Below are 72089 nucleotides of genomic sequence, written 5' to 3' on the forward strand. Positions count from 1 at the left end.
CTTCACGCTTGAATTTCCACCAGCAACGCAAAGCCCTGTTCACCAGAATAGGGCTGAACAATGAAGGAAACCTCCACTTGCTGACTGCCTCTTTTCTCTAAGTGACATTCAGTTCTTGCCTTTCTCCAACACGTGAGCAGCTGTCCCAGAAGAGGACGATGACAAGAGATGATAGCACCCTATCACAAAACCTCTGGACTCATGGAAAAAGGCCCTTCAGCAATATATGGCTATTTGGTCCCAAGAGCCTAAAATTTATAGTCCTGTGTGACCCAGATTTAAGGAAAACGGAAGTGGCAAACTCTCGTGGGTTTTTGTGAGAAAAAAAGAATTGTTTCCCGTAAAATAGTATGTGATTATTCCAATGCATGAATATTTGAAGGGCCACAACTGGTTTAGCCACACCCAAACCACAACAAACCTCTTCTCACACTATTAAATTTTTTTTTAAAAAGGAAACCATGAAAGGAACTATTTCTGAAAAAAAATTAAATGCGCAAAAAAGTATAATAGGAAATGTATTTCTAAACAAAACACTTTAATCCATGGAAAAATGTGTCTTCAATTACATCTCGAGCTAGCTTGCCAACTAGCATATGCGAGTAACTCTCGTGTTTTCTACAGAGCTTCAGTTCTGAAAGACCTGAAGAATCATAGCAAAAGCATATAAAGAAAATTCATTGGAAGGGAATTTTTTTTTTTTCTGAAAACGTTAATGGTGGTCAAGCAGATCTTCTGACAATGGGTAATAAGCTGGTTGTTACATTATTAACAATACACAACAGTCCATGGTGATAAAAATAATCTGAAATTACTAAGCAGCCCACACATGTGAACTTATTTGGCAGAGGCCATTGTGGTTTAGAACACATTAGTTCTAACAAATGGTCCATCAGAGTATTGTAAAAGGATTATCACAGCAAGCTTTTTTAAGGACTCTCTTGCTTAGAAAGGGCCAGCCAAACTGGCAGTATGTGATAGAAGAACCAATCAATTTAAGATAAATGTTTCATAGGTATTAACTAGAAGTTCTGTCCTGCTGGTGTTTGGCTTATAAGATACTATTTTCCATAGTCAGGTTATGGACTACAACTAAAGATCGGGTGGAGACACTATTGTCTACTTAAAAATAGGTTAGTTCATAAATCCATTTGTTTCTAAATTCAGAAGATCAGAAACAAACAATCCATTTGTACACTTTTCTGCTTTTACAAGAGAGTTCTAGATGTTGATTAATTGCATTCCATCTACTTCCTCTTGCTTATTTCAAAAACTCATGTATATATGTATGGATGGATGTGTGTGTAAATATATTTGGGTGTGTGCATGGATGTGTGTGTATGTGTGGTATCTATTATATGTATGTATGTATGTATCTAAGATTCAAAAACAGCACACACACCAGAACATATTGAAAATTCGGACTTCAAATGGCTGTGCATGGCAGCCAATACCCACTGTGAGTTCAGGCAACGTTGACCTTCCTTCATTAGGAGAATGAAGTTTGATAAACTGAGTAAGTAATATAGCTTATATAATTCATAATTAATGCAATATGGCAAAAATACACATTGTGGTTTGTCCCCGTGTGACTCTCCAGACTAGTCTCTCACCTATCCTGTGCTGCATTCAATCGGACTGGTTTTTTTGTTTGTTTTCAATTCCCTCAAAGCACCTTTTTTTTTGGTCTTCAGTCATTACTTTCTTCCTTTTGTTTTCTTTGAGTTTTATCTTCGCAAGTTAAATAATTGACATATTTAGTTTCAGACCTTCTTTTAAAAAAATGTTTGGAAGGCTATACATTTTCTTATAGTACAGCTTTAGCTATATCCCCACATTTTAATAATGAAGTATTGTGGTTATAGTTCATTTCTAAATATTAGGTTAATTTTAATAAAATTGCCATTTTTGTAGGTCAAAGATTGTTGCATGTTGGCAATTCTGTGTTAAATTTAATTTAATCTAATTTCCATTGTGATTTATTTACCCACAATTAGTGGAAAAGTGTGCTTCTTAATTTCCAAATATATGAGTTTTTTTCCCAGTCAGCTTTCTATTGTTGATCTCTAAGAATTTCACTGTAGTCAGCAGAACTATATATTTTAAACTTTTATGATCAGTTTTATGGCCCATTATATGTATTCCATTTTAGTAAATGTTTGGTTTGTGCTTGGAAAAAAAATTATTCTGCATTTGTTGATTGCATTGTTCTATATGAACCCAACTGATAAATCTGCCAATTATGTTGTTCAAATTTTCTGTATCTAAGTTGTTAAAAGGATGGAATTGTTGTACATTCCTGGTTAACTGAACTTTTTTTTATTATACAATAATTTTTTTATACCTAGAATGTATTGTTTTTAATTCTGTTCTTCAGTATATAATAATCTTTAATTATATGTAAAATAATATACTTTATTATTATTACATATCAATATATATAATCTTTTAGTTAGAATTCATCTTAACATATCTTTTCCCAATTGATGATTTTCAGTTATTCTGTGACCTTATAGTTTTTCTGTATCTCTTGTAAGCAGCATATGCTATATTTTGGATATTTATCTGGGCTAACAATCTTTTTTTAAAACTGGAACTCTTAGCTTATTTACATTTATTGTAGCTACCAATATACTTAAATGTATTTTCAAACATCTAATTATGGGCCATTTAATTATTCTACATTACAAAAAAATTTTTTCTCTCCTGCTTTGCTGCCTTTTGTATCATTTGACAATTTTTTATCATTACTTTATCCCCTTTCATAATTTAGAGTAATATACTCTATTTTGATTCTAGAAATTGTAATAGGCCTGTATCATCAAAGTTTAAATTTATTCAATATCTTTACTTCCTTCCCCCAAATAAAAGGGACTCAACCTTTCAATCCCAACCTCCAGCTCTTGACTTAATTCTGTTGTTTTAATGTATTGTCATTTTATTATTTTGAACCACTAAAGACACTGTAATTGTCATTTCACATAGTCAATGAAATGACTATATCTATATAGATATACATAGGTTTATATATAGAGATATATACATTATAGTCAATACTTAAGTTTATCCACTTATATTTTTGTTTTCATCATTCATCCTCAGATCTTACACCTGGGATCACTTTCCCTCTACTTGAAGTGTATCTGTTAGTGTTTCCTTAGTAAGCTTCCTTTGGTGATAAATTCTTAGTATTTGTCTAAAAATGTTTTTACATTGGATTTACTCTTGAAAGATATTTCTGTAAGCATGCAATTGTAAGATAATATCGTCTCTCTGAATATATCTTCAAGATATCAATTTACTTTCTTGTGACTTAATTGTTATTGTTGAGAAGTCAGTTCTCAGTTGAAATATTATTTCTTTGAAGGTAACTTGGCATTTTTTCCAGTTACTTTTAAGATCTTCTTGTCTGTAGTGCTCTGCAGTTTCTCTATAATGCACTTTAGTATGGATTTTGTTCATTTGCTGGTTTTCCTACTTTCCATTTGTTTGGATTCCTATATAGGAGATTGGCTCTCTCATCCATTCTAGAAAATTATCTGCCATTGTTTTTAAAGTATTGCCTCTAGTACATGTCCAGTGAGTTACACTGTGGTAACATATGGACCCAAATATGCAGTTGCTCAACACAATAGATCTCTGTTATTTCTTAACAGTCATGAGCAGATGCATAATTAGGCAGGGTTAATCTCTTCTACATGGTCATTCAGGGACCCAGCTGACAGACGCACTGCTTCTTAAACATATGGCTTTCCAAAGGCATCTCCACTGAAGTCAGCCAGAAGGAGAAAAGAACCTGGAGGAACACACATGAAAGGTGTTTTATGAACCAATCTAGAACAGGTACACATAATTTTTGTGTTCATTGACTGAAATGCAAGTGAGGCTAAGAAATACAGTCTATGTGTCCTGGAAATAGAGAGTTTGGATCCTTTTGAGTGGCTAGTAGATTCTGACATACTCTTTCTCCTCTCCTTCTAGATGATGCTAGATCACTTCACTCTATCCTCCACTTCTCTTAATTTCTCTTTCATTTTTTGCATGACTTTGCATCTTTCTCTGTGCTGCATTCTGGTTGCTAGAGATATAGTAATTGGAATATATCTTCTATTTCATTAATTTTGTTAATTCAGCTGAATCTACTCTGCTGCTAAACTCAACCATTGAGATTTTCATTTCAATTGTTCTATTTTTAATTTCTAGAAACTTTATTTGGTACCTTTTCATATCTGCAAGGTCACTTTCTATAGTTTCTGCACCCAAAACATATTTTTAATCTTGTTCTATTTATTTTGACTTACTAATGACAGTTGTTTTAAATAATTCTCATACATGAGGCGTTTAGGGAAGAGTCTGATAATTCTCTCTTTTGTTTCTGCTGGCTTTCACTCATGGTGTCTTATTTCTTTGCATAATGTATAATGAGGATTAAAGGTAAATTCCCCCAGAGAGATCTGTGTTTGTTACTGCCAGGAATCTGAGAGTGTTACCAACCTGAAACTGATTTAAGCTAACATCTCATCTTCAGAGGGTTTTTTTTGGGGGGGAGGAGGGTTGGAGTCACCTAAGTTTTGAGCATTCAGAATTCTAATATTTGGGGGGCTGGCTTGAAGTTTTACTGTTTCTCAAGGGATTATTTTTCCTCTTCCACTCAGAACTAAAGTTAAAAATAACAGCTTTGGGGCTTCCCTGGTGGTGCAGTGGTTGAGAGTCTGCCTGCCGATGCAGGGGACATGGGTTCATGACCTGGTCCGGGAAGATCCCACATGTCGCGGAGCGGCTAGGCCCGTGAGCCATGGCCACTGAGCCTGCGTGTCCGGAGCCTGTGCTCCGCAACGGGAGAGACCACAACAGTGAGAGGCCCGAGTACCGCAAAAAAAAAAAATAAATAAAAATAAAAAAATAAAACAGCTTTATTTGCAGTCTCCTGGAGTAAAAAGAGAGTTGAGGTATGTTTATTTCTAGTTCACTCTACACTGTGGGTACATACCTTTGGTATCCCAGCTTAATCCTCATGGTTGACCCATTGGACTCTCCACAATTGTGGGGACAACACTGGGAAGCCTTCCATTCCCTGTACACTATGTCTGTGAAAAAATGAAGCTCAAGTTCACCCTGCTTGGAGAATGTACTTAGGGCAAAAGCTAGCTTCCTGATCTGCTGACCTGAGTACTTGTTTTCATCTGGTTTTTTGACTTAATTTTGTTCTTGCTCACTGACACATGTGAAAAAATACAAGATTTTTAAAATAGCCTATCAAACACTTTTGGTTGTTTTAAGTGAGCGGGTCAGTTAGAATATTTCATTTCTCCTGCTGGAAAAGGAAGTTCACTTCTACTGGTCTGCTGCTGTCAACTCATTTCCTCATACAATTTCCTCTCACAAGCTTCCTGACTTCCCTTTCCTGAGTATTCCTGTAGCATTCAGAACATACTCTTATTGTAATAGGGAAGAACAAATCTGACTCCATATTAGATCTGTTGGTTTTACTTCAACCTTTGTATTCTATTGTTTTTGCTTTGAGTTAAGAATGTTGCCTATAGCCTGAAATATACAGGATAGCCCATTCTCAAGTCTCTGACCTGTAAGGGTATAAAATTTTTCCATTCATATAGAGATAAAAAGTTGCAGAACAGAGAATAACATTTGTCTGGTTGGAGGTCCATAGGAACGTCGTGACCTGACCTATGTGGGCAGCCACAAGAACAAAAGATTCCAACACCAAGAAGTTTGCATCAACCAACCACACCTCCTCCCTTTTTTAGTATAAAAGAAGCCTGAATTCTGACTTGGGTAAGATGGCTCTCTAGGACATTAGTCTGCAATCCTCTCAGACTCCTGGCTTTCCAAATAAAGTTGTTATTCGTTTCCCAAACACCTCATCTCCCAATTTAATGGTCTGTCATGTAGCAAGCAGAATGAATTTGGATTTGGTAACATTATCTTACTATTTACTACATGGCATTGTAATTTCTAGTTTGTCCATATTCTTGGTAAACTGCAAGTTTTGAGAAAGTAGGAATCATGACTGTTTTATTATCTATTATATCTCTAGTAGGAATCAGAGTGTTTCAGGTATAGAGGAAGCACTGAATAAGTATTCATTGAATAAAGGAATGCATATGTGAATTAACCTTTCTCCCACTTTCCCTATCTGCTTTGAGTGGCTCCTGGACATTTTCTGGGATCTTTTTGTTATGATTTACTGTTAGTTTTAGGATAGTTTGGCCTTTAGGTAATATGTTGGCATACCAGTAGATACAGTGAACTTGGTAAATATTAAGTATGTGCTTTTGAAATCAAAAACTTCTCCTGAAATGCATTATAATTATTGGTTAAATAATTTTCAGATGGTTTTTTAAATACTGTATGACTATTGAGGCACTTGGTTAACTAACATTTAAATGATATGGTAAATACTTAGAGGAGTCTAGAGAAAAGCAAAGAATGCTTTAACTGCCCTAAATATCAGTTTTATTGTGCAATGGAGACTCCAGGAACCATATCCTGAAGTTGAGGTGGTAGTTACCCTTCCCCACTGTCAAGTCTGTTCAGAAACATGCGGTCATCATCCTCAGCTGCTGCTGATTAGGCTTGTTGTCACTTCCTGTCTCTTCTGTGACTCGTTCCTGTTCACCTTCACCTCTAAACCTCTAGCTTCCTTCCTAGTCCTCTGCATACAAGAGGTTGTTAGTAAAGTTCCACCCAGTGATTTCATTCATCCTGTGGTGAATGCTGTTTTCAGAATTACAGACCAGAATGCCCTGATTAAACACTTAATTAGACATAATAAAAAATATTGCCAGTTTTAAATAATTGATTCACTCATTAGTTTAATATGCTAATGACAGAGCCTTGAGAAAAGGAAATGGAATAAAATTTACCCTCTAAGAAAGTGGGTTGAAATTAGATTTTTACACTAAGATTTTTCAGAGTAAATTACCAGCTCCTGATAGATGAGAGAAGTCAAACTAGTATTTCATTCACTGCATGGACCTCTAATAGCTAAACTTTTTGCAAATGACAGCATTCAGTACTGGCCTTTAGTTATTTACTGTTATAAACTTCCATATGCTGTGAGATACAATGGAAAGAACCCTGCACTGGTTAACTGGTTTAACTGGTTTGTGTTCCAGTCACGTTTGTCACTTCCCTAATGTGTCTTGGAAAAGCCTCCCAATCTCTTTGAGCCTTCACTTGCCCTGATGTTAAGATGAAGACTGAGATTGTGTCCTAGACAACTTTTTGTCTCTAATATCTTTCTTGGTACCTACCGAATACTAGGCACTCAGTATATATTTATCGAATTAATAAAAAAAGAAGAGTAGATCAGGTAATATCTTAAGTATCTTTCAATTCCAAAATTCCATGATTCTCTCTAATATTTACCTTTTCTTGACTTTTGTCCCAAATTTCTAGGCAAAATGATTTTTGAGGCCTGTGCAAACTGATGATTAGAGGGATAGATAGAAAATTCTGATTCAGCACCAAGAGTGAGCTGAACTTGTAAAAAATCATTTATTAATTATTTCTACTGACATCCATGATCTGGAATATTATATCAGAAAATTTTAGGAGGACCCACTTACATCACAGATCTTATTCTTTGCCATCATCCTCATGAGAGGTGTAAGAAAATGAGGAAAAACAAAATGGCAAGATGGAGAAGATTATGTTAGATGTCTGTTGACCTGGTGCACAAAATATTGTTCCACAAATAAAGCACGATACAGAGAATAGTCCATAATATAATCATATTTTAATAAGAATAAGAAATAATTATAAACATACATACATATTCTATTTGTGTTGCAGGGAGATATATATTTGTATGAGCTTAGGAAAAATGTATAGTTGACTACCCAACAAATTGTTAATTTCTGTTTCTAGGAGTGGAGGGGTTCGGTGAGTGTTTAGATGGGGGAGAATGGGAGGAAGGTATGGAAGGGAGGAGATTTGCATTTTTCTTTGCCCACTTCTGTTTTGTTTGGCTTGTTTTATAAGCAATGATAATTGCCACTTCCTTCTTCAAACTAAGAAGTGAGTAAAACATAGTGGTTCCCAAATTTAACTTGTGATAGCATTCCAAATAATTCATAATTCAATCAAAGTGCCTAGATTGGCCTCCATGGCCCTTATGTTCTGGCCTCTCACTACCTCTGAGACCTCATCTCCTGTGAGTCTTCTCCTCATTTACTCCCTTCCAGCCACTCTGACTCTCCTTAACATTCCTCAAACATGCTAAGCTTGCTCCTACCAAGGGCCTTTGTACTGGCTGCCATCTCTTCCTGGAAACTCTTCCTCCAGATGTCCACATGGCTCTCTCCTCATGTCGCTCAGATTTCTGCTACAATGTCATCTTTTTGGCCACTATATATTTTGTCCCTCTTCCCTGGCACTCTTTCGCCTGCTTTATTCTACTTTCTTTTTTCCATGAAATTTATTGTTATCTGAGATGCTATATATTATTTACTTGTCTAGTTGCTTACTGATCTGATCTCCTTCTACTGGAATGTTTCCCATTGCCTAGAACAGTGCCTAACATACATGTGACATTCAATTAATACATACAAAGGTGAATAAGTCAAGGGTGGTCCATTCTTATGGAGCAATCTAGTGCCATCTGGGGCACGCATTCTGGTCTATACAGTTGATATGGGTTTTTACAAAGAGGGAACAGAAATAGTAAGAGTTTAAACCCAGGTTTCCTTCTGTTCCTAGCCCCTGACATCTAGTGACATCACTCAGGTTACTCTGCTAATCTTGACCTATTACCTCTACCTTTTTACTTGGTACTATTCAGAATTTTCCAGGTTCACTAGACAGGATCAGACTCAGCAAAATCATGTCTTTCAGTTTGTCTAATCACCTAACATTTGTTTATTTGATGTCTCCAACTAGATTGTCTCAATCTTGTTTTAATATACCCAATACGGAGCATAGACCCATTTAAGAGGCAAAGTGAGCAGTATATTCTCACCCCTGGATTCTTCACTGAAATATTCTATCTCCAGCATTTCTATGTCCATAGGTAAGCATGTTCCATTTATGCTAAGAGGCTCTTAGTAACAAATGAAATAAAGCACAATTCATTTGTCTTAACCAATCAAGATTTGTTGGCCCTCAGAACACAGTCTCAAGGAAAGGCAGTTTCATGGTTGATAGATCCAGCTTCTCAGTCATGTCTCCAAAGACCCAATTTCTTTTCATCTTTCTGCTCAGCAATCCTCAACCTGAGTTCCATCCTAATACTTACTCTCCTAGTTGTAGCAGGATAAGTGTCTGACAAAGTCAGGGATACAATCATCCTCGCTCAAGTCCCATAGGAGAGATTTCTTCTGCCTCGGTATTGCAACAGTGCTAAGATACACACTGATTGGACGAATGTGGAGCATATGTCTTCCCCAGAATGAATGGCCATAACCAAGGGAATGGAATGTAATGATTGGGTTTAGCCAATCCAAGACCACCCCTAGATCAGGGAGTGAGGTCAGCTTACTCTAAAGTCTATTGGAAGAGAGGAGAAGAGACTCCAACAGTGAAAATTAGGATACTCTTAGAACAAATGTCCACTACAAATATCACTATAGGGAGGGATGTGAAGGCAAAGGGAAAAGGCTCATCTCATCTTTCTATGGGCCCCAGAAAGTCCACAACTACAGCTTTTACATTTGGATTCCCAATGTCCTAAGTCTCTCTAGAGCATATTTATTGGTTGGAAATTACATGGAATCCAGGAGAATAAAGTCTGAGTCTAAATGATGGGTCTGGTCAGTGCATAGGGGATGTTCTCAGTTAGGGACTTTCCTCTACAAAAAGGCCAAAGGATTTCCCAATAGAGATGGCAATGCCAGAAAAATTAAGTTGTTTTTTTCCCCTCCTTATCCCAGTTTAGAAACTGAGGATGGGAAGGAAAGGGGGAATCCATTAGAACAATAAAAACTAAATTTTATATCTGTTAGCAATTCTTTCCCCATTTAAGCATTAATAATCTTCTACCAAAAAAGCATCAGTGTCTACACCACATTCTTGTAGGGATAGTCCAACCTGTCACTGAGGAAGTGCTAAGAAAGCTCCAAGAATCAAAGAAAATGCTCAGTGTAAATTGATGGCATTAATTTTTTTTTCCTTTTGTGGAGAATTTTAAGCACATAAAGGTACAATGAACTGCTGTGTAGCCATTATCCAACCTCAACAATAATCTACACATGGCCAATCCTGGTTTCAGCCACCCTCCCCCCGTATTATTTTGAAGCTAACTGTATATCATGTAATTTCATCTGTAAATATTTCAGTATGTAACTCCTGTATCTCTAAAAGATGATCAAATCTTTAAGAAACCACTATACCATTATCACAGCCTTTAAAATTAGCAATATTTTGTAAATATCAAATATCTAGTCAGTGATCACATTTACAGTTCGCATGAATGTCATAATTTTTAAATTTGTATGTTTGAATTAGGAGGCAAATGAAGTCCACATATTATAATTCATTTATAAGCATTTAAAGTGTCTATGGGTTCCATCTCACTTCTCTTTTGTCTTTCTTATAATGTGTTTGTTAGGCAATCAGGTAATACGCCCTGAAGATTTTTCCACAGTCTGGATGCAGCGGAATGCAATCCCACGGTATAGGTTAACACTTTTCTCTCTTCTCTCCTGTAAATTGGTAGCTGGAGCTAGAATCTTCATCAGACTCAGGTGTGGATGGCATTTTGAACCATCAGTCAAGGAAATGTGTTCATAACTCTTCTCGTAGATATATTCAAAAGTGCCTGAGAGATTCCAAGCTACAGCGAGGTGCCATTTTGTTTACAGCAAATAAATAACCCAAATGGAGGGAGTTCACATGGCAGGTTGTTATTCTGAAACTCACACAGCTAACATTTCCAAGTTGGAGGAAAATAAACTGCACGAGTGTGGGTCTGCAAGTCTGTACTGTACTCTCATTTGTAATGATGCAAACACGTTGCTGTATATTTCATTGATCAACCTACTGAAGCAATGGTGTGCCAAAACCCAGTATAGAACACAGAATATGAAAGCTTGCTTAGAAATTATTTAGTCTGTTCCTTCTGTTTTTTCAAAGCTCAAAGAAGTTAATGACTTGCAGTTAAAAGACACGGCAAGTGGAGACCCCAGAGCACCCGATTTCCAATCAATGGCTTTTTTCACCATCTCTCTGCTAAAAGGCTAAGGATAGTTCAATTCGCCTGCCCCAAATCTATGTAACCTTAAGTCTTCCCATCATTGTCCAAGAGCTGGAGCCTAAAGAGAGATTTCTTTGGAACTAGGGAGTAGGAGATCTCCCACCCACCTACTTTCATTATCAGCTGAGATTATAGTATTTCACTGCTCACCCTTCTTACCTGGGGATGGAACAAAGGTGAATCCTTGCTTTCCCCTGAGGCTCCAGTATCATCGACAGTGTCATCCTCTCATTCCTTTGCAAGTCTAAGCAGCTGGCTCTGCTTCTCATTCGTTTCTCCCCCTTCTTTTCTCAAGCCCCTGCTCAGATTCTGGTTATTCCATCCCTAAATGACGGTAACCTCTTTTCCTGTTCACTTCCTCTTGCCATTAATACAATCCTTTACATGGACTGAATGGAGGGCATATCTCAGTTATTCAAAATCTTCTAAGGACAATTATCATCTGTCTAGTCCAAATGCAAACTCTTTTTCTCAGATTAATTTTTTTATTGAAGTATAGTTGATTTACAATGTTTCAGGTGTACAGCAAAGTGATTCAGTTATATATATATATATTCTTTTTCAGATTCTTTTCCATTATAGGTTATTACAAGATATTGAATATAGCTCCCTGTGCTGTACAGTAGGTTTTTGTTGATTATCTATTCTATATGTTGTAGTGTGTGTCTGTTAATCCCAAATCCCTAATTTATCCCTCCACTCCCTTTCCCCTTTGGTAGCCATAAGTTTGTTTTCTATGTCTGTGAGTCTATTTCTGTTTTGTAAATAAGTTCCCTTGTATTATTTTTTTAGGTTCCACATATAAGTGATATATGATATTTGTCTTTCTCTGTCTGACTTATTTCACTTAGTATAATTTCTAGGTCCATCCATGTTGCCAAATGCAAACTTTTGACCCTGATTTTCACTAGTATCACTTCCTCTTTGTGCTGCTGGTTTAACTCTCTGATTTCACATTTACATCCTCCTCATAGCATCTTCTCCAACCCTCTCAACAGACTTTGTGAAACTTACATGTCAAGTGCATAGAACATGTTAAAACCCAGGCCAAGTCCTTTTTCTTCTGAGAAATCACTTCCACTTAATACAAATTCCAAGTTTCTTGACCTCTTTGCACTCTTCCTTCCTTGACCCTCATATTCCCTGTCATGAGTGCATATGGCACAGTCTCCACAAACTTACCTGGCTAAATTAATACCACTTATAGGGATATTTGGCCATGAACAAATTCTCCAACTTCCCTATAAAGTTGCAATCATTGATAACTATTTGTTGAATATTTATTAAGTGCTACATTTAATAAGGCACTAATATAAATAATATGGTATTTATACCAGTGTACAAAAAACACAGTCTCTGCCATCAAACCCTTATATTCTAGCCAAACCAACAAAATATGCACACTTGAAAAGATGGCTAACAACCAAAAAAGATAATTACAAATGAAAAATTATTAATAGCCAGACAATGGCTACTATGAGGAATTCAGCAGAGAGGCCCTAGAAAGAGGAAGAGAAATTCGACCTTGGGCTTGGAGTTCTAGGTAGAGTTTTTAATGTGCAGAGAGGGGATCAGAATTAGCTAGGACATGAACATGGAGTGCAGGCTCTTAGCAGATATGGACCACTTTTCATCTTTAGTGTACTTGTAAAAGGAAACATGACTGCCGACTATAAACATGAAGAAGATGATGTTAACAATGTTACTGATGATATGAGGAAGGTGAGGATATTGGCAGTACTGACAAAAGACAGTCATGATTCTAGAAACAGTGAAATATGCTGTACAAAAGAAGCCATTCTCTTTTTTCCAGCTTGGCCTTGATTTGTGTCAGTTAGTGTGAAATTGTCTCTTGTTTCACTCTACCATTCCAATACTAATTTTGATAGCAAGGCTGCGGTTGACTATTTCTTGCTTTATATCAGTGGCTTAATGAATTTATTTTTTCCAGTGGAACAGCAGCAAAACTTGTGGGTTGATGCTAATTTACCTGGCTAGAGTCTTATTAATATACTTTGGCTGGGGACACATGGACTGCTCAGGCAAAGCACAAAGAATCGAGAGTTTTCTGCAGAGTTTGTTTTCCTTCAGTAGCTGTTGCCCAATTTCACTCCTAGAAGCTTGGCTTTTGGACAGAGGATAATACAAGCCTAAACTTACCTCCAACTGAAGAAGCCATGTGCATGTATCCAACATTGAGATTATCTTGACAATGCATTGCTACATCTAAACTCATAAGAGTGTGCGCGCGCGTGCGCGCGCACGCACACACACACACACACACACACACACAAACACACACTCCACTTTATCCTGCCATTTTACTCTTAAGTTTGGGAAAATTGAAGGCGCAAAGGCAAGCATGATCTCAGTTCCACTCGGTAGAGGCTTGAGCTAAAATGACGCCTGGAAAGCAAATGCGGTGACCTTTAAAGGAATCAAGAAGAAGCTATTTCCAGCACATTACTAAATGCTATATTTTAAAGGTTCTAACCTTATTTGCTACAAGTGTATAATATCGGGAAACCCTCGTGAAGGAAGGGTCTGCATTCATCACAAGGCACAAGTCACTTACAGAAGGGATAAGGAAAGTTATTACTTTCCAACTTTCAGACACTGTTCAGCTCAGCTCCTTCTGTGGTTTGCTGCATTAAATAAGGTTCAGAGGTCACTTGGAGAATTACAGGCTTCTTGACCTAACAAAAATATAAAGTTTTCTGCAAATAACAATAGCCATCTCATCATACAGAACAATTTATGACACAAACACACACTCCACCTTTTACAGTTCACACCAGCTGGCAAGACTGACCCTTCATGTGTCTGTGGTATTAATTTCATTTACTTTTCTAGCTGATTAATAGTTGTAATTGATCTATGAGACTCAGTATCAAAATAAAGAATGGGTAAGCAGAAGAAATTACTCATTGAAACAAAAAAAAAAAAATCCTAAAACACAGTCTTTGAAACCAAAGTTGGTCTCCACTGTACAGGTCTGGAGGACTATTTGCCAAAAATAAAAATATGTAACACTGATTATCTTGACATTTAATGGAGTCCTCAGGTTTAGATGTCTTAGAATAGATAGGTAGATCGATAGATATAGAGAGATAGATAGCTGGGTAGATAGACAGATGGATAGATAGATAGATAGATTGACGATCAATCAGTCTTGATAATACCGACAATATAGCCTTACATTTGTAAACCGCTTTACAAAACACTGGTATTTGGCACTCTTTTTTATTCTTACCCTTATTATATTTTATAGATTGGAAGTAAAGATTTCCAGCAAGTCAGCTTCAGTAGCTCTTTTTCCCACCCTGATTGCATAACTCACATCTGTGAAGGAGTGTGTTGCCAATTATCTCATGGATATAGGATTTATAAGTCAGCCAAGTCAATAAAACATTGTGTGAGGGCCTATGTGGTCAGAAGTGTCTCCAGTTGACCTTTATGCTAAGTGGAGAGGTCAAAACATTAGTAAACAAGCCTGATTACCTAACAATGAGCTGGCCTCCACGTGATGGTCTAACTGATTTTTGATTTTTTAATAGCAGGCTGGAGAATCCCTTTCAACCTAGTTAGCATAAAATCATTTGTTGCCGTTTATTGGTTTTCCATACTTAGAGTTGAAAGATTGAGGCCACCAGGAGAAAACAACTATATGGGGCCTAGGGCATGGGTTTTCAGGCTAGGGGGAGTGCTCTTAAGCAAGCTTCTATCATGGTCAGAGAGTAATTGTGTGAGGGTTTTGAAAGTTCTCATTTAGCCGAAGCCCCAGGCAAAAGAAACCGACAAGGGCATCGGTCTCCAAAGCAGCAATAAGCAAAGTCAGAGAAGGAAAGGAAACCAAATAGTTTAAAGTGGCGAGCAAACTACATTCAGAAATTCGTTCAGTTTCACAAATAAGGGTAGGAAAAGCGGAGAAACTCAGCCCTAAGACGTTAAATCAGGAAATCACTTCCGGCATCCCTGATGGCGCAGTGGTTGAGAGTCCGCCTGCCGATGCAGCGGACGCGGGTTCGTACCCCGGTCCGAAGGTCTACTGGCAGTGGCTGACTTCTAATGGCACAATGAGTATCTTAAAGCATTTTAGGCTACTGTTGTTGAAACACTCTAGAATGAAACAAAATGCAGATTGATTTTCAGTACGGAGATCCCAATATGAAACAAAATGCACATTGATTTTCAGTACGGAGATCCCAATATTACCGTTAAGTCGAAACATGTTTCTGCGAGATAATTCCTGTAGCCTGAGACACAATAAAATAAACACAGGGAAATTCAGGTCTGTGAGTCCCTCATGCTAGCGCATCCTGAATTATCTTGGGTTGTTCATTTTTATTTTATGCTGCCCTGCCCTTTAATCTGCCTCCATCTCTAGGTGAAACTTCATGCATAAGGTGGCTGTATTTAATCCAAACTCAATCAAGATAATCAAAAGTAAGTACTGAAGAACACACATGACAAGTGTCAGGACTCCCTTCATATTCTCGTTGGCAAAATTGGTTGTGGGTTTGTCAAGGGAGACTGGAATGGGGTGTTTTCAGTTGAACTTGAGGTTTATAAGACTTCAGTGAAAGGATGTGTTCCTTTATCTACTTAACAAATATGCTGGATATTCTCATGCGGGGATACCCAGCATATACACCATTTCTAGGTTTCAGATGGCTGTCATGCCTATACCCCGCCATTGTTTTGTTCTATCTTCCTCTGTAATGACAATGGCTGACTGTTACTGACTGCTTCTAATACACCAGGCACTGTTCTATTGGTACATACTCGGTGTGGGATCACTCATTTAATCTTCCCAGTAATCTTCAGCAGTGCATGCTGTGATTACCCTTCATTTTCCTAGTAAGGAAACTGAAGTACAGAGAGGCCAAAGGATTTGCCAAGTTCACACAGCCAGTAAGTGGGAAGACTGGGATTTGAACACAGTTTATCGATTCCAGGGTATTTGCTACCTCACAGACTTTTGTGAGGATTCAAACATTCCTGACACATAGTAGCAAATAACTGTTAGCTATTATTTTTTATTATTTAGGCTCATCCGATTGTTGTTATCCGACTGGTTTTTTTTTTTTGCCACAGGAGAAAGACAACTTTTATTCTTTCAAGAAAATGTACCAACAGGTTGAAGGAAGAAGCATGCTGGCCACATCCCCAGTCCTAAGCAGGGGTCTGAGATGATGCCAGGCCTGACCAGGGCTTGGGAGAAGCTAACGGGGCTCCCTGTGGCACTGGGGGGAGGGCTGGACCAGCTCAGAGTGGGACTTTGTTCAGTTAGCCCCAGGAACCGCTGCAGCTGCAGCCAGACTCGGAGACAGGACAGTGGGTGGCCCTGCTCTGTCTCCACCTGAGCAGTCTGAGGAGGGGCCGGTGACAGAAGGCTCCCTGCAGGCGGTCATCTTTGTGTGATTCTCAAATTCACAGCCTAGACTCCGTCCCCCAGCCCCCTGTAAACATGAGAATAGGCTCGTGACTGCCAGCTTCTCCCTGGGTCTCCATCCTGATGGTCCATCTGGAGATTTTGGACTTGCTAGCCTCCATAATCCTCTGAGCCAATTACTTAAAATAGATATATATATAATTTTTTAATATACACACATGCACATCCAATGAGTTCTATTTTTCTGGAGAACCCTGACTAATACACCCATGAACTGAAATGTCAAAAACCAGACTGGGCATTTTTACCAGCCTACACAAATTACATCACTTCTCCCCATCCTTACTGGAACTTTGAGAATTAGAAAATCCCCAGATTTCTCCCTGAGATGTAGACTTTCGAAGTATCATTAGTTTGCTGCTCCTTTTCAGTTTGCCTACAAAAAAGAACTTCAGGCTACACAATAAACAGAAATGCCAGCAGTGCGACTGGATTGTCCAAGGTTGTGGCTTCTTCCAGAACACCCCGGGACACAGCTGACCACAGCCCTCCCATTGGCTGAAACCAAGATGTGATTGATTAAATATCCTGCCACAGATTTTATGCCTAATTATTTAAGTTCCCTAAGGCTAATCTTTAAGAAAACAGTGGAGGAAGAATACCAATAACTCACAAAAGATAACTTTCACACCATCAAAAGCAAGTGTCTCCTTTCACCCAGTACCACCTGTTAACCACCACCACCCCACGCCCGCAAGGATGTCCTTTTCATATGTTAAAGACTTCTTATAGGGTGGAATGATGTGTTAAGTTATAAACAGCTGGTGGGCGGTTTAATATCGTTACAGGTGATTGGATCTTCCCCTTTCATTTTCTCACTCTTGTCACTTTAAAAATAAAAAAGCTACACCCTCCAGAAAGCACAAGATATATAAAACCAATGTTTGCCTTTCAGTTAAAGACCTCAGGCTCTCAGCTGGAGTGCAACACCCCAGCATCAATGAGAAGATTTTTCTAAGAACTGTGAAATGCAGGACCGAGACTGTGAGCGTTTCTGTAAGAGAATCCGGCTGATGAGCTTTAATGTCCCTGAGAGCTCAGGTCACTCAGAGCTGAAGCATCATCTACACATTTTCACCTTGGAGGTGTCTTTTTTCCTGAAATCCTAATCTACTAAGACATACTTAAGATTTAACAATCAAAATGTTTACATGGATTCAAATGTTCTTTTTTTTTTTAAGTTCTGGCTAACGGAACTTGACACGCAGGTATAATCCAAACTTCTGTGTCTCTTTTTCTAACAGACCTTCTTCTTTTAGAGCAGTTTTAGGTTCACAACAAAATTGGGCAGAAGGGACAGAGATTTCCCATGTACTCCCTGCCCCCATACATTCATATCCTTCCCCATTTATCAATGTCATCCCCCAGAGTAGTACCTTTGTTACAATTGATGAACCTACACTGACACATCATTATCACTCAAAGCCCATACTTTACATTATGGTTCACTCTTGGTGCTGGACATTCTATGGATTTGGACCAATGTATGATGCATCCACCATTATAGTATCATGCAGAGTAGTTTCACTGTCCTAAAAAATCTCTGTGTTCTTCCTATTCATTCCTCCCTCCCTTCTAACCCCTGGCAACCACTCATCTTTTTACTGTCTCCATGGTTTGATTTTTTTTCTAAAATGTCATATAGTTAGAAGCACATAGTATGTAGCCTTTTCAGACTGGTTTCTTTCACTTAGTAGTATGCATTTAAGTTTCCTCCAAGACTTTTCATAGCTTGATGGCTCATTTCTTTTTAGCTCTGAATAATATTACATTGTCTGAATGTATCACAGTTTATCTCTTCATCTACTGAAGCATATCTTGGTTGCCAAAACTTGCCAAGTTCTCTTTTGAAATGTCTCTGAAAAAGTAAAGGGATTAGTAACTCACTTCACGGAAAAAGAAAATATTAATTTTTTTAAAGATGTGTTTATGGATCAAAGGCCACAAATTTGCTGTGTGGTAGGCAAATTGGGTGGGAGCAGACTTGAGTGAGGAAAATCAATGAGTTATAAAACTGCGAGTCTTTGATATGATTTAATCTGGCTTAATCACACAATGTTAAATATTGCATAAAATTGGGAATTTTGAGCATATGTTTAAACATCTTGGAAATCTATGGCATTATTTAGCAATTTCAAATTTTACCCAGTTAGCAACTTACTATATTCAAGACTTCAAGTTATTTCTGTTGACTACCTCATTACCTTAAGAGAAAATAATATTGACTTTCATCTTCAGAAGAAAAATGAAGCAAAGTAACTATAAAAAAATAGATTCCTGACATGGTGTATTCTCAGGTATATGTTCTACTTACCTTATGCCTTCCTTACAACACACATAGTAACACTGTTAGAAATTTAACTGGCTGCCTAGTTAGTTGTTTGCATCACATAATTCAAATTAATTTTTTTTTTATCAAACCAGTCCATTGTTTCTGAACTGTTCATACATCTCCATGATAATGTAAGCTCCATGAGGGCATCCATAGTTTCCTGGTTTAGTTCTTGGATCGTGGTCCTCAGTAAATTTGCTGAATGAATGTCCACTTGTTTGTCTGTTTTAAATGAATAGGGACTATATCTGGTTCACAGTGTGGCTATACCTGCCACCATATTATAACCAATACAACAAATCTGGGAATCAACCCTTGCAGACAATTCTCAGTCAGGGCCAGAGCTATGTTGGGCATACTCCAGAGGGTACCGTTTTTATAGATGATGATGATGGGAATTGCAGCCCCTGGAGTTAGTGGGGCAGCCCCGGTTTGTTTTACTGATTATCATCAACATCCCTTGAGAAATTCTGTATGGTCGATGTTTACTTCTAATCAAGAATCAAGATGAACAGTACTTTCAATGTGTCTTGAGAATTTTACATGCCATCTAATTAACTAATTGAAGGTGCCTTGGAGTATTACAAGGCTGAGAACCCTTGTTCTTAGCTTCTCCTAAATGGGGATGAAAATCCTGCCCAGGCTGCCTCACTGGGGTGGTGTGAATTTTTGACTTCTGTTTGCTCATCTATAAACTAAGCAGGGCTAAAACCTGTATGGATTCTTGTAGTTCCAACATTCTATAAATTTAAAATATTCAGAATTCAGGCTCATTCTGTGATTATTGCCTTTGGCCTCAAAGTCTCGAATCACATTGTAAATAAAATCTTTGTGTTTTTTATTCAACAAATATTTAGAGAACACCTGTGATGCTAGTAGTCACTGAGAAGGAACTAGATATGCCCAATCACCTCCACCAGTAATAACTAACAACCATTATTTAACAGTAATGCCAGCATGCATTAAGTATTTACTATGCACCAGCCACTCTTCTAAGATTTATATATCTTATTAATCCTCTTAACAATCCTATAAGGTAGGTATAAATAAGAAAACTGAGGCACAGAGAGGGTATGACCACCACCAGTAAGTGAAAGAGCTAGGATTCAAATACAGGCAGTGTGACTCCAAAGCCCTCGCTCTTAATCACTGCACTATCATAAAAGAATTACAAAGAAATTACAAAAGAAAACAACGAACGTGAAGAGTTACTTATAGAGTCTGCATTTCTTACATTGATTTAACTTCTAAACTGAAAAGAATTATCCACATAATCTAAAGTAGATTCGGTGGGAGGAATCAGGATGAGAAACAACAATGACAACAACCAAAGCCCCCATCTCTTAATATATTCATTTGTGCTAATATTATTATGTTGGTTTAGAAGGAACACACTGGGAACAGACTCAGGAATTTAACTCTGGGTCAACGTGAGTTACTTCCGGTTCGGGGCTCACTCCAAATAACCTGAATGAAGGCCCAAGTCCCACTTCCGTGTATAAGTGGGAAAAGTCCAGTGATGACTCCAACCTTCACAGGTCTTTTCCTCCTTGCTCCAGTGGAGCTGACTCTGCACTCTAGAGGTTGGCACTGGAGAGATACTGCAGCTTCGAGTGAAGATGTGGAGTTTTGGAGCCCCAGCTGGCTGTGAACTCAAAAAGAACTGAGTGGGAATCCTGGCTCTCCTGGAAGAGCAGTCCTGCCAAGTTCCTCAGTCACGCCAACTTCAGGTTCTCTATTTGAGTAATGGGAGAAAGACAGAACCTACCTAATAGGATTGTTATGAGAATTAAATGAGATGATACATTTCTAGGTAATGTTATTCTGTAGTAACCTACATGGAAAAAGAATTTGAAACAGAAAATATATATGTATATGTATAACTGAATCACTTTGCTATACACCTGAAACTAATACAACATTGTTAATCAACTATGCTCCAATATAAAATTAAAATTTAAAAAAAAGTATACACTATATGACCCCCTTCCCCCCACCAATAAAGATAACATTAAGCCTTGGCACAGAATCGGCACTCAAAAACTGTTTGCTGTTACTATTATTTAACACTGCTCCGTACTAGTCAATCATATCTCTCAACAGGACCATATGCCTCAAAGGTGAGTTTCTAAGACTTTTGCTTTTTTTGTATCTACCTTGGTGCCTAGCACTTACGATGTGCAATAAATACACATAGACAGATAAACTGGCAAGGAGGGCAAAAAATGGAGAGCTCAGTTCTCTGCCCATAAAGTTCCCAAAACAGAGAGAGCAAATGAGTGGATTGCCATTTGGTGTTTTGATCATTCTCTTCAGATTTGTATGATCAGATTTCTTCTCCTTTGTAAATCACAGGAATAACTTCAGGAAGCCTCAGACATCCTCATATAAGGTTAAATATTTAAAACAGAGCCGCATGAGCCTTGAAAAGATCCAGACAAACATATGCTGAGAAGCTTTGGCAAAGCCCAGTGCAGCACAAAGAGCAAAGGGAGGCCGAGGACCCCTGCACCCATTGTCAGGGGCCGTCCATCTTGAGCACCGCTTGCAGGCCTCATCTCAAGAATGAGGTCACCCAGAGCTCACATGGGCAGGCGGGTTGCAGAATAAGATATGTCTGGGTGCAGATGTGAAAGGAATTGGGACTAACAACCATAATGGAAACAGGAAATGAGACTTAGGTCAGCCGAACTGCACAGTTGTTGAAAAAGCAAAACTTAGCCATGTGGTATAATTTTCATGCTCCATGAGGTTTACCACCAATCAGCCAACTTTACCAATAGATTAAGCTGTCACTATGAAAAAAAAACCCCTCAAAGGTGTCCGTCAGACCCCTTCCCCCCCAGTTTTCCTCAGTTCCTTCCTGTACTCCAAATCAACATTCACTAGAGCTGAAGGGTCATCCCATTCAAATGTTTCAACCCACTACTTTTTCCCTACTATTTAGAGCCATTACAATGAATCTGGCAAGGCCTTTGAAGGCCGGAGGGACTCAATGATATATGAAACAAGAAAGACAAAAGGATTAATTATAATAAAAGAGCAAGCCTCTTCCCTTATGGTACACATAGGCATGTATGTTCATAATAGGGATATACTCACAAACTCACCCATACACATGCACAAACACACACAGTGCTTCTGTCCTTTATACAGGGAGTTCTTTTGAGAAAATTGTTGCTGGGTCTCTGGGCTAGGAGAGCAGCGAATCATTAATCTCTCAAAATGGTTAGGTTATGCTTGCTGCCGTGATGTTACTGACGTAACCCTCCCAGAGTACATCCAAGGCTGTCTGCCAACCTGAAAACTTTAAACAATCTCTGCCACTCTGCCTTTGACCTCGCATGGACCCTGATGTCCTTTTGGCTGATGATAAAATTCATGCACAGCTACGACATGTGGTTTCACAGAAATACCAGCACCAAGTTCTGCTATTTCTTTTAAAACTATCTATAACATTACTGTTTCTAAAAATCTATGATTCTACTCTTTAATATATACCAGCATGTTTAAGACTTGGGAAGCATCCTACACAAAATGTTTCTTAGTTCTTCAGACTCATTTCATTTTCTGAAAGGCCTAGAGTCTATGTGCTATATCACCTAATCGTAAAACATCTTATACAATTCTCTCGTAGTTTCACTTTTATTAAAAGCTCTGCTTTTCCAAAAGAAGTGGGCCCAGAAAGAGGAAAACTTCAGGGAAAATGCTTAGGAAGGAAATTATTTTTTTGATTTGCTATTTTAAAACAAGAGTAGGAAGGGAGACAGAGCCTGCTGAGTTCATTAGCTGGTAATACATTAATGTATATCAAAATTAAATAAAATGTCCCAGATTTCATCTTTGTCAAAGAGAAAGATGCTGAGACTAGAAAGAAGAGTATGGACAAACTTAAGTGAGAGAAAATAGAGCCGAAGTCAAGAGTCAAATATAAGACTAGCAAGCTGGAGGGAATGAATTTAAATCCTGTAACTCAGAAGAAATTATGCACTCAAGATAAAATTACTGAATCCTTTAGGAAACCAAAATGCATAGAGGAGATCTTAGGAAAAATGAGGACTAAAGAGTTTGTCTGGCTACAAACTCAATACAACCTATTCATTCAATAATTCATTCATTAAAAAATATGAATCCGGAACCTACTAGTGACAGGGACTACCTAATAAGTGTCTGAAATTTTGGGGGGCAGCTTTATGCAAAAAACAAGACAAAGTTTCCACTTTGATGGAGCTGATATTCTAGTGGTAGAGTCAGAAATTAAACAAATAAACATATAATGGCAGTTGGTGATAAGGGCCAAGAAGAAAAATAAAGCAGAATAAGAAAACAGAATGTGAGTGTGGGGAGAAGTAAGTGTTCTATTTTAGATAGAGTAGTCAAGTATGAACTTTCTGAGTAGGTAGCATTTGAGCAGCAATGAGTTAAGGGAACAAATCAAGAAAGGATCTAGGGAGATGAATATTCCAGGCATAGGAGGCAACATGTACAAGAGTCTTGAGTAAGGATCAAGCTTTGTGTGCTCAAGAAACAGAAAGGGTAACCCAGTGGCTGGAGCAGAGGAAAGTAAAGAGTGCAGTAGGATAGGTAAGAAAATCACAGAGGGTCTTGGAGCCACAGTAAAGAAGACTAGATTTTTTGTCTGTGTGAATTGGAGGATCCTGAAGAGTTTTGAGTAGAGAAGAATCATGATGTGATTTACAGTTTAAGAAGATTGCTCTGTCTGCTTTGTGGAGCATATGTTAAATAAGATCCCAGAGAGGAAACCCTAAGACAAGTTAAGAGGCTATCCTATCAGCCCAGAAGACAGATGAAGGTGACTGGAGAGGTATGCTAGAGGCGATATCCTTGGAAGGAAACGCAGATGGGACATACCAGTGTGTTGCCCTGAAGAGTCAAATATGATAACCAGGTGTTGGCTGGAGCAATTGAGTAAATCATGGGGATATTTACTAAGATGAGAAATATTGGTGGAGGAACAGAATTGGGAGTAGGGTAGAGAATCAAAAGTTACATGGGAAATGAGATTAATAACTATGTAAAGGAATTGCTAAAAAAAAAAACAAAACACTAATGGGACTTTTGACTATATTGATAGATGTGTAACATCCAGTTCAAAGGACACAATACATCCCATCTACTGTGAACTGTTTGTACCATATCGTAACAACTCTGTTCAACGTTAGACCCTACGTTTTAAGAGGGATATTGACAAAGAGACCCACGTTCAGAGAACAGAGTCCAGGAAGGAAAAGGGGCTCACATGACAAACGCTTCAGGGAAGTGGGGACCAGAGAAGAAAAGAGATTTCACCGAGAAAGATGAACACAGCCCATGGTGGTTGTCTTCAAATATTTAAAAAATTTAACTTACCCTTTGGGACTACAAAAAGCACTTGAGTAGAAGTGGGTAAAGACACCAGGAGACAGACTTCAGAAGGGAGTCTCTCAGTTCGAAAGCTGTTCCAGAATAGCCTAGCCAAGCATTCATCAGGGGAGCATCAGTTAGGAGGAGGACCAGATAATATTCAAGTCCTTTCCATCACGTGGTTTTCATCACTCTAGATGTAAACTCTTTCTGGTTAGAAACCATCATGGTATTTTTAAAAAGTCTCTAATAGGGTACATAGCATAGGATCAAAATATACTTAAAAATTCAACTTCTTTTTAACTTGGCATGCTTATCTAGCCAATGAAAACTTTTAAATAGTTGTTAACATTTTTTATTACTGTATTTTGTTTTTTGTGTAGGGGTGCTGATGAGAAACCTCTTCTTGGCAATAAAAAGCCTGGCTCAACTCTTTCCATTTTTAATAATAGACTAAGACTCATAGTAACTAAGGCTAACACAGAAGCCTAATGAGTCACTTGCTAATATCCTTCTGCCTCTAAAAAGAGCTGGATAGAGAGACAGCCAGAGTATGAAGAGGACAGATATTCCAGCTAAACACATCTGCCAATAATCTTGAAAAACTGTATTTCTAATGATTGTCGTAAGAACAAAATGAGTTGTTCCACGTAAAGCACCTAGCACAGTGCCTGGACCTTGATAAATGGCTACTGTTATTTTATCACTATAATTATTCACAAATGTTAAATCATTTCTGTATGTTGAACTGTCTGATCTTTAGTTTAAGAATCTCCAGAAAGATGGGGTGGGGCCTTTCCAAGGCCTTCATTTCATAGTGTTCGGAGCTTGGTGCTGGGGCCCCCTAATGGGTCAACTATAAAATGAGAGGGTAAGATGACCTTTAGAATCTCCCAGCTCTCACAGCCTGTTTCTAAAAGATTTACCACCACGGAGGATAGTCTAAAAAATGTGCTAAGTCTCCAAAATTGGAATTAATGAGAAATTTTGGTAAAAGTGGTTGAACATGATAGATCATGTAGAAATAAATAACTTTTCTTCATACTAGTTAGAAAATATCATGAAAAATATGACCTTATAAAAGCAAACTCCGTAAAATACTTTAAAGTTAGTAAGACGTGCAAGAAACCTATGTAAAGAAAATGGCAAATAGTTCCTGAAAAATATAAACTAATTATTGAATAATTGGAGACATAACGTTCTCAGATGGCAAAACTAAATGTTGTAATCATATTAATTATTGACAAATTGAGTTGTTTGTTTAAAGCATATCCAATAAAAGCGTCAACAGCATTTTTCCCTCTTTTAGCTTGTTTGAAAACTGTTTCAAAAGTTCATATGGAAGAATACATATGTAACAATAGCTAAATATATTTTGAAGGAGAAAAGAAAAGAAAAAAGACTGGGTGCGATACCATAGAGTTCATATTTCACTACACACACACACACACACAAAGTTCTTAATATACTCAAGAGTTAAATGTAAAGGCCAGACCTTAACAATCAGCAAAAAACCAAATGGGTGAATATCTATCATCTCTCCAGCAGGGAAAGACTTGAAAGCAAGAGAGAAGGAATGAAATAAAGGAAGGAAGGAAGGAAGGAAGGAAAAGAAAGACCCCCTGGGAAGGTTGAGTATTTAAACACATAAAAGTTTACGTTATTTGTCAATTAAAATAATATAAACTAAATTAAAATGCGTATAAGCTAGAAAGGTATCTGCAAGATATGACAGAGGTTTAATATTCAATATATTAAAAGCTCATATAAAGCTTATCTTAGTTCAGGTGTCCAAGAAGCAGACAATAAGACGGGATTAAAAATGGGCGGATTTTATTAGATGTATTAGTTACCTGAGGCTGCCATAGAAAATACCATAAACTGGGTAGCTTAAACACCAGGAATTTATTTGCTCACAGATCTGGAGACTAGAAGTTGGATACCCAGGGGTCACCAGGGTTGATTCTGAGGGCTGAGAGGGAAAGTCTGTTCCATACTTTTCCCCTAACTTCTGGTGGTCTCAGGGGTTCCTAGGCTTGTAGATGGTTTTCTCCTCATGTCCTCACTTCATCTTCCCTCTGTAAGTATCTGTATCTTCACATGGTGCTCTTTGTAGAAGGAGACCAGTCATTTTGGATTAGGGGCCCATCATATTTCAGGGTGACCTCATCTTAACTAGCTACATCTGCAACAACCCTATTTCTGAATAAAGTCAGCTTCTGAAGTATTGGGGGGTAAGACTTCAAAATACGAACTTGGGTGGAACACAATTTAACCCATAACATTAAGGGAACAGCCTGTGTGAAAGGAAATCAGGAGGGAGCCCAGCAGACTGGAGGCGGGGAGGGCATTAGAGATGGAGAGAGAGGGTGTAGACTGCCTTCTAGTCTAAGGAAGGGTCAGGAAGTCATAGGGGAGTCAGAGTCCATCAAAAAAGGAGTTCTGCGTCTCCTAGGAATGGGACCGCCTCAGTATCCTCACCACACTCCACACGTGGTCATTGGCAGGAAGCAGCCCAGGAGGTGTGACCTCAGCGTAAATAAGGCCGCAGGTTTCAAAGTGGGAGGCCTGGGAGGCACCTTCTCATGGCTGCCACACCAGGAGAGATAAAGGGATAGGGGGTGATTTACAATAAAGGAAATATAAAACGTTCATTTTCACTGGGTAGTCCCCAAAGTGAAATGTAAGATAGCAGACCTTTTTTTTTTAATTTTAAAATTATCAAAGTAAGAGTTCTTTTTTAAAACGAGGATGTCCAGTGCTGGTGAGAATGAGGTAGACAGACTGTTATTAATGTAAATTGGTATATCCATTCTGGAATGCAATTTGGTAAAACAAAAAAAGTGTCTTTTTAAGTAACCACATGTGTCTTTTTAAGTAACCTTCAGTCTCCTAGGGCTCATGTGATTATGTGGTATCCACCTGCTCTCTCACTGCCTCTGGTCAGGAAGAGATGGGAACACAGAGGAATGAGATATCACTTAGAGGTGTCCTTCCCATCCCCTTCATTTCTAGCCTCATAGCCACCGTCAAACAGAGCCATAATTCTCTTCCTTCAGAGGAACCTCACAACACCAAAGGCATATCTACAGTGGAGAAGTAGGACATCTACTTGGCTGAGCGACCTTCCTTTCAGTGGTCGGTTAGCCCTTGCCACAACTTAGCTTGCTGAAGTCAACAGTTCCAGGAAGATGCTGTATTTTGCACGTCAGGCAAACGGACAGTGAAAACTCTTTTCTTTCCTTCCTTCTCCTAACCAAGAAGAAGATCATTAGAAACAGAGATAAGAACTTCCTTGCAAAATGTCCAATCTAATTTTCAACTCAAATGGTTCAGTAGACTTTTCATTCACCTGACATGGAAGAAACTAATCTATGTTCAATTTTGGAGAAGAGGGAGTCAAAAGAGAAGGGGAAATTCACCATCCCAGGAACAATTGCTTGTGGACAAGCTTTAAAACTCTCATACTGTTATGGTGGCATGCCTCTGAAAGTCTACTTCCAGATGCCTCCCGACGATATTACACATATGATTTCACCCCACATCCCTCCAACTCATTCCAGTTTGTCAAGACATCTCATCTTTTAAGTTCTCCCCTCTCCCCAGAGAGACACTGTATTGTTTCTTGGATTCGACTAGAGTGCCTTAGCTTGTCCCAACGACTTTTTTTCTCTGGGAGGCAGTCGGCACATTTTAGCAGACTTTACAGCATTAAAGAAAGAAAGGGGAAGAAAGCCCTTCCTGATGTCTGCTCTGAATTTGTTTGTGTTCTATTCTGTGTGTATCCCTCCTTTGTTCTGTCCTCTGCATCAGACGGAAAGTAATCATCCTGCCTGAAATGTATCTATAGCCAAGGCTCCATGTAAATTACAGAGAGAGATGACAAATTTCATGGCCTGGTTATGGTAAAAATGGCAAATTTCACAGTTTGTCATGGATTAATAGAAAAGGAAAACAAATACAAATGAAGTCATCCCAATTGTTAGAAATAATTCCAGAGTGACTATTTGATGAATTTAAACAATGGGATGGAATGCAGGCCATTCAACACGTAACCCACGATTTTAAATTTAATAAAGGACCTTGTAGCTTTATACTCAAACATCCTCATGCTGAAGGTTGAATTCAAACACACTTGCACTTCAGCCTGAGCCTGTAACGAGCAAGCTCCAAATTCCAAAAACCTGAGTTTACCCTTCTTCATCAAAAATAATAAAGCATCCATGAAATGTTTTCACGATGAACCATGGATTGCAGATTTTCAGGGTCGTTGGTGACATCATGATAGATGAGGAGATTTATCTACACGTTTGGAAATGTTACACAGCTCAGTCGCTCCACCTGGAAAATATCTTTAAAAGATTAAGGGACTGAGCCCATCTTCATAGTTCATTCCCTTTCGTTCTAGTTTCAACTTCATTCCCTATCTTTGCTCATTCTCTGTTACTACTGCAACCTTGTGAAAAACGTGTTGACCAGGGCTTCATTCACCATGGGATTCTGAGAAGGGTCTTAGGGAAGAATTGGGTAATCCATCATCATCTCTTTAAACTCAGATTCTGTAGCCTGGGCTTAAGGCCTGGCATTCCTGCGGCTTTGGTAACTGTTTCTCCACATTGTCCAAAATCCCTCAAAAGAATTCCTCATTGTTTCAGAACCTGAGCAGTGTTATTGCACTGTACCTCATTTCTGTGTCTGTATTTGGCTATGACCCATGTAGTCCTTGTGTTTTTCTATAGCATTCATGTCTGGAGTCTGAAAAACAAATTCCAAGATTATAGTAGAATTACATACAGCCAAAATTACATTCATTAGAGCTAAAGTTTTCAGGTTGCCTGATACTTGTCAATCCAATCAAATTGACCATAAAAATTTAGTCTGAATAAACCTGTTAACCACTTTAGATTCGTCCACAAAAATGAAGACCTCTAACTAGACTGTAAATGCTAACGTATATGCAGGTGAATAAAAGTAGGAAGATAAAACAAGCAGTGACAATTGATGCCTTCAAGCACTAAGGTTTAGCAACTGTCCAAAAGTCTCAGGTGGAATAGGCACAGGACAGGGTTTATATTATAAAAGCACTATTCTAAATCCCTAATAAAGAAGGCATAGCTCATTTTTCACCTCTGCATATTCAAAGCAATCACATTTGGTTTATTGTCAGCTTTGAAAATCATGACTAAGTCATCTGGAATTTAGAAATAAACAACAAAGAGTAGTCAGATACTGATGCCTCTTTTTTTACTTTATCAGGAGATTTTTAAGTCCATGGAAAAAAAAAACAAGCAGAATGACCCCGGCTTCACCTTCAATCCCTTCAGTGCTTCCATAAACATTCTGTCCCACACTTTCACCTTGCTCACATATGTCACCTTGTAATGTTCCTGTATGTATGTCTTACCTACACAACTAGACTGTAAGTTCCTTTAGGAGAGGGTCTTTATCATCTTTTAATCCATCCTGGAAGCACTGAGAATAATTCAAGGCCATAAGTTCTAGCTGACTTGAGAGACACTCCTCGGGACCCCATCAAGGCCATCAGTTGCACAGCTTGCCAATTCCACTGTAGTCATCTGCAACGGGTCTTCCTAAATCACTGCTAAGGACTCAAGTCTCCAGAGCTCCACGGAGTATCACCACTTAATATTCCCAGCACTGCCATAGAAAACAGTTTCATATGCAAATATAGCCACTCAGCTTTCTGATCAGAGAAGCTTCACATTAAGGAAAGGCTGCTGGAACATCTGGTGTCCCATCAAGTTCCGAATATCACCATCAGTAAAGAGTGAGCCCCATTTGGAACGTGAGGATAAAGGCACTAGCCTCTGGCTGAGCCCCCGATGCATATTGCTGATGGAATCTGAAGACAATAGTCATTTGCTCTAAGTCTGTGACAAATGATATCGGTTCTGGCAGATAAGAAAGAACTGAAATTTGAACCTGTTTTAAGGCCACAGGATCTTATGTTCACTAGTGCTCTGTTGTCTTAATTCTCATTCCCTGATAAAAAAAAGTCTCTGCAATTTTCTGGGGGGTGAAGTAGGGATTGGTGGGCAATACCACTGAGCCACTATAGACGAAGGAACTTCCAAAAATCAGAGGTTGAGCAGAGTTGGGTGTAAAGCTGAAATCTAAAGACTCCAAAGCAGTCCTTGAAGCAAAGGCTAAAACCAAGGGGCCAGAAGCAGGAATGGAAAGTAGAAATCCAGAGTTAGAAGCTGAAACCCTGGTGGATCAAAAGTGATCAATCTAATACCAATGAGCTATAGTCTAAAAAATGGCCTTTTTTTTTTTTTTTGCTTGCTCTCATATACCCTTTTAAAACAGATGCTTAGATAAGCCATAAAGAACAAAGGAAAAATGTACATTGCCTCTTCTTGGTGTTTCTTTCATCTCACAGGAAAAATGACAGGGCTTTCTAAACTTATCCAGTGGAAAACTCAGACCCAATTTGAGTATTCTTGAAGTAGGAGGTTGGATCACTTGACCTCTCTTCTTAACCCCATCTAGTACATCAAGTTTAAGAACTAGTCCTGATCTTTTTCAACAAATCCTTGAATTCCCCATTTTGGGTTTTGTGGCTGCATGAGAGGCAGGGCTTGGTCTTATTAGGCTGGGTGCAGGTGGAAGTGGTAAAGATGTGGTTGATACCCTTCAGTGGGGGTTATTAGAGGTGCAAAATGATACACTCAGGCTGAATGAATAGCCAGAGGTTCCACACAGCCTCCTCCTCCTCTTCCTGATACCTGTCAGTTACATTTCAACTCGTATTGCGTCTTCATAGATGGGGAGCTGACGAGGGGTAAACATAACCATTTCAGTGGGCCTGCTCATCATCACCTCATTTACCCAATACTTTCCTGGATAAATGAGAGTGGGAATCCCTCCTTAGTCCAATCCTAACTAATACGATGTGAAGCCTGGATGTCTTTGTAAAGCCACTTTCCAAAAGCTGTTGAGATTGCTATAAATTGGTACAGTCAGGAAAAGCTTCAAAGAAAGTTAAGAACTTGATCTATGTTTTCAAATAGGCAAAGAACTAGACAATTGATAGAAGGGTGAAAAGTTCGTATGCTTTTAGCTGTTTTGTCCCCTAATTACCAAGGAAGATGATGAAAATTAAAGAAGCGAGGGTCACTAAAATTTTTGGTCATAGAGGGAAAATGGTCATAGGATGAAAATATGTCCTTCCATTTAAAAAATTTTTTAATGTTATAGGCAAATTATTTTTTTAAAAGATACCTTCTTCAGCTGTAAGTTCTAAACTTGATGGTACAGACTTCACATTTACAGATAAAGGGAGAGTTGCAATGTAGAAAATTGCCAAAAAGCATCCCTAATCTTCTTACAAAATTGTCTAAGAATCTCATGATACATGTGCTTTCTGCTTTAACTGAACAAAGAAAAAAAAAGGGAGGGTGGGGGGAGTAAAGTAAGTACTGTGACAAGGAATGGACCTAAGGGAAAAGAAATACTCAGAAAGTGATCAATAATTCCTCCATATTTTCTTCTAGGGTACAAGGGAAAAAGTCAAGGGCTTTACCACCAAGTTTAGATAAAGTCTAGTAGCTTGAGAACTTTTCATGCCAAAGCATCAGTGTTCCAATCCCTAGGGAAACTATATGTATGTTAGAAAAAGAAAATGGAACCAACTTACAGTTCATGCACCTACAGATCTTCCTCACTTGAGTGACTTCTTCTCAATTATTAGAGGGCCGTAGATGAATGAAAATGTAAGTCTGTTATGTAGCACCTGATAAGAGAAATATGGAGAGGCTGATATATACACATTACCCAGTTGTTATATTTATTATATTTTACTTTAATTAGTTTTCCTTTTAAAGCTAAAACATGATCATAGGTAATGGAGTTTAACTAACTTTTACAGGTCTGTTCCATCAAATAATGTAACCTATTTTTAATGCATTTCTAAGGGCAGAAGCATTTACCTTTCTCTGTGATATAAGTTATCTATACCGAAACAACTTATTTTCTCTAAAACCATTTCTTCCTCCTGAAGCTCCTAATTCTTATAATGTTTTCCCCCATGTTGGTTATTTATCTTTTGTTTCTCAGGCCCACAGCCTTCCCTTCTACACTCTGCTGGGTATTGCTGGGCTGGAAGCCTGCAAACTACATTTCCCAGATTCCTTGCCAGCTGACTTCTTGTTCATGTCCTGCCAGCTGGAGGAACTGTTTGAAGATTAGAAAGTGAGAGGAAAGACAGAAGCAGTGGTTTGGTTTGGTTTTCTCTGCTTCTTATTTCAAAAGCACAGCGGTCGCTAGGAATTTCTGATGGTATGGTGACAGCAGGCGCAGAGGAACTACAGCCTCTAGAGCCCCAGAGTGGGCAGCCCCGACCATGGTTCTGGTTACCCTGAGGCAGCATTCCGTCGGCAGTTTTTGGCAGCATCAGATCTGGGCTCCTAAGCTCCAGTCCAAGAGCACCAGAAGCTTCCTCCTTTTTCCATTAGTCTGTCCAGGTATAAAGCCTTGACGTCAAGCATGACCATTCTCCCTCTCTGGTACAGCTTGTCAATCATCTTTTGCTTCATAATATGCTTCACACACGTATATTCTTTCTTTTCTATTCTCATTTACTCTGCCTTGGCCCACTCCTCATTCCCTGCTTGTTTCACGGGACCCCACAATATTCTCCCAGACACGAAACTGGGAGAGACCTGCATTTAAATTTCAGTTCTTCCAGTTACTTGCTGTGTGGCCTTGGACAAGTTATTTCACTTCTTTAAGACTCAGTTTCGGGCTTCCCTGGTGGCGCAGTGGTTGCGCGTCCGCCTGCCGATGCAGGGGAATCGGGTTCGCGCCCCGGTCTGGGAGGATCCCACATGCCGCGGAGCGGCTGGGCCCGTGAGCCATGGCCGCTGAGCCTGCGCGTCCAGAGCCTGTGCTCCGCAACGGGAGAGGCCACAACAGAGGGAGGCCCGCATACCACAAAAAAAAAAAAAAACAAAACTGACTCAGTTTCCTCATCTGTAGTCATAATAAGCAAAAATTGTTAAGTTATTGAGAACTAGAATGTACTTGGGGCTCTGTTATCATTCTCTATTTTAATACTTATCATAATCCCATGATGTATGTGTTATGATTCTTTCATTTTTATAGTTGAAAAAACTGAGGTTTAGCAGAGTTAAGGATTAAGGGAGGAAGTCGGGGTTGGACCCAGGTACCTCTGACTTAAAAGACTGTGCTCATAAGCTTATTTAAGTGCAGATCATAATACAGATATTGTGAGGTTATTGCAATGATTAAATGAGATGTGTAAAGCGTGTATAGGGCCAACATATAATAAGCATGTAATGAATGATGGATTTTATGTCATAAAAGTACTATAGAATTCTTTATATCTTATATAGTCTTCTTTACATCTTATTACATGTGTATATCAATAGCCCTATATATCCTGCTTAGATCATCTTAACCCATATGATTGGGTGTTTATCCCCCCTAGAAACTTATATGAGAGTTAATAGGAAAATAGGTTTTGCCTTACAGTTAGTTTTGCTGGAACATATAAGTTTTATAGACAGACTCACACTCGCATTAAAGTACCCATATATTTCCTTATATATTAATTTGTTCATACATGAATATACCCTTTTCTTTTTTGTAGGCATAGTCTTGGTTGACACTTAACAAAACTTATTTACACTTGAATCTTTAATGTTTTTTATTATTATTATTTTTTTTTTTTTGTGGTATGGCGGGCCTCCCTCTGCTGCGGCATCGGCAGGCGGACGCGCAACCACTGCGCCACCAGGGAAGCCCCGAATCTTTAATGTTTTTGACATTAGAAGGGCAATCGAGACAAGTGGAAAAGCCAACTTCCAGGAAGCAGGAGTTGTCCAAAGCAGGTCAGGAGCAGCCCAATAAGAGGAAAAGGGGGAAAATCCTAAAGGCAGATCCCATGCAAGCCTAGAGTTAGAACACAGATCCAGTGATTCTGTTTCAAAATACAGTATATTTTTTCACGTAGTCTAGCTATGCTTTTCACTGAACCACTGGCTTTATTCGTTTCAATAATAAAGTTTTATACCCCAAAGTCAAAAATTAGCAAAATTAGGAACCCAAGCAAACTTTTTGGTATCTTCTGTTATCAATTCTTAACATTTCTGGAGCATCACCTCATATTCAAAGGATTTCGTTTATTTTTAAAGCAACCTGTCTCTCCTTTCTTACCATCCGTGGATAATTAGAATTAGCTCCTCAGGAGGCTCATGGTATAGCAAAAAGAGGAGTGAATGGGGGTCAGGAGACCTGGGGTCTGATGGTGACTCTGATGCTAAACATCTTGGTGAACTTTTTGAGCCTTCATTCTCTCCTTTGTACAATGAGACCTGCAGTTCCACCTGGTGCAGAAATTTTGATTTTAGTTAAGAATGATGGGGCTTCCCTGGTGGCGCGGTGGTTACGAATCCTCCTGCCAATGCAGGGGACATGGGTTCAAGCCCTCGTCTGGGAAGATCTCACATGCCGTGGAGCAACTAAGCCCGTGTGCCACAACTACTGAGCCCGCGCTCTAGAGCCCGCAAACCACAACTACTGAGCCCGCGTGCTGCAACTGCTAAAGCCTGCGCGCCTAGAGCCCGTGCTCCGCAACAAGAGAAGCCACAGCAATGAGAAGCCTGTGTACCGCAACGAAGAATATCCCCTGCTCGCCACAACTAGAGAAAGCCCGCACGCGGCAAAGAAGACACAATACAGCCAAAAAGAAAATAAAGAATACTATTCCATTCTGATTCATTGCAATGAATTGAAGCATACCCAAAGCGTGAATTTGGCTGCATTCCAAAATTCTGCCTCTGGGAACTCTAATCTTAACAATTTCACAGAACATTCAGTTGACCAAACGCTCTGAGCAACCACTCCATGTGCATTTGCTTAATGTTCTGGAGGATGCAGGACCCAGTACCAACCTCCAGGGAGCTTATCGTCGAACTGGTGAAGCAACACCAAAGAGAAAATGCAAGTACAAGGTGAAATAGGACATGAATCAATTTTTTTGAGTGCTAAGCAGACAATAGTGTTGGGAACAATCACGGACAAAGAAGGAGGCATGGGCCGTTTGAGGGAGAGTTTAAAGGCAAGTTTGACCAAAGTGGAATGAGTGAAGAAGTGGGAGAGGATGAGCAGAAAACAGTATGGGCATAGAGTGAAAACTCTCGAATGCCCGTATAAAAAAACTTGACTTCATTCACCACACAATAGGGAACCATTATTAGGTTTTAAACAAGAAAATGATAACTTCTAAAGAATCACGAAGGCTGTCAAAATTGTTATTGGCCATGACATACGATGTTTCATACATCTGAATGAACCACTAAACCTTCAGAATTTGGTCTTTATCTCATTTAATTGGATGAGTTGGACGGGTTCTCACAATCCATAAGAGCTTTATTTCAAACATACAAGTCACACTTACAGACATTCTTTTAAGTGTCTTTTGCTTCAATTAAGATACCTCCAACTTAAAGTGAATAAAGATCAAAACTAGTAGCTAGCGACAAAGTAAAAACATCAAAGAATCCCAGTCTCTAGAACTTTCTCTTTCTTATTTATTTTGTTAACTAGATGTTATTTTACAAGGGGCTATTGAGCCTTTACACTCCTCTCACATCTTTATACACGTGTTGCTTATTCATTTCTTCAGTTTTGCAGTAAAGTTAAAACTCTGTCTTCATCCCAAGAAGGCAATTGATTACATTTTAGGGGACGACAATGCCAATCACTTGGGTGGCTGGTGACTATTGCCTCATTTTGTCATATTTAAAAGAACCAAACAGAAAACTTGCAGCATTCACCACCAAGGATTGGAGAGAGAAGAAATATCTGTCTATTAGCATGAAACTTTGCTGTTTTCTCTACTGAATTAACTCCAATCATTTTCAAGAAAGAACATTTCAATACATTTTTCTGACAGGTAGGAAATTAACTACATACCAGAAGCTATTGAATTCGACTTTAATAGTATCAATAAACATTTCTGATTAAATTATGAAATTGATTTTATAATTTTAACCTTTATGTTTTTACATCAATATCATCATATGGCAGTAAATGTAGTTACCACTTCCTTATTGATCTCAGACATGGCACTCTAAAGTATTCATTTGACTATATTACAAAATCAAACTTGATTTCCTGTAGTACTGCAGTAACTTCAGGTCGTAATCTAGTCTGAAGAATCAAAATAGATGAATTATTCAGTTATTAAAAGACATATTTTTCCTTGGAGGAAAAGGAACACTTTGGCCAAGTCATCCTTAATGATTGTGTTATAGGATATTTCTCCATGTGGGATTACTTTGTGTGGGTCTCACATAAATATACTATTGCCTCCCACTTATGTGTTATCAATCATGTTTCTGGTGAATAACATAAGCACCACTCGAAGAGAAAGAAACGTTTATCCTTCCTACTTAGGAATTCAACCAAAATGCAATGTTTCCATGACTTTAAAAACCAATGTCTTGGTCTCCCCAGCGCATCCCATCAAAATAATACTAATATATTGAGCCATTGCATTTCCTGAGAGAGTTACATATCTTATGTGTCTTTCACTGGATACTTTTTTTTTTTTTAGAGTATAATTGCTTTGCAATGTTGTATTAATTTCTGCTGAAAAACTAACTGAATCAGCTATATGTATACATATATCCCCTCCCTCTTAGACCTCCCTCCCACCCACCCACCTACCCCATCCTACCCATCTAGGTCATCACAGAGCAATGAGCTGAGCTCCCTGCGCTATACAGCAGGTTCCCACTAGCTATCTATTTTACACATGGTAGTGTATTTATGTCAAACCTAATCTCCCAATTCATCCCACCCTCCCCTTCCCCCGCTGTGTCCACATATCTGTTCTCTACATCTGTGTCTCTATTCCTGCCCCGGAACCAGGTTCATCTGTACCATTTTTCTAGATCTCACAAATATGCATTAATATACGATATTTATTTTTCTCTTTTTTGACTAGTTCACTCTGTATGGACAGACTCTAGGTCCATCCATGTCTCTACAAATGACCCAGTTTCATTCCTTTTTATGGCTGAGTAATATCCCATTGTATATATGTAGCACACCTTCTTTATCCTTTCATCTGTCATTGGACATTTAGGTTGTTTCCATGTCCTGGTTATTGTAAATAGTGCCACAGTGAATATTGGGATACATGTGTCTTTTTGAATTATGGTTTTCTCAGGGTATATACCAAGTAGTGGGATTGCTGGGCATATGGTAGTTCTATTTTTAGTTTTTTAAGGAACCTCCATACTGTTCTCCATAGTGGCTGTATCAATTTACATTCCCACCAACAGTGCAAGAGGGCTCCCTTTTTTCCAGACACTCTCCAGCAATTACTGCTTGTAGATTTTTTGTTGATGGCCATTCGGACTGGAGTGAGGTGATACCTCAGTGCAGTTTTGATTCGCATTTCTCTAGTTATTAGTGATGGCGAGCATCTTTCATGTGCCTCTTTGCCATCTGTATGTCTTCTTCAGAGAAACGTCTATTTAGGTCTTCTGCCCATTTTTGTATTGGGTTGTTTATTTTTTGATTTTATTTTCATTACTCTAGGAGATGGGTCAAAAAGATCTTGCTGTGATTTAGGTCAAAATGTGTTTTTCCTGTTTTCCTCTAGGAGTTTTGTAGCATTTGGTCTTACATGTAGGTCTTTAATCCACTTTGAGTTTATTTTTGGGTATGGTGTTAGGGAGTGTTCTTTATTTTTTGAATTTTATTTTATTTTATTTTTTTGGACAGCAGGTTCTTATTAGTTATCTATTTTATACATATTACTGTATATACGTCAATCCCAGTCTCCCAATTCATCCCACCCCCCCCACCCCTGCTTGCTCCCCTTGGTGTCCATACTTTTGTTCTCTCTATCTGTGTCTCTATTTCTGCCTTGCAAACCAGTTCATCTGCACCATTTTTCTAGATTCCACATATATGTGTTAATATGTACCACATCTTCTTTATCCATTCGTCTGTTGATAGGCATTTAGGTTGCTTCCATGACCTGGCTACTGTAAATAGTGCTGCAATGAACATTGGGGTGCATGTTTTTTTGAATTATGGTTTTCTCTGGGTATATGCCTAGTAGTGGGATTGCTGGGTCATATGGTAAGTCTATTTTTAGTTTTTTAAGGAACCTCCATACTGTTCTCCATAGTGGCTGTATAAATTTACATTCCCACAAATAGTGCAAGAGGGTTCCCTTTTCTCCACACCCTCTCCAGCATTTGTTGTTTGTAGATATTCTGATGATGCCCATTCCTTCTAACGGGTGTGAGGTGATACCTCATTATAGTTTTGATTTGCATTTCTCTAATAATTAATGATGTTGAGCAGCTTTTCATGTGTCTCTTGGCCATCTGTATGTCTTCTTTGGAGAAACGTCTACTTAGGTCTTCTGCCCATTTTTTGATTGGGTTGTTTGATTTTTTAATATTGAGCTGCATGAGCTGTTTATATATTTTGGAGATTAATCCTTTGTCTGTTGCTTTGTTTGCAAATATTTTCTCCCATTCTGAGGGTTGTCTCTTTGTCTTGTTTATAGTTTCCTTTGCTGTGCAAAAGCTTTTAAGTTTCATCAGGTCTCATTTGTTTATTTTTGTTTTTTATGTCCATTAGTCTAGGAGGTGGGTCAAAAAAGATCTTGCTGTGATATATGTCAAAGAGTGTTCTTCCTGTGTTTTCCTCTAAGAGTTTTATAGTGCCCGGTCTTACATTTAGGTCTTAATCCATTTTGAGTTTATTTTTTGTGTATGGTGTTAGGGAGTGTTCTAATTTCATTCTTTTACAAGTAACTGTCCAGTTTTCCCAGCACCACTTATTGAAGAGGCTGTCTTTTCTCCATTGTATGTTCTTGCCTCCTTTGTCATAGATTAAGTGGCCATACATGTGTGTGTTAATCTCTGAGCTTTCTATCCTGTATCATTGATCTATATTTCTGTTTTTGTGCCAGTACCATATTGTCTTGATTACTGTAGCTTTGTAGTATAGTCTGAAGTTGGGGGGCCTGATTCTTCCAGCTCCATTTTTCTTTCTCAAGATTGCTTTGGCTTTAGGGGGTCTTTTGTGTTTCCATACAAATTGTAAAATTTTTGTTCTAATTCTGTGAAAAATGCCATTGGTAATTTGATAGGGTTTGCATTGAGTCTGTAGATTGCTTTAAGTAGTATAGTCATTTTCACAATTTTGATTCTTGAAAAAGTTTCTGTTATATGGCCAACATTTAAAACCAATGGAAATTTTTATTCAGCAAAAAATAAATATAATAATTTATACATCAAATAATAGATTTTCAATAAATAGACTGCAGAATCTTCAAGTTGGAAGCAATCATAAAGCTCAATTCATCCAGCGTTCCCCAAAGCAGAATTGTCCTGTGTACCATCGCAGAAAATGACCAACTGATCTATCTCAACAGCACTGGAGCCAAAGGACTTTCTGTTTTCTAGATAGGTCATTCCATTCATGAATAATAGTGAACATTGAAAGTTTTTTCTTATAAAACACTGAAATTTATTTACTGATTGATTTAATGCTTACGGGGGGAAGGCATTATGAAAACTGTCACTTCAATAAAAGTGAGTCTAGCCCTAGATATTAGTCTCCTAATTTATTATAAGAATATCTTACTGGTTTAATTTATGCAGGATAAGAAAATCTCTGAAAGGAAAGATATTTCCAGAAAGTTTGAAAGAGACAAAACAACAGAAATCTAATATTTTTATTTTACTGACCAAGATGTTGGATTTCTACAGAGCTGGAGATTTGAAAAGCACGTGACAGCACATGACTTATTGCTCCAAGCTCATTAAAATGAGCACTGCTCTCACTAGGATGATACCTATTCATTGTTTTAACAATTAATGGATAGGGTCTGAGATAGAATGATTAATTCAATAATTTATTTGTTAGGCAACTCTATGGAGTGTATTCTTCTCTGTGTCCAGCTCTCTACAAGACTGTTAAGAGTAAGCTGAGCATAATCTCTCCTCTCACAAGCTGGTGGGAGAAACAGACAGAAACTAAGAAGGCAGAGACCATACAGTGTGCAAAGAGAAGGTTCTGTGATCAGAAGGCGAAAGCCCAGTTTCCACAAGGAGTTCTATCCTGATTTGCTTGTCTTGCCTGGATTACTGCCACTGGCCTTCTAACAACCAATTCAATTCTGCTTCACTCAAATTCACCTTTCATACTTGTTCGTGGTTTTTCTAAAATACTAACCTGACTATGCTATTCCCTTGCCTTCAAGCAAAAGTGCATTCTCCTTGGTGTCATATACAGTCATTTATAAGAAGTTTCTACTGTCCTCCAGCCACTTATCTCGGTACCAGCCCCACCTCATACCTTGTCCTCCAGCCACACTGACTTCTTTGTGGATGTCCAGACACTCAGGGCTCGCTCACCTCTGGGTCTTCATCCACAAGGATCTCTTCACTGAGGATGACTGTCCTTCCTTGTTTTCTTCGTAGAACAAATTCGGTTGAAGCCTCAGATCTCAGCCCAAAGTATCTTTTCAGGAAGTCATTCTGAGTCTCCCAATCGGGGTCTGGCATTTTTCTTCTTGGTTCAAGAGCACCTTGTGTTTACCCTTAATTATGGATAGTAAGTTATTGAAAGCCTGTAGCAGTTATGATCCATACCACTTAGGTTTTGTGATCACCTTATCCAAAGAGAGAAAGAGAGGGAGGGATGAGGGAGAAATGGAGGAAGGGAAGAAGGGAGGAAGGAAGGAAGGGAATACGCCTATTTCATAGGTTATTATTAAGCAGTAAAGAAAATTTTTGTGTAAATAAATTATTTAACCTACATCTTCCATAGATCTCAACCTTTCTTGAGCGTTGATAATTATTAAATTGACAAATATTTAAAAGATGGATGAGTTACTGAGGTTCTGTTAGTGGCTTTGAGTGGCCCAAAGGAGTATTTACAATGTTCACAGATTATATTCCAAGCCTTGTCTGCTCAGACATCCTTTAAGTAACTTAGTACCATGAAAGCTCCAGTTTGACTGCAGGTAAAGGACAGTCACACGGGCTTCCTTGGAGCAAAAGTAGCTCTAGTGCTGACAGAGGGAAGGTTTGACTCATCAGATTTGGGTAGCACAATCTCATTCTTTACTGGTTACTATACTGAAGTTCATCCAAGGATAAGAAAAGGTAGACAGACTTGCATGGAGGCAGATTCTACAATAGCAACACTGACAGGCAACCTGAAGACGTTTATCCTTAACATTGTTCAAGAGAGAAGGTTCATTCTTACAAAAACAATCATCGGTACTATCCCTAAGCCTCAGAACTTGAATTCAACTTAAAAAGCAACAGGGTTTTCTTTTCCTTCTTCCTTCACTGTTTTTAAACTTTTGATGTTTTAAAAGTTTTAAATAAACTGCTCATTTAAAGTTCACAGCAATTTTTTCTCTGATAGTGAAACTTCAATTCCACCTTTGCAGATTAAAATAACATTACTTGTGTCCGTGATGCCCCCATGGAGAGAGGGTAATAAGCCACATGCACTTGGGGACATTGGAGACTCATTTTGGAAAGTAAGCAAACATTACTCAATGCAAAACTTCCTCAGGCAAACTTATAAGATCTAAAATGGAAAATTAAGTGCTCATGCTATATAGATTCATCACGACTCTTGGAACAGGAATTAGAAGAGTGTGATGTAGACCAGGGTTTGGCACACATTTCTGTAAAGAATCAGATAGTCAATATTTTAGGCTTTTCAGGCCATATGATCCCTGTTTCAGCTACTCAGCTCTGCCATTGTAGGCAGATAGCAGCTACAGACAACATGTAAACAAATGAGTATGGCTGTACTTTGATGAAACTTTATTTATGGGCACTGCAATTTGAATTTCATGTAATTTTTCCATGTCACAAGATATTCTTCTTTTGATTTTTTTTCTTAATCCTTAAAAATCATTCTTAACTCCCAGGACATTCAAAAACAGGCAACGGGCTGGATTTGGGCTGTCAGGCTATACTTTATCCATCCCTACTCTAGAATATATAACAAGGCACCTCTGTGCTATTAGGTAGAAACCAAGCTATGCTGCAGGTAAAGTAAAGGATGAGGATTAGACTGCTCCTTCCCAGGAGTATGGGTACCCTTGGGGAAGCTTACAGGGACTCTCTGGGTAATACTCTGCCAATTCCCAGGAGAGGGATGAGAATACATTCAAATATTTTTACATGCTTGCTATATTTTTCACTTTTCATATATTGCCTCATTTAAACCTTAAAATGGCCATATGAGGGCATTTGTATTACTTTCATCCCCATTTTGCAGACGTGTACACTGAGGCCATAAAGGGTCATATAACCTGGCCAAAGTCACACAGCAGCAAGCAGCAGGCATGAGATTCTCACTCAGTCTGCCTAACTGCAGGGTCCGTATGTTTTCTATTCTACTACCCACAGCACAATGTCCCTGAATCTGCCACTACCTTTGGAATTCACCATTTATAACCGGCAAGTGAATGAATGGTGTGGGAGTCACCAACAGTGGCATTCAAGGCCTTCCATACCTGCTTCCATGATGTACATGATGTGGCTTCAATCTCGCTGTCCAACTCCTCTCACACTCGTCCCTCACGTGAACTCTTTGAATCCTGAAGATGTCCTGCCTCTGTGTTTTTGCCAAGGCCATTTCTTATCCAGAAATTCCTGGCCTCCCAGGCCCAGTTCAAATATTACCAGTACCAAGAGCCTTGCCTGGATCAGAACCTGAAAGGGACCCTTTTAACATGTGATTACCTTGTACCTCCCAGCTGCCCTCAAGATTATAGTCATTGATGTTTAGGTCTTATCCACCTGTTCTTAGCTCCTTGAGGACAGATAAAGTACCACATGAATCTTTGAACCTTCATAGATATTACATAGGTTGAGTGCTCAGTATTTGCTAAATGAGTTAACAATAAGATTCTTTATCCAAATAAAAAGCTACTGTCATCCTCAGTAAAATAAAGGGTAGATCCTTTAAGATGGACAATGGAGGGATGCTCTCTAACAGGGATTTTGTCCCTGTTAGAGTGTCCCTGCCACTCGATTTTGTCCCTCACATTGGAAATTCAGCTCTCCCTGGCTATCGGCTCAACACATCAACCCTGGGGCAGAGAAGGAACTTCTGCCTCTCTCACATTCTGTCCCAAGTATGGGCACTACCTTTTCCTGAATTCCCCGTAGTACAGCTGAAATGAGGCAGAAGCATTTAAACAAGAGTTTATTAGCGGCTAGAGGATGACAAAAGGGAAATACGCATAAAGAGGGACTAGAAAATGGGATTGTATGAGTAACATATAGTTTACAGCTCTGCAGCTGAGTTCAGCCACAGGGAAGCCTGCATGTGGCTGACGCCACCTCACGTCCCCACTCCTGGGAGTGCGTGTAAGTGTCCCTGGATTCTCTGAAATTGAGATTCAGGAAACATGGTCCCAAAGAGACAAAAGTTTGCTTTGACTCTGGCTATAACTTGCTGTCAAGACTTTCAGGTCTTTTGTTAGAGAAGCTACACTTTATCAGAAAAATAAGTTCCAGGGTGTTAGCCTCCTTTAGGTCATAAATCATCTTGATCTGATGCAAAACCTCAAATCTGGGGAGAGGTAAAGTGCAGGAAATCAGAATCTGATACTGGATACAAAAAGAGAAGGGCTGTTTGCTGACTGTGTTGAGAGCACAAGGTGCAAGTGTCTGAAATTGCAGAGGAAAGAGACTTCTTACTAGAAGAATAGTAGGACCAGAGAAAGGCTATAAAAATTCTGGATATGGGAAATATGTTCCAATGGAATTGAGGTCAGTCACTCTCAGAGTGTCCCAGTTTATGACAGTTTGAAAGTAGGGACCAAGAGGCCAAGGTATAGACGGAGGGACATTTAGATTTCTTTTCAGCATTGGGTGTCTTTAAATCATGGATTGTGGAATACGGCAATTGAAATGAGAATTCAACTTTTAATATAAAATCATGGGCAATTAATATGATTGTATTTTCTTTTTAAAATTTTTTACTAAAGTATAGTTGATTTACAATGTTGTGTTAGTTTCAGGTGTACAGCACAGTGATTCAGTTTTATATATATTATATATATAATATATATATATTCTTTTTCAGATTCTTTTCCCTTATAGGTTATTACAAACTATTGACCTGTGCTATACAGTAGGTCCTTATTAGTTATCTGTTTTATATATAGCAGTGTGCTTATGTTAATCCCAACCATAAGAGCTATAAGAAAATACACTGAGTGGTGTTAAGTAGAAACACGAAAAAGATGCATAAACTTTAGTGAGTTGTTTATAATAGTTCAGAGAGAGAAAGATAGAGGGGAGGATAGAGAGAGATACTGGAGAAACTTGCTGTGTGACCATGAGCAAGTCAATTTCTTCTGGGTTTCCCCATCTGTAAAATGGGAAATGTTTCCAGGGCTGAGTAAGGATCAAATGAGATAACAGAGGTGAAAGAGTTTTGAAAAGTAGAAGGCACTCTCCCAAATGGAAGGGATTATGATTAGCTAAATGCATTACAGACCCAGCAGCATCAGGAAGGCTCAACCTCTGGCAAACAGCAGTCCAACAGGTGATTTGAGTAAGGCTGAGGTTACATTTTGATTAACCCATATGAAGCCCTTACATCATCTAATGCAATGTGATACACCCAAACGGAGCGCCTTCAAGCCAAATTGAGCCTCTAGTTTCACGTTGTCGTGATTGTGTTTTTCATTAACTTCAATGACCCTTGCAGTTCCTCATCTAAGGAATGGGGAGGCGCGGGGTGTCCGTAAGGAAGCCTGGGACAGAAGAGAGAAGCTTGGATGCTAAAGCAAGGGGACATTAACTTTTGCAAAAGAGTAAATTTAAAAAACGTAAACAAAACCAATAGGTCAGTTAACCAAGTGGGTCATTTAGACTTGCCAAAGCATGTAATGAAATAGATAAGAATGAGTTTGGGGGGGGTGGTTTTGTTGTTTGTTTTGTCCCCCAAGGGAAGTACCCGTCAGGGTCATGCCTCATTATTCATTTATCCCATGGTTGATATCTTTACTTGGTTTTATGTATAAATAAAATAAATGAAATTCACTTGACCATATAGAATAAAACTCTTATTAGAAAAGCAACAGTGGTGGAGAATATTCTTTGAATACTGTTTTTGTAAGTCCATTATTATAGATTTTTTTAAAAGAGGGAGGGAGACTATTTGCAGAGAAAACACTCACCCAAGCCCAAAGCAAAGGAAGAGTCCTGGTTTGGACCTCTTTGGTTTGAAAAGTAGCATTCAGTTCAGCATGACTAGCAAGATAACCAGGCAAATGATTCATCAGGCTCATAACTCAGCAGGTGTATTGCTGCGCGCCCGCCAAAGAACCATTCACGGCTCGTTTCAAGCTGCGACTTCCTCTGTGTGGCAAGAACAAGAGAGGAAGACCAAGCCCTCAGGTTTCCTCCTATGGGTGTGTGCACATCATTTTAGTCCATTCTACTCAGAAAATATTTATCAAACACCTTCTGTACTCCTAAATGACACTGGTGGGGGCGGGAATGGGAATGGAGGTAAGGAAAGGAGAAGACTATAAAGGAGAAGCTCTCCCTGTACTCAAGGAATTTATGAATTAATTAGAAAAGTCCAGTTTCCCTTCATGAAAGCAATTATTGAACTACAAGATAAGTTATAGTAGTACAAACCCAAAAGCCAGGACACAGGATATAGCACTAAATGAAAAGAAACATAAAACTAAGAATACACTCAAATTAAAAATTTGACTCAGTAATTTTATATATATATGTGTGTGTGTGTACATGTATATATATGTGTGTGTGTGTGTGTAAGAGTCACATACACACTAACAATAATAATTATAAAATTACATACCCAAATGTTAATACTGGTTATTTCTGCATATGGGTTTATAGGTGATTTTTTTTCTTATTTATACCATTTTGTACTTTAACTTTCCTGCAGTGAATAGAATTCACTTTTAAAACCAGGAAAAGAAATTACTAAAACACACACATACATATATCACATATGGCAAATGTGAATGCTGTGAGAAGAATAAGGAAATGTCCTAGAGGAATTTTGACTGGAAGGGGCAGAAGCTCTGGGAGATGGATGGATGCTCATAAGAAGCCCGAGAGGGTCTGATTTTCCACCTGAGACCCACGTGAGGGAAGTGGGCAGTCATCTCTGTAAGGCTACATGCAGGAAGAGAGGATGCCATGGAGAGTTCTAGATTCAGATGAAAAGGCCAGGACTGCATAAAGTTGAGCTGTTGGTGAGCTTCACCTCAGGACTGTGACTATCATCAAAATGATTCATTCTGTAGCAGGAGCAAATTGTATGATTTTGACCAGCCTATCAGCCTTCACTTCACACACCCTCCTAAGGAAGATCCCTGGGGCATGAACCCTGAACCTTCTCTTCGATTGTTTGGGATAAACAGTAGAAAGCAATGAAAAATGGAATGAGCAGAGTCAGGGTAGAGTTTTTGTATTTAGGGGGAAAAATTAGAACTACTAGCTGGAGAGAAGGATTTGATTTAAAAGAGGATAAGTGAGAATGGAGGAGTTAAGAGCTACCTGGGCTGTATTTCAAGGAGGAGTTTTTTGATGGAAGTTGAGAGAACAAAAAGGATCATTTTCTTCTTTGAGAGACCAGCTGCTGTCTCCATGGTGATCACAACGTGTGGCAGAAATAGAAAAAAAAAAAAAAAAGTTTTCCAGTACATTAAGAATGCTTTCCCCACTCTGGCATCTTCTAAGATGCGGGTCAACAAACTTCCTGGAAAGGGCCAGATAGTAAATATTTTCAGCTTTTAGAACCACACAGTGTCAGGCACAGCTACTCAACTTTGCCACTGTCACTTGAAAGTGGACATAGATAAAACATAAACAAATATGGCTATGTCTCAATAAAACTTTATTTAAACAAACAAGCAAAAAACTATTTTAAAAAACCCCAGAGTTGGCCTGGGAGCCATAGTTTGCCAACCCTTTCTCTTTGAGAGTAGTAACATTTAAACATCTTTCTTTTATTTTTCCCTGACATACTGCTCTTTCTTTGACTCTATATTGTGCATAGACAGAGCCATGTAGTATGTTAGTTATATTCAGGTTACAGCAATAAACACAGCAAGTTCTTTCATTGGCAACTTCAGAGGCATTAGAGCTACAGAACAGAAACAGGACTCTCAGAACATTGCATGATTTTGTTTGTTATTTTTGTATGTGATTTCCTACAATAATCAGGAGGGAAAACCTCATGAGGAGAGAGGGCTTATTTTCAGGAGCTGTCTTATTCATTACACCTGCTATAACAGAATACCATAGACCATGTGGCTTATAAACAACAGAAATATATTTCTTCTGGAGTCTGGGGAGTTCAAGATCAAGGCACCAGCAGAATGGGTGTCTGGTGAGGGCAGCTTCTTGGTTCATAGACGATCATCTTTTTTCTGTGTCCTCACACGGTGGGGAGGACAAGGGAGCTCTCTGGGGTCTCTTTTTTTTTTTTTTAATGTGTGCATCTTCATTTATTTTTTTAATAAAGTATAGTTGATTTACAATGTTTCAGGTGTACAGAAAAGTGATTCAGTTATAGATAGATATATATCTATTTTGTTTTCAGATTCTTTTCCTTTACAGGTTATTACAAAATATTGAGTATAGTTCCCTGTACCATATAGTAGATAGATAGATAGATAGATAGATAGATAGATAGATGATAGATAGAATATAGACACATAAATAGAATATAGATATCTAGTTATCCCTCCTCGACCCCTTTCCCCTTTGGTAGCCATAAATTTGTTTTCTTTGTCTGCAAGTCTGTTTCTGTTTTGTAAATAAGTTCATTTGTATCTTTTTAAAAAAATTCCACATACAAGTGATATCTTATGATATTTGTCTTTCTCTGACTTCCTTCACTTAGTAAGATAATCTCTAGGTCCATCCATGTTGCTGCAAATGGCATTATTTCATTCTTTTTTATGGCTGAGTAATAGTTCATTGTGTATATTAATAAATATATAGGTACACATATATACATCTGGGGTCTCTTTTTATAAGGGCATTAATCTCATTCATGAGGGCTCTGCTCTCATGACCTAATCACCTCCCAAAGTCCCAACCTCCAAACAACATGACATTAGGGATTAGTTTTCAGCATATGAATTCTGAGGGGACACAAACATTCAGTCTATAGCAAGCGCAAAAAGAAAGAGAGGAGCTGGAACACTGTGTCTCCTTAGTCTAACTTGCATGAAGAAGAACCTCAAGGGGCAGAAAACGTGGTGACAGATAAAAAGAGGAAACTAAAGTGATCTAAAGAAGAAAAACAAAGGACCTGGAGCAGGCTGGTCTGGCTTAGCATGGAAAAGTCTATGTGGTTTCTTAAAAGAACATCATTCACTCAGTCAATATCTATAAATCACCTCCTATGTGCACAGTACGCAGGCAGTCATGGGAGAACAAGGCAACAGGATACGGATTCTGTCCTTGAGGAGCTAGTCTGAGAGGGAGCAAGGAGAAGAGATTGTCGTGGGTGGAGGGGAAAAAATTATTCATAGCTGGTGAGGAGTAAGGCTCTATAGAGAAGAAAGTCAATGTCGTTGCTGCTCCTTGACCAGGAAAAGGAGATCTGAATTGCCTGGCACTGCTCACTTTTGCATCGGCATATATTTCTTGAGCCACTGAACACACGAGAGTTAGGAACAAAAAGCCAGTCTTCGACCAAAGATAGCTTTGCAATTCAAGGGCAAGACGGGCCTGACCTTCCAGCCAGCTCATGTTTGATGAGTTTGGATGGGTTGTTCCTACCCATTTACTCACAGGGACTCAAACATCTATGGTGGCAAGACACCATTATTTCCTCCAAGACAGATGTGCCAACTGGCTAAACAGAAGTTTGCTGTGCATGTTGCTAAGGATCCAGAGAGTTAGAAAAGTCTGCTTGACTAGCTGACTTTTTCACTTTTCAGCTTACTTTTGGCATGCCTTAGAAACAGGCTGAGATGAGATGATTTCTACACAGGTCAAATCAAGTGTATTATTGGCCAGGGGACTTCCTAAGAAAGTGCTGTTCCCTATCTAAATAAGAGTATCCCCCCTTATTAACCCTTCAAAGATAGACACGGCCATGTCTGTGCCATTTTGGTTCAGCTTGGTGCCAGGCTCACAGAAGGACCTTTCTGTTTGTGATGAGTGACTATCGCAGAGGACACATGGGCTTTTTCTTCATTTATGTTCCCTCTATTAGGACCCTTTTCCTACACTGTGTGGTCATATTTTGTGCTGCCCAATGTAGACACTGCTGCTGCAGAAAAATCCCAAGCATCAGAGAATCCTAGAGCTTCTAAAACCAAGGAATATATCTCAGGAGGCTTCTAACATGTGTCCACATAATACTTGTTTCATTTCAAACTTTTCATTTCATACTTGTTGCAGAGTTTAGTGAGATTAGGGAAGAGAAGAACAAAGCACAATTTTGCACTGGACTGACCTGTTGGGTCATGGCTGAGGCCCCATGCTTCCCGACACAGGCATGGATGCCCAGGCAGGGTCTGGCTCAACACTGTGATGTTGCTGTAAACTACGTCTTATTTCCTTCTCTTCCTGTATCCAGTCACCACAAAGACTTATCACTAAGGCAACCTTGTGTTGCCTTGCTTTCTGTGTCCTATCAGCATGGGGATGACGGCCACCTGTAGAATACAGAAGTTAAGCAGTCGCAATTTCCAGGAGGCTCAGTACTTCTGATTTTAAGGGATGTAGGCTTTAACCTTGTCCTCCTGAAAATATTGGCCTTCACATCCAATTTTTCTTTTCCTCTCTCCTCTGCTTCCCAGTGAGTTCAAACCTCTTGGAGAGAAGAAATGACTTTCAGATCACTCAGCGGGTCAATGGTGGATAGACAGCAAATTCATATCCATCATGATACTCCAAGACTCAAGAGCTATTGGGCCAGAACCACTTTTGGTCTCAGACTATGAACTGTTTTTAATTTTTTATTGAAGTATAGTTGATTTACAATATCATGTTATTTTCAGGTGTACAGCACAGTGATTCAGTTGTAGATAGATAGATAAATATTCCTTTTCAGATTTTTTTCCCTTATAGGCTATTACAAAATATTGAGTATAGTTCCCTGTGCTATACAGTAGGTCCTTATTGGTTATTTATTTTATATATAGTAGTGTATATATGTTAATCCCAACCTCCTAATTTATCCCTCCATCCCCTTTCACCTTTGGTAACTATAAGTTTGTTTTCTAGTTTGTGAGTTTGGTAAATAAGTTTATTTGTATCTTTTTCTTTAGATTCCACATATAAGCAATATCATATGATATTTGTCTTTCTCTGTTTGACTTACTTCACTTAGTATGATAATCTCTAGGTCCATCCACGTTGCTGCAAAAAGCATTAATTCATTTTTTTTCTATGGCTGAGTAGTATTCCATTGTATATATCTATACCACATCTTCTTTATCCATTCAGACTATTAGCTCTTATTCCAGTATTTCTCATGCCCCTGACCAGAGCCTCTTTGAAAGAAACAGTGTGGAATTCAATTTTTATACTTTTTGGGTCTTGAGTAGAGAAGCATATAATATCAGCTTCCTCCTGTGTCATGGGTGTCAAGATCTGTTCACAGGAAGCCACATCCATTCAGGTATTTTTATGTTTCTTCCATCCTCCCAACCCCAGTTTCTCTCCCTCCCCATTTGTAAGAGCTCCCCCACACTTGGTTTAATTATTATTCTCCATTTCCTTGACTCCTCCACCAACCTCCTCAACTCTCTGATGATTTTGTCTCCCTTCTCAGTAGGTTTTCTGATTAACCTTCATTCCTCCTCTTTTCTCCAAAGCCTGCTGTCTGGCTGGTAAGGTAATCTCTGTTTTCCCTTCAAGGCTAGCTATCTAATGATTCTTCTCTGGCTTTCAGATTGGAATCCTGGGGTCATTTGTCTTTAATAGTAGGGGTAACATGGCGGACCCTTTGTCTGCTGGTGCCCGCAAGGCAAATTGCTTCTGATCCCACTTGGCCTTTCCCCTCTGGCAATGCTAAACTAGCATCTATAGAAATTAAGATTCCTCAGGAAATTAACGCCCCAATTCATCTTCACCTTAGACAGCCACTATCTCCCTCTTTAACATATAACTTTTATTCATAGAATTATTAAACCTTGAAAAGAAACCATTTAATCTATTCTGCTTGTTTCATAGTTGAGGGAACCAGAGTCCAGATGGTGTAGTTACTTGACCAAAGTCACATGGCCAAGACTAGTTAGAGACATTCGAGACGAGAACCTGCTCTCCATCCTCTTCCTGCGTGGTCTTCTCACCCAATTGCCCCCCCCTTAGTCTTGCCAGTTCCTCTTCCAATAAAATCTCACATCTGGAATATTGACATCCTAGTTTTACCCCCTCTAGGACCTTAACATGAAATCAACTAAACTGAATGATCAAATTTTTGATTCAGTAATTAGATAACAGAATAAACCTGACTTCTAGATCTTTCCCTGACATCTGAACACTTCTCACCCTTCCCCTCTTTGACCGACTTACCTTCATCTTAGGTAGTAAATGATGGTGTTTTTGACCAGCATGCTCCCAAGTGTGTTGTCATGAGATGCTTTAGTCAAGAAGGGCCCTGTATCAAACATGTTTGCAAATGCTCATGGCACGTCTGATCCCTGCCTTGGCAATTCGTAATGTGTGTCAAAGCCTCTGGGAGTGCTGTAATCAGAAAATTTTCATGACATTGTTTAATTTAATATTTATCAAGCCTCTCTGGTTATGGAACTCTTTACCTGACAATATACCTATTGAAATGGTGCAGTACACATTTTAGGGAAAAGTAGCTCTAGATTCCATATCTCTGTTTCTGTCTGGATCCCCTACTTTCTTGAATTCTTGGCATCCTTACACTGCCCTACAAAAACATTCTCATTCTGTGGACTATCCTTTTAAGTTCCTACCATGTTAAAGTATTAATAAGGGCTCTCTATGTGCAGAAAATTATTGAGCTTGGAATCTGAAATGGGTTGAATCCCAGCTGAACTGGCTACATGACTTTGAATGAATAGCTTTACTTTCTGTGAGCATTGATTTCTTCACCTGTAACCTCAACATGGAAATTTCTGTCTTGCTTATATCAGTATTGCTTTAAGGATTGGCAGAAATAATAGACGGGAAAACATGTCATTCACTCTAAAAGGTGGTATAAATGTTAAAAATTATTATGATGGTAATGACAACGATGCTAAACCTCTTTTCTTAAGTTGCACATTTACATTAGTGTCAAAATTTCCCAAAGAGGTTTAAAAACTGGTCATATTGGGTTTAATCCGTCAGTTGAGTACAGGGAAATAACAGCTGAAGGATCAAAAGCAGAAATTTGCCAGTTGCAAAAGAGAAGGAGAAGGAAGGTGTAACCCTGGTGGGGAGAAAGGTTAGGGGGAATTTAAAATCATTCTCCGAGGAGGAGACAGAGCTCCTACATGATTTTCAAAAGGGATTTCTCCCGACCTAGGGACGGGGGTAAATAGTCAGCCAGGAGCTAGGTGCCTGGTGGAAACATACATGAAACTGTTGAAGAAATGTAAGGCTTTGGCTCAAGCAGTAGAGACCCCCTCCTCAGTGACCTGAAGGAAGCCAGAAACCCTAGAAGGACGTGCAAGAAAGTCTTTTCTGAGACATCCCAGAGATTTATCCTTTTTCCCCCGGAGGGACGAAGGCAAATAGGGCTGGATGTCAGTAACAGCAGTTCAACAATTCAGAGCTGAACCAGAGAAATACTAGTTTCTCATAGATAGGTTTATATGAGTGCATCCTTCTTGTCTGCCAGGCCGGTGGCCAGAAAAACATCTGTTACACATTTTAATAGGGGTCTGTGGAACACATCACATGACGCTATAACCCAAAGGAGTGATGTAAATGATAGGGAAATTTAGAGATCACAGCTGGCCAGAAACTAAATGTGACATTGGGCCTTTAAGGCTTTGTCCTTCGGACCACTCCAAGTTCCTAACCCTCCTGCCAAGTGGGCTGGATGCCAAAATATTTCTTAACTTTGCATTTATTTCAGGGTGTTAATCTCATAGGCAACCAACTCCTATTTAATAAACTCAAACTCCTCAGGCCCTCCCCCTCAGGGACGCCTGTGTCTGCTCTCCCAAAGCCTTAGCGTACATGTGCCTGCCCCTGTCTTTTCCTGCCTGCCGAGGGTGTTGACACAGCAGTGTCAGGGCATCGTGCAGCTGTCATCAGCCCCAAGCCACAGATGGTACCTCAATTATGCATCCTTCCCACAGCATCTGCCTTGGCCACACGAGCCGTCTACCTGCCTCTGAGTCTCACTTGGGGCTCCAGAGGCCAGGAGGTGAGGCAGGGGAGCTGAACTCCAGATGGACTCAGGAGCCTTTAGCTCTAAGACCAATCACAGAAGGAGTGGGCTTCCCTTGCCCCATCCTTTACTCACTAGACAAGGAAGGTAATGAGAAAGTACTTGAATTACAAAGATTCCCATTTATTACTCTGGCTGCCCCTCCACAAAGCATCTCTTTTCCCCTTTGGCAAGAACAGATCACTATTGACACTTTTAGAAGGCCCTGGGCCCCTCTCAATTATTGGCCTAATCTCTGCCTGCTCTGAAAGCAGAATTCTTTCCTAACTAGATTTTTTAGAAAGTTAAGAGGCCATTCTTTGCTTTATTCATTGGAATGACTTCGTGAGCTAATGTATTCTCCTGTCAGTACATTTCATGGGTTCAGCAACATCTGCAGGATATGGAAAGAGCAGAAACAAACCAGATGTTTCCAAAAGGTAGCTCCACTAAGCCTTCTTAACATAATTATTGCAATAGCGCATCCGCATTTTATGGTACCTCTTCTATCTTTATATGCCGCTAACTTTTCCTGTAGAACTCCAAACCCACGGACCTGAGTTCCTTCTAAACAGATTTGTAATCTTAAAAAAAAAAAAAAAAAAAAAATTGACATATATCCTCCATTAAATCCAAATTTCCTTTATCAAATTTTAGAGGGGAAAAATAGATTAAGGAAATGTAGATATTTATCTCAGCCTTCAACATTTACACTCATCTGGTTAATTACCACTTAATTACACTGTCAAAGGGGCAAATTTCACCACAGACAGACCAGTGCCCACCCTTCAGGGCCTCACTTCTTCCAAGAGGCAGACCTCTGCTTGGAGCCAACTCCTTTCTCCACGAAACATTTGTAATTATTACTTGACAAGAAGTGCAGATACCAAATTGCGCAAAGGAGCGCCATCACTCACCAGAGTCTTGCTCTGAGTTCTCAAGCTAGAGCAACAGTGCCCCCCAAAGCAAGCAGCCAGAAACATCCTGTAAGCTGACACTGGGCTGCCCAAACTTCTATTTTCTGCTTCATAAGCCGAGGAGCTATTTTAAGAGTTGTTGGCCGAAAAGCAGGCTCTATTACAACCAGACGAGCATTCCAACCAAGCTGGGGAGCCTCGGCTGGAAACAGAGAATATTTCCACCTATTTTAACTCAGACGCCAGGAATTCTCTATGGAGGAGATGGAGGTGGGGAGCAGGAGACACAGTAGAAAATCGGAAAACTTCAGAAGTTTGCCAAACTCGAGGGAACAAAGTATAACTAGATTAATGCATAAATCTTATTAACCGAAATGCAGCTGAATAGAGTCATTTGTCATCAGAGTTTCTCCATCTTTTAACAAATGGCAATATTTTGGGGTCTCATAGTTCCCTGCCAAGTGGAAGACCTCATTAAAGCTGTTGGAAAATAATAGTATTCGAATTAATTTAATTATGATATGATGAACTATCAACCCAATTTTTTAAAACAATATGCAATTAGCCTTTTTAAGCCAGAGACTCTGTTTTCCAAAACAGGAAATGAAGCATAACACCCTTAATTTCATCATTAGGGCAAAATCCTAGATACCCTGATGCAGTGGTACAATGAGCATGAAATGAAACCAACAATCCCCATCCCAGCGAATCCCTTTGTGCATTGACTAGAAGGTCTTTTGGCTCCAAGAATGGAAACTGCATTAAGCCGGAGCCTGACCCAAATGTTCTCTTTCAAGTTCTAAGCCCTGTTTTCTATTTTCCCTTCTATCTTGGAATAGGGTCACCGTATAAAAAATGAAATTTCACATTCCTGAAAGACGATGATGATGTCATATCAGCCTGCTTGGCTTTTATGCTGCTCTTGGGGGTATTACAAGGGGAAAAAAATTAATAATGTGGTATTGGGAAAAGGGAATGAAAGCCAGGAAGCCTGAAAACCAAAGTTTTAAAACCAAACTGTATAATCAACAACACAATCATAAACACCTATAAGAAACAACCCCTTTCCACTCCCCTGCAAAAAGCCACAGTGAGACCTCCCCCACTATAGGCCTACCAAAACAGAATTAAAAGGACTGATAATACCAAGTGTTTGTAAGAATGGGAAGAATTAGAATTCTCATGCATTTTAAGTGGGAACCTAAATTGGTACAATCACTTTGGAAAACTGTTTGATGGTATCTACTAAATATATAAATCCTAAAATGGAGCAATTCTACTCCTGGGTATATATCCAACCTAAATAAGCATATATGTCTACCAAAAGGCTTGTACAAGTATGTTCATAGCAGCTTTATTCATAATAACCCCATCCCAAAGGTCCATCATTTGTAAGATAAATTGTGAGATATTCATTCCATAGAATATTACATAGCAATATTTTCCAGACCAAAAAAAAAGAGTGCATACTATGTGATTTCACTTACATTTTGTTCAAAAATAGGCAAAACTAGAAGTGATAGAAGTTATCATAATAGCGGTGGAGGTAATGGCTGGACAGGGCATGAGTGAGCCCTTGGAGTGTGTTGGGATTGTTCTGTATCTTACTGTGGGTGTAGTTCCACAGGTATATACATATGTAAAAATTCATGCAGCTGGACAGTTAGTTACTATGTATGAACTTTATTTATGGTATACCCCTCAAAATAAAAGCAAAAGGAAAAGAAAGACAAAGGAAAAAAAAAGGAAGTAAAGAAAAAACCCTCCCCCTGAGTCATCAGTTTCAAACATGTCTCACATAATGTCACTTCCTACATCAAACCTTCCCGAGCTTTCTGCTTCCAATGACAATGACTTGCAAACTCTTCACTTGGTTTTCCAAGGTCATGCATGTTCTGGGACCAGCCTACCTCGACATCTCTCACCACTTTTGCCCCACTTCCACCCCACTTCCTCTTTCTGACTCCCCTCCAACCACACTGATATTTGTCTTCTCAAAAACACCAAGCTCTTTTCTGACCTAGGTCCTTGGCATTTACTCTTCATTCTGAGTGGAACATGCTTCTCCCAGAACCCATCCCCAAGACTGCCGCCAACTCATCATTCCAATCTCAACGCAAATGCCATCTCCTCTGCTTGACGGCCCTAGTAGCATTCTCCTCTCACCATCCCTCTCTACCCTACTGCCCTACTTATTCTCTTCAGTTTTATATATTGCACTTATTCTCTAAAACTATTCTGTTTGTTTACTTATTGTTTATTTCTCTGTCCGCCACAAAAATGCATGTTCTTTGAGAGAGTGGTCAAGGTCACTCTCTTAAGGTCACTGCTATATCTCCAGTGTCTAGGATGGAGCCTGGCATCCAGCGGACACTCAATGACTATTTACTTAGTGATGCATAAATGACTCAATAAATGTATAAATCACTGCCCTCAAAAGTTAATGGGCCTGGTAAAATTAATAAGGAGTAGTATGACTCAGTCAAAAGAGCACTGGATCAAAAGTTTGAAAACTGAGAAGTCTGCAGTAGATGATCACCTGCTTTAACATCTTTAATATTCATCTATCTATATTTAGTTGGGAGACTGGATAGATAGACATGAGAAGGACATAAACAATCCAAAACAGCAAAAAGCCCAAATAGAGACCTCAGAGAGAAAGCTATCAGGTCAGGCTGGTGTGGTCAGGGGGCCTTGCAAAAGCTGTGAGATTTTCACTGGGCCTGGAAAGCTGGGTGGAAGCAATGGAAGTAGATTGAGGGGAACAGAAGGTCCTAAATAGCAAACTTGGGTCAGCAAATATGCAGAGGTGAAAAAACCCAAGGCATCACCAAGGGCTGGAGCAGATGAATATCACTCAAGAAGAGGATTGGTATTGAAGAGTGGGTCCCCACTAATGTCCAAATTTCTTCTTCCTCGTTTTTGAACACACCCAGCTCTTAGAAGAGGGATTAGCAATTACCAGTGAATCAACCATCTCCCAAAGAGAAGCAGCTTGACTTATATAATGGATTAGATGAACACTGACCTCCCTTGAAACCGCAGCCTGAAAGGTGATATGAATCAAATATCAGAAATTTGCTTTATTGCCTCTGGAAAGATAGAAATTTAAATGTATTCCCTGTGTGGAAGTGAGAGGTTTGTATACAGAACCACCAACCTGTGGAAATACATTCTTTTATTCATTTGCCCTAATATTTTGGCTGTACTATAGAGCTAATATTATTGTTTCTTTTTGAGAGTTAAAATGCTATCTCATTACCTTCAACTGTTATCATCAAGCCAGTCATAAAGTTTTAAAAAATATAATTAATTCTCAAACTATAAACTTTCCAAATAAATACTTCGATAGAGTAGGAATCATTTGATTAAACTGAGCATGTTGTCTAGGAATTGTGAAGTGTGTGTGTGTGTGTGTGTGTGTGTGTGTACAAAGCCAGAATATGATGAATAACACACTTGCCCAATAATTTATAGGTTAAAAAAAGTATTTAGAACCTAAATAAGTTCAAACTACTAGAAGTGGGATGCAAGCAGAGATGAAAAGGAAGATCATTGATGCCAACTATTCCTTGTTTGAAAAGACTTTGGAGTTTGATCTGGAAAAAAGAAAGAAAGAAGACTTGATTCTATTGTTATTTTTTCAGAACTGATTAATTTCTTCTTACTGCACAGCTGGAAACACATGGAAATACGTAAGGGTTTCACTGCAGAAGGCTCAGTTGGAAGTAATTTGCCATTGAGCTAGTAAATTGTGAATTTCAGACTTCCAGTCCTCAAGTTGGGGCCCAAGATTGGCAATGGCCACCTTTTGGTTACAGAACCAAACCAAAGAATTCCAGTGGATCATTTCTCTGAGGATTCGCTCCTTGACTCCATAAGACTGGCAAAGTTGAGGCTGCTTTCCATAGGACCAATCTATTGGGTTAATCTGTGGTGCCTCTGGAGTCTGGTAGAAATTTCAGAATACTCTCAATGGATAGAGCTACTGCCATTTACATCTGTACATCCTGATAATGCTCAAGAAAGTTCCAACTATCACAGGTCACAGATGACTACCACAGTACTAGGAAAAACACTAGTATATTCTTATTTAAAGAAGAAGGTCAAGGAAAGAGAAGGGGTAAAGAAGTTACTTTTCATTTATATGAAGTGGTAGAAAAACCTCAAACAAACCTCAGACAGATCTGGGTTAAATCCCAGATCCACTACTTACTAGATTCTCCCTTTCAAATTCTGCCTTCACCATTTGTCTCAGGCTGTGTCTACATGCTTAGCAATGAAACACTGCTATTCCTAACTTTTACTTAAAATGATTGCTACGTGCATGTAATGTATGACATCAATTCTCCAATCTGAATCAATAGCTCTGCGATGATGATAAACTGATCTATCTGAAGGTTGCCCTTTAAAGGTTTTGCACTACCATTCAATCATTCTGAGCTGTCCAGCTCCAGAACAACAGCTACCTATTCAAAGCCAGTTCTCTTTCAGGGTTTTTTGTTTTTTGTTTTTTTGTTTTTTTGTTTTACTCTTAAGCCATCATAGTTTAGCTGTTGTTCCCTGAAAACTCTGTGTAAATTCCCAACTCCAGGTCTTTGCTCAGGCCACTCACCCTCACACAATGCTCTCTCCTTCCCTGTGAAAGCACACTCCTCTGAGTCCGCATTCTTTGATCCATCCTCTTCCTCTTCCATTGGACTTGTTGGTATCATTGAGGTCCTAGCATATGTTTCTTTTATTGTCAGTTATCTTTGTCCTTAGTGGCAGAGACTATGGTTTTATGCTTTTTGATATTTTCATGACTGATGAGATACGCCATTCATAACGGGTGTTCAACATATTAATGGCAGCACTGAAAACAAACAAAAAAAATTTGGGACTCACATAGATCTGGGTCATATCCCAGATCCACTACTTACTAGATTCTCCCTTTCCCTGGCCTCCATATTCAATCATCAAGCCTTTTTCTTCTTCCAAAATCTATATTTAATCTAATTACTTCTCTTGTTACTGCCATTGTCTCTATTCATACCACCATCACCTCTTCCCTCAACCACGGAAATAGGCTCGTGACTAGCCTCCTTGTTTCCATTCTTGCTCCTTACCTTCCTTTCTCCATACTATAACAAAACTGTCCTGTTGTTTAAAGGAAACCATACATCCTACTCCCTCGTTGAAACTCTTCAATGTTTTCCCACTGTGCTTAGAATCAAGCCCAAATCCCTGACTCTGACCATGGCTTCAAGACCCTGCATGATCTGACCTCTGCCCCAGCATCATCTCACACCTCTCTATCCCTCTCTCACTATATTTCAGCCCTTGGACAGTTTCAAGAAATGGCTGAGTTCTTACCCACCTTCAGGGCCTTTGCCTGGAAGTTAACTCAACCTGGGATCCTCTTCCTTGATTCTCAACTGGCTGGCTTCTCATCTCCCAGGTCTCAGGACAAATGTCCCCTTGTCATTTCAAAACCTTCTTGATCACTCTAACTTATTCCTTATGCCTTGTTATCCTCTATTATAGCATCTTATTTATTTCCTGTATGGCACCTACAACTGTCTATAATTGTCCTGTTTATTTGTGTACTTGTCTGTTAACTGCCAACTCACTGAAATGTACAATCCATGAAATCAGGGATCTTTTCTGTTATCCAAAGTATCTGTAACCACTAGAACAGTGTCTAATACATAATAGATGCTAAATAAACAGTTTTGCACCCTTATAAACAGTAAATGTTAATTTATGAATGGATTCACAATGCATATACTTCTCTCCTCTCCTGGCCTTTGACATATGTTTTACTGGTACGTATGTTATACCGTATACTGTGTTGTATACTGTATTATTATTTTTAAAACAGTCCATTGTCTTTTAAAGAGATTTAGCTAATAAGAAAAAAGAACCTTACATATTTACCTATGTAGCTAATGTTTCTAATGTTCTTCATTATCTTGTATAGATCTATATTCCTGCCTGGTATCATCTCTCTGCTTAAATGATTTTCTTTAACATTTCTTGTAATACAGTTCTCCTGATGATGCATTTTTCCAGTTTTTGTATTTCTGAAAAAGTCTTTATTTTATCTTCATTTTGAAAGCTATTTTCACTGGTTATGCAATTTTCATTATTGTTATTTTACAATTTTAGACATTGCTCCACTGTCTTCTCTCTTCCATTGTGTCTAATGAGAAATAAGCCATCATCTTGATCTTTGCTCCTCTGTGTGTAATCTGTCTTTTTTTCTATTTTTAAGACCTTATCTATTGCTAGCTTTGAGCAATTTGATTACAATATGTTTGGTGTGGTGTTCTTTATGCTTCTTGTGATTGGAGTTCATTTAATTTCTTGGATCTGTGGATTCACAGCATTCATCAAATTTGGAAACATTTTAGCCATTATTTCTTCAAGTTTTTTTTTTTTTTTTTTTGGCTGCATTGGGTCTTCGTTGCTGCATGCGGGCTTCCTCTAGTTGCGGCGAGCAGGGGTTACTCTTGGTTGCAGTGCGCGTGCTTCTCATTGCAGTGGCTTCTCTTGCTGCGGAGGGCTCCAGGCACATTGGCTCAGTAGTTGTGGTTCGAGGGCTCTGGAGTGCAGGCTCAGTAGTTGTGGTGCACAGGCTTAGTTGCTCTGCAGCATGTGGGATCTTCTTGGACCAGTGCTTGAACCCGTGTCCCCTGAATTGGCAGGTGGATTCTTAACCTCTGCTCCACCAGGGAAGTCCCACTTCAAGTATTTTTATGTCTCATTCCTCTTCCTTTTCAAGACCTCCAATAATATGCATGCTAGGCTGATTGCAGTTGTCCCACAGTTCACTGATGCTCTTTTCATTTTTTCTTGAGCTTTATTTCTCTGTGTTTCCTTTGGGATAGTTTCTATTGCTATGTCTTCAAGTTCATTTTTTTTCTTCATTTTTTCTTCAAGTTAATTTTTTCTTTTGTAATATCAATGTGCTGTTAATCCCATCAAATGTGTTTTTTATCTCAGGCATTATATTGTAGTTTTCATCTTTAAAAGTTTGATTTAGGTTTTTTTTTTTACATCTTCCATGTGTCCAGTTAACTTGTTCAATCTTTTTTCTAGCTTCTTGAACATAGGAAATATAGTTATAATAACTGTCTTTAATGTCCTGTCTGCTAATTCTAATACTATTGTCAGCTCTAGGTTGATTTTGATTAATTGATTTTCAACCCAGTTGGGTTATATATTCCTGTTTCTTTGCATGCCTGATAATTTTTAATTGGATGCTAAGCATTGTGAATTTTATTTTGTTGGCTGTTGGATATTCTTGAATTCCCATAAATATTTTTGAACTTTGTCCTGAGATATTAAGTTATTTGGAAATTTTGGTCTATGCCTGACTTGCTTTTCAGCTTTGCTAGGTAGCCTTAGGTCTAGGGATATTTGTTCCTCATTACTCTAGCAAAAACCTTCTAAAATTCTATCCAATGACCAAAGAATTGTGAAGTTTTCCAATTTGACTGGTGGAAACAATCACTATTCTTTGTCTTGTATGAATGTCAGGTCCTGTTCTCTCTAATACTTCTGAGTGATTCTTTCTTCTTCCAGGGTAATTTCTTCATTCACATGTGCTGATTAGTACTCGGCTGAATATTCATTCAGGGAGTCCTCTCTCCTTGAGCCACAGCCTGTAAACAGTCTCAAGACTATAAGCTGTAGCAATTGTAGGGCTCAATTAAGTTTTTCTCATCTCTCAGGGATCTCTGTCCTTTGATGCCTGATGTCCAATGTGTTAATTTTTAATTATTTCAGAGGCAGACCATATCCAGTCTATGTTACTCCATCTTGACTGGAAACAGAAGTCCCAGAGTTCATGTGAACATTGCCTAATCCTCTCCCTCATAGAGATACTCTCTGGGGAACAGGTCTAAAGTATAATAAAATGGTAACAACAAGAAAAACATGAAAAAAAATCAGAGAAAGAAGAAAGTACAGTGAAATGCCACACCACAGTTATGCTGGAGTTGGATAGTAGAGAAAAGAGAAGGAAATCGCCTTTACTCATTACTACCTTATTTGGAGTATATGAAACAGGCCATGCTATATGAAATTCTCTTCTCTTTTGGTGGGGAGGAAAAAACCAAGGTAGAGTTAGTAAGGAAAAAGAAAGCCATTCTTCCAACCCATCCCTTCCTCTCACACCACACACACACACACACACACACACACACACACACACACACATACACACACACACACGCACACACAGCCTCTTATCTCATTAAGCGATGTGACCCTCCTCACAAAGGAGGGTCATCAGCAAATACAGTGGCTTGTGAACACATCACGGGATGTGCTCATTATACCACAAAGACAGAGTAGGGACCAAGCAATCACAGGGCAACATAGAAAATTGTTTTATAAGCCGACTTTTACAAATTGATTTCAAAACTGGGGAGCAATTACCATTAAGCAAAATAATTTGCTGCCCCAAAGAGGGTAGAGCAAGGCAGTAGGTCCAAAGATAACCTAAACCATCATTAGAGAAATCCAGTTATTTAGTCAATTTTACTTATTTACAGGACTAAAGATTAATGAGTTCAGATACTCACTCAGACAGTAATTAGGTTTCAAAAACATACTATAACACAATCAATCATGGCTCTTGAACATAATGGCATTAGGGCAGAGCCCTCTTTCAGCTCCAGTTATTAGCAAGTGATTGGTGAACACTGGGTGAAGCTGAGAGGTTACCCCAGGGCCCTGCAATAAAATGAAAGAAGACCCTTAAATAAGAAGAAAGTATACCTTTGATCCTTTGTCCTTCGCTTGGATATTCTGAAATATTGTGCTCAGGATGTGAGGTTTTATAACAGAACTTCAAGGATTGGTGGTATTTAAAAGTACAGTTGGTGTTTCACTTGAAATATATCTTTACTTGATAATCTAGCTATTTACAGTCTTTTGAATCTAATCTTTCGGGGTACAAACATTTTCAGATATTTTAAAAATTTACTTTCTCATGACTTTATGAGTAAAGATAACTCAAGAGTTTTATAAATATACTGGGACCTCATGGCACCAAAGAAAAAGCCAAAAAATAAAAAACTAAAGAGCTTTAAATGAGGGAGAATTTTTATTGTCTGCTTCTACTTAGCAAAGAACAGTTTCGCCTTTTATGAAACAGAGAAATTAGATAAAGGTACAAGTCCTACACCCATGGAATCTAGGATGGAGAATAGACAGGAGAGAAAAGAAAAAGCAGTAATCATTTGGAATAATTTTAGATTTATGGAAAAGTTGCAAAGATAATAGAGAGTTCCTATAGACCTTTCACCTAGCTTCTCCCAGTGTTAACATCTTACATGACCATGATATACTTGCCAAAACTAAGAAATCAACGTTCGTACATTACTATTAACTAAACTCCACACTTCATTTGGATTTCACCAGTTTCTCCAATACTGTCCTTTTTTCCGTTCCAGAATTCAATCCAGGATACCACTGTGTATTTAGTCACACCTCCACAATCTTCTGGCTGGTGACACCCACTCAGTCTTTCCTTGTTTCCCATGACCTTGACCATTTTGAGGAATATGTATTTTGTAGAACATTCCTCAGTTTGTCTCATGTTTTCTCATGACCAGACTGGGGTTGTGGATTTTTGGAAAGAATACCACAGAGCTCAAGTACCCTTCTCATTGCATCATATAAGAGGCTCTGTGGACAACAACATGATTTATTACTGCTGATATTCACCTTGCTCACTCTGTGAAGATGGGATCTGCCAGGTTTCTCCACTGTAAAGTTACTATTTTTTCCTTCCCATACTCTATTCTTTGGAAGCATGTCATTACATCCAACACCCACTTGAGAAGGAGGGGAATTAAGCTTTATCTCCTAGAGAGGGGGTAACTACTTACAGTATTTGGATTTCTTCTTTAAGGAAGATTTGTGCATTCTCTCCCACTTATTATTTATTCAATCTCTTTCCTCACTTATTTTAAATAAACATGTCCTCCTAGCTGCTTCTCTCTATATATTGGATTTTATGTCAAAATATAACAAGCACATTAGTTCATGCTTATTGCAAAGACTCACCAGACCTCTTTGGAAGACACATCCTTGTCCTTCAAGAAGCCACTGTGCAGTTTATTAAATTTGTAATTTTATTCTTCAAATGCTTTTCTTGATTTTTTGAATGTAACATTTATTTTTCTGTGGTTGTTTGTGCAGACTCCATGCATTTCCTTTTAGAATGTTAGGTCTATCTCTGAAGCAGTTAATTTTGTACACAGGTTATGGAATTAATCTAAGACTGTGTAAACTGCTGCTGTGTCTCCACAAGTTTCTAAGAACAGCTGAAAAAGAAAAAAATATAACATTAGGATCATTCAATTCAGCAGTTGTTTGGTTTCCATAACAGCAAACGAAGGATTTGACTGACTTTGTCTAAACTAATTGTGTTTCTCTGTTTCAATTTGGATCTACAATTCTTTTTACCATGTGAATGCCCTCCGAAAAAAAAATGAAGAACTGACTTCTTTTCCTTTACATAGCTTCCTCTCCACTTAACTCTTCCCCAAGGGGAAAAAACCCTTTAAACCTTGAAATTTAGTCCTGAAATAGACAACCTCAGAAGAGCATAGGGATTTGCATTTTATGTTTGGTTTATCTGAGTCCCAATCAATTGGTTTCCTGAGTGAACCACACCAGATGCCTTGTGTCCTATGCCAGGCTCCTGTGAGTCACAAGTCCAACCCTGGTTTCTTACCAGCTTTTCCAGGGGAGAGCGACATGAGACCCATGGGTCCTCCTGCATTCCAGCTTCAAGAAAAAGTTCTGTCAACAAGACATTGATTTCAAATATGGGTAAAGGCACCCCCTCGGTGTGTCATCCTGCAGGAATATTACTAATGCTAACATGCGCCGTAAGCCAGCCTTTCCCTCATTCTGTCAACAGTAAGAGCTTAAAGGAGGAACAGGAAAGGGTGCCTCCATGTAGGATGCCCATCCAGTCCTTGGCCCCCAACTAGACGCGCTGAGTATAAAGAGGATGCAGACCCCTTTATTCTCATCCCCGCCCACTGATGTTCCTCCTGTCAAGAACCCCTTCCCTCTTCAGTTTTCAACCTCATTCATCTTTCAAGGCCAAAAACACTGGATCTCCTTTCAAAGTTTTCCATAGCTCATGGATTTCTATTCTTCAGAAGTTCTGAGTGTTCAAACATATGCCCTCTTTATTATACACTATCTCGCCTTTGCTCTTTCAAATGTGTTTCTTTTCAATCCAATCCAGCTTGTAAGCAATTTGAGGCTTAGGAAAAAAAAAAACAAAACTCTTCCATGTTTTATCAGTTCTTTCTGCTAGAATGTAAACACCATGAAGAATCTTAAGATGTGTTTACTGCTGCGTTGGTTGCACTTTCCAAAGGACCTAGAAGATAATACGAGCTCAATAAATATTTTTGCAGGAGAAAAAAAAAATGAAAGAATCTTCACAGTGCCTAGTGTATCTCTTGGACCCTGTAGCCTATTGACTGTCTGATTAACTCAAGCCTATTCTCAAGAGGATTAAGATCTAGAGTAGCAATAAGAGGACCATCTCATACATTTCCAGTAACCAGTAACTGAAAATATTTTATTTTATGTTTATAGAGCCATTGAAAGCCTTCTCTCTCAAAATGCTTTTTTATCTCATTCTCTGAGCAATTCTGTGATATAGGTTTAGTGACTGATTTCTTAGCATTCTATCCTGGGAGAATAAATTGAACGACCCTCAATATTTTCGATCCATTGGCACTGACAACACCAAGCATTAGCCACAAAAGGGCTGGTTGAATAAGGAAAGTTAATTTCTGTATCTTTTCTTTTTTATTCTTGAAAAGTGAAATCATAACAACAACAAAGTCAGGAGTCTTTCTCAAGTGAATTTTTGGTTTAAAACACAAGCATTTTCTCTACATAAATTTTGTGTCTCCTACCACACACCTTGACTTGTTACCTGTCGGTAAGCAAGTTTTTGTTGATCATACCTTGTTTGCTGGGTTTTTTTGTTGGAGCCTTGTTCAAGCCTTCACATCTCCAGATGATCCAAGCATGGTCATTTTGTGAGCATTCAAAATTCTTCATATATTTAAATACGTTTATATATTTATACTTTTAACCTGACAAATGATTTTAAAGTGTAATGAAACTTCAAAGATATGTATTATATATTGCTACAGATACACATGGTTTCTTCTCAAAATGTGTTTCCCTTGGTTAAAAAATGATTACAAAATCTTTCATTCAACCCTTCTATGCAAATGGAATTTCTGTGGATAAAGAAAACTAAAAAAATTTTTAATAGTTTATATAAGATTTGATCTGGTCAAAAGTTACATTAAAATTTAGAGTCTTGGGCTTCCCTGGTGGCGCAGTGGTTGAGCGTCCGCCTGCCGATGCAGGGGACGCGGGTTCGTGCCCCGGTCCGGGAGGATCCCACATGCCGCGGGGCGGCTGGGCCCGTGAGCCATGGCCGCTGAGCCTGCGCGTCCGGAGCCTGTGCTCCGCAACGGGAGAGGCCACAACAGTGAGAGGCCCGCGTACCGCAAAAAAAAAAAAAAAATTTAGTGTCTCAAAGGTAATTTGGTGACAGTTAATTAACATGTTAGGGTTTTGGCTGTGTGTTTATGCATATATATTTATAAAAATATATAGCCATAAATGCTTTACTGCATTTCCTTATTCGAGATTGTGGTTTATCACTTGACTTTCTCGTGTGTCCTTTTTCATTTCTTTTTAGCCTTCCCTTTTATCCCCCTTACCTCCCTTGTTCCCTTAACCCCCAACCTTACCCCACTCCTATATTCCTGGGATCTAGGACTTGTACCTTTACTGATTTACCTAAACCTCCACTTTAAATACATGTGTATTACATGGGGAGGATCTCCCAACCCTGTCCCATCACCACAAACTTATCAGAAGAGCCAGCTGAATCTGGGAAGACCAGAGTCAAAGTATGACTATTTCGATGGATAATAGTGGTCAGGTCACCAGGATCAACCTCCTTCCAAAGTTAAGAGGACCAGCTGGCAGGCATGACAGGGGCAGAGGTACAGATCCCTGAAGAGAGGCAGAAACTTAACTACGAATCATCCATGCTGTCGTGGTTCTATCTGGGTAGTCCCTGACTCCAAATTCCTCCCTGCTCCCCTTTCCATGCACAAAAAACTCAGATTCCAGGGCCAAATATGTTTCCCTTTGTGAAAAAAATTAACCCCTCCACCACCCCGGTGGATGCAAAGCCCGTTGACAAAGACAAATTAGTCGGGTGAGAATCCCAGCGTTTGGATTTCTCTCTGCTGAGGCCATTTGAAAGCCTTTCCAGACACAGCACTGACCCTTGGGCTGAAACTTATGGTCAGTCCTTCAGGTTATCTATTTGGTGACAACTAAGCTTGGGGCGGGGGGTGGGGGGGTGCCGAGGAAAGAGTGTGAGGAAGCGAAGGCCGAACTTTCATCTTCAAGGCGTAAGAGATGAACTTCAGGCCGCCAAATCCAAATCCACAACCTAATTGAGGCTGTGTCCTGGTTTGAGCTCTTACTCAATGTTCTACGCTTTCATATTTTAAGAAAAGTTTATTATGACAAGTCAATGACAGCACTTTTAGTAAGTCAATAAATCATAAAAGTATCATATCACAGAGATGACAGCTATGTAAAGCATCACAGGGAACCTGATATTATTTCAACAAAATAGCAACTAAAGCCTCTTGGCACTTACTGTAATTTGAAGTCAAGGTTTAAAAATATATTATTATTAATATTACTGAATGGGAAATTTTCTTGGATGGGGTACTGAGAAACAAAACAACTCATCGCAAAGTTTTGTGTGAGAGGGAATAAATTATTAAGTGGGGAAGGTTTCCAAAATGCTGCTTCTCATATTGATGTCCTGGTTATATTTTATAATTTGCTAATACCGGGGTGGGGGAGGGGAGAAACACAAACCAGATGAAAAACAGGATAAAAAGATTGTCGAGAGCTTTCCTTTGTGGCCTCTTTCCAAGCATACGGAAAAAAGAAGAGATGTTAATTTTTTAATAAGGTTTGGATCATGGCAGAGTAGAGACTGGGGTCTGACCCAACCCTGTTTTGTTACTTTCAGAGTGGAAACTTCGAAGCAGCTGTCAGAGCTGGGGTGACAGATGTTAGCATGAAGGGTGCAAAGGCAACAACTTACTTCTCCTTCCAAACTGTGAACATTATCCTGCGCCAACATTTTTTCTGTTCTTTGAGAGGAGAGGGCAGTGGAATGGCAGGATTAAGAAAGAATAATAAACCCTGATATTTGGATAGGACTTTCCCATTTCCAAAATGCTTTCATGTATTTTATTTCATTAGATCCTCAAATTAACTCTCTACAGGAAGCAGTTTGGGATCGGCTCTAATTCTTTTCACAGAAGGCATAGGGAAATTAAGTAACTTTCCCCAAACTACACAACTGCCCATGGGAAAGGGACAATGCCCAGTCTCCCCACCATCAATTCACTGCTTTTCCCACTGTGCATGTTTATCTTATTTTCCATCTGGTTAGTGTTTCTCTCCCTCCCTTACCCCGATATTAGTAAACAATGAACCATAACCAGAACATCAATATGAGAAGCTGCATTTGCGACCCCTTCCCTACTTAATCCTTCATTCCCTCTTACATTCAACTTTATGACAAGTTGTTTGTTTCCAAGCCTATGCTAATCTCAGGTCACTATTTCTTTTAACCTCTGTTAACCTGGTAACGCTGGGATTCAGTGATGCGGTGGCCGTGGTGCCATCAATGCCTAGAGGGAGGGGTGGCCCCTCACATTCCTCCTCCCCAATCCCGGCCTCAGGGTTGGCTCTTTCGCTCCAGTTTTTGACCACAGAGGAAGGTGTTTCACATCAGGGAAGGCGTGGTGTCCAGAATAACATCCCGGCGAAGGAGGGCCTGCCTGCCCTTGGCTCCTGGGAGGTACTAAGAAAGTTTTCAGGGAGAGCCCTAGTTCATCTAACAGCCACCAAATTCAGGGAAGCCGCTGGTTTCCACAACTTTGAAGCGGAGATGCAGAAGGAAGTATAACGGAAGGAGATTTAGCCTATCAGTACACGCTTAGACAAAAAGCCCCAATAATCAAAGTCAAGTAAGTCAAGCTGCTGTTCCCCCGAGTTATTCCTCCCTCAAGTTGCTTTTTGTGGCTTCTTTTCCCCTCCAAAACTACTCTAGAAAATCATTTCGTGTACATATATAAATCTATTTTAAACACACATCAGTCCAGAGCTGTCATCATCCCCGCCCCTGGAGGTGCTGACCCTTGAAGCACGGCATTCTCTGTTCTCTAGAGTGTGCCTCCTAAAAACAGTCAGAGTATCCTTTGCTTGATTTCCTTTTGTGGACCAGGCTTGGGGAACAACCTGAAATAATTCGGCATATAACTGTCAACAGCCCTGCCGGCCAAATCCGTGTCTGAACAGAACTAAACCCAAATTGGCAGAGAGGTGGGGAGCAGAGTGATGTGATTTCATCACAGCATGATCCTCCCGGGAGATCTGTAAAGAGGCAGCTCTATCTAGGTGAGGACTAACGAACCCAGAGAGAAAGAGGCAGCGGGAAGAAGGGACAGGACGCCAACACGCACAAGTGGTTTAAAAATAAACGAATCCCAGCAGCCAGTCTGAGACCAGCACTGAAGCCACCAAGGGACTGGGTCTAGGACACGACAATTCTCGTGCTGGCCCCACCCCTGGGCACCATGTCAGCTGCACGATCCATTTTCCTTGTCTGTTTCTCTTTTTGCAGATCTGTGAAATGAAAATGATAACATTGACGTCATAGCTTGTTAATTTCATATGATGGGAGGGCAGGACATAGCACAGTAGATATGAGTAAATGCTTTGAAGCCACCCGATGAGTTTTTGCTTCTACTTCTTAATAGCTCTGTGACTTTGGTTAAGTCTCATAAGCTCTCTCAGGCTCAGACTTCTCAAAAGGGGATAATAATGCCATGTTCATGGGAACAGGGAACAGATTAAATAAGATAATGAACATACAACTACTTAGCATAATGCCTAGCTTAGAGTCAGTGCTCAATAAATGGTTAAAAATACAAGCACACTCACATATATCCTACATTTGGTCTGAGACCCCAAATAAGATTGAATATGGAGGAGCTTGGAATAATAGAAAATATTCTATTATTTTATAATTTACCATAAAAATTAATGTATGCTATTCTTATTAATATTTACCCTTTAAAAGTTCAACCACTTTTTTAAGTGTCTTAGTCTCTGAGGATGTCCAATAGTTTTAATGTTATTTGCTCAGAGCAGGCGGAATATTTAATAATCGGCCCCAATCTCCTACAGTAGTATTAAATAGTCGCACCCTCAACATGGCCTCCTGGTCAACAAAATTCTGTTTCCCACCCCTTGACTTTGGGTTTTGTCATGTGACTTGCCTTGGCTTCTTGGAGTGTGCTAGAACAACTGGAAATTGGCTTGCTCAGCAGGCTACCTCTCTTTATGTATGGCCATAAGTAGAGCTTCCTGGAGCTGCAGGTCCCAGGATGACAGGAGACACATGAAGCAGACCTGAACCCAGATACAAATTAAGCCACACCCAGCCGAGCCTGGACCAGCCAACCAACACACATGTAGGCAAGAAATATTTTTTGTATGCCACCTGGTTTTGCTGTAGTTTTTTATGGATGGTATTGAGGCAATAGCTGACTGATAAAAACAAAATAAAACAGCTCATCTTTAGAGGTAAGAAGGGAGATTGCTAGCCCTTCAAGATGTGTTGGCCCCATCTGAAACTTCTGTGCTAAGTGGCAGGAACAGAAGCCACTGGAGAAACAGGGTCCTCTGACCCCTTCCTGGCTGAGGGGGTGGGGAAAGCTCAGTTATTTTCTGATGATTCTCCCACAACACTCGACCCATCTCCACCAGTCTGCTCTGTGGATCTTGTCTCCACCTTAGTCAAAAAGTATAGTATCATGGAATCTGAAGAATCAAGGGCTCTGCAAAGCAAATTAAGGCTTCTTAAAAGTAGCTTAGATCCCGTAAAATCTTTAAAAATTGTGAAGCGCTATGTTGTACACCTGAAACTTATATAATACTGTAAATCAACTAAATCTCAATTTTTAAAAAAAAAGCATCTGGGATACAGTGATAAGGAGGGACTGAGAAAATGCAAAAGGCAAAATTGTGAGGATGACAGAATCTGTTTTCAGGTCTCACTCCTACATTTCAGGAACCTAGGATGTCTCTAGATTAGCCAAATCTGCCCAGGAAAGAGTTCAGTATCACGTGTTTAAACCTTGGTTTAAATGTAAATCTAGGGCTTCCCTGGTGGTGCAGTGGTTGAGAGTCCGCCTGCCGATGCAGGGGACGTGGGTTCGTGCCCCGGTCCGGGAA

The sequence above is a fragment of the Physeter macrocephalus genome, chromosome 12 (genome assembly GCF_002837175.3).
Source record: "Physeter macrocephalus isolate SW-GA chromosome 12, ASM283717v5, whole genome shotgun sequence".
NCBI classification, from domain to species: Eukaryota; Metazoa; Chordata; class Mammalia; order Artiodactyla; family Physeteridae; genus Physeter; species Physeter macrocephalus.